We start from the raw sequence: 72,089 nt of genomic DNA, 5'->3' as shown, positions 1-72,089 counted from the left end.
GAGTTGATGGAATACCTGATCTAAGAGATAAATTTGATCAGTCTAGGAGGTTTTTTAGAGTAGCGCATATAAATGTTGAAAATTTGAGGGTACATAAAGAATCATTTTTTAATTTATTTAAAGACAGCCTTTTTTATATCATCGTTGCTTCAAAAACGTTTTTAAAACCAGAAATACCATCTCCACCATATGAAATTAATGGTTACAATATGATAAGGCATGACAGGGAAGAAAAGGAAGGTGGCGGTCTGGCCATTTACTTAAAAATAATGTGATAAGTTACAAATTAATAAAAACGTCTAATCCTGTCTATTGTAAAAAGCCAGAATTTATTATTTTATAAATATCCATGGGATGGAAACTTTTGTTATGTGCTATATATAAACCTCCGAAATTGGGCTTTATTAATGAATGTTTTGAATGTTTGGCAAACTTATTACCTGTATATAATAATTTGTTAGTTGTAGGAGATTTTAATGTAAATTTAAATACAGATAGAATATTTTCTGAAAAAACTGTATTGTTAAATTTGTTGAACAATTTAAATTTATCTGTTTTACCATTGGATTCAATGTACCACCTACCTGATTCAGACACTTTGTTAGATTTATTTATTGTTAATGATTGCAATAGAGTTAAAATATTTGGTCAGGTACCTGTATCTGGAATCTCGTATCATGACTTGGTATTTATTGAACTAAATCTAAAAGTTAAACTGTATAAAAATAATGATGTTATAGTTATAAGAGATTTTAAAAACATTAATGTAAACGAATTATAGCATGAATGTTCACAGCTGAATTTTTATCAAGTTTATCGTAGTGAATCTGTTAACACAAAAGTTGAATTATTATGTGGTATGTTAGACAAACTGTATATTAAATATGTGCCTGAAAGAAAAATATATAAAAAAAAGAAATTCTTGCCCGTGGATAAATTATGATATGAAAAATCTTATGAAAGACAGAGATATTGTATAAAAAAGGTATTTAAGAACTAAAGAACCTATGGTTTGAAATAATTATAGACTATTACGAAATAGAATTAAGCGTATGTTAAGAGACGCCAGAAATAGAAATTTTGGATCTTTGTGGGATCCTAATAAAACTAATAAGGATTTATGGAAGGTAGTAAAGAGTCAGGGTGCAGGTAAAGCACCTAAGTGTTTGTCTGATCCTGTTATAAATCTCAATGAATTAAATAAGTATTTTAATCGTGATCAGAACATTGAGACGACCTCCATTAGTCCAAAAGGCGGGCTAGCGGTTTTATTGAATCACACAACTCCATTTAATGAAAAAATTGAGAAATTAATACTCATTTTTTACATTAATAAACAGTATACGAGAATATAATAATAATCTGTATTGCGTCAACAATTACAAGATTGCATGCATGCGTCAGGTACATTCATCTTTATGTATTTTGCGTTGGGTCTATTGCAGTTATAGTTATTCAATTGTATATCAGAACTGGGGGTTTATTGTATTGTTGTTTTTCAATAGTTCTCAATAATTTTAACCCTAGCAATCCTTCAAATCGTTCAACGGAATAAAACGCAGTTGACACCAGGAGGTGTTCTAATCGAGATTTGACTTGTTTAGAATTACTGAAATGTTTAATTCCTTCAAGCAGCTTGTTTATCAGTTTCACACCGACTTGGGACGGCAAGTGTTCAAATGCCGTCGTTCTATGATGTACAATCCGAAAGTCGATATAGAGACAGTGTAAAGTTAACAATCCAAGCTCCCTGAAGGCATCTCTGACGGCTCTCTGAAATTCAATTTGTAAAGAATTGTGACGGCGTTCTTTTGAAATGTAAATACTCTTTCGAATTTGTATTTAGAACAGCTGCCCCACAGTCTCGAACAGATCGACAGATATGGAAACTCGAACAGATATGGACGTATCAGGCCAAAGTAGACCATTTTAATGCACCAATACAGCAGAATTTTGCAAGGTTACGCAAAAACATAAATGCCAGAAGCATCCTTAGAGCAGATGCTGTCAATGTGAAAGTCCCATGTCAGTCCTCGGTCAAGGTACATTCCAAGGAACTTAACGGATTCGTCCTCTTCCAAAAAAACATCGTCCATCATTACCGCGGGACGATACTCTTGTTTCTGTCGATGCCGAAAACATCAGATTATTAAAGCACCTGAAAAGCCAGCACAGAAATTACTGTAAAGGTTTTATTACACTTTGATACCAGAAAATATACTCTTTACAGCGTACCACTATGGGTGTGTTTAGAGTGGAGGTCTTTCTTTAACAATACCGTTACGAGTTATTTTAGCCATTATTCATTAACTGATCATCATTATTCATAGTGTTTGATGAGCATTTTGTTTGTTGTATAGGAAACATACATACGTTTGATACATACATTCGTGTGCAGAGTGGAGGTCTTAGGAGTGACATATCCTCCCTCCCAAGATCGTATTCTTCTTTGAAATTTCACATAACTTAATCGTATATTTAGTGTACATTTGTGTTTTAAATCCGATGATTATCTGTGTTTCCATCAGTCATTTCCTTTAAAATTGTCTAAGCATGTTCCTTCGCTTGGAGTCAAGGAAAGTGATTATCATACAAATTATACAATTATCATTATTTATTACTTCCATCCTATATTATTATATATTAAGTATATATATATATATATATATATATATATATATATACATTACTCCATCATCAAATTATATACATCATTTTGAAAACAGAATTATTTGCGTAACAAATTAATTTAACACGATCAATAATGAAAATTCAACTTACCTTTGGCAGTTCCCACGTCAGTGAAATGCGAAAATAAAATAAACGCACAAGTAACAATAACCGTATGCGAAACGTGGAAGAGCTGTGACTTGAGACGGTTCGACAGAGGGCTCCGCATAGTAGAAGAGTGCGCGCATCGTCGATCCACTGGACAGTCGGTTTAGCGGCCGCGGTCTCACTGGTGTAGGCGCCACTCACGACTGGTCAGCGCCACCGCGCCGAAATAGAGAGCGAGAGTGTTTTCACTCTCCGCGGACCTAACCTACATTATGAGCGAGAAAGTGAACGGAAAAAAATCAGTTGGGAGAGATGCGTCAAAGGGTCATTGTTGGAACAGCTGATTGCTGCTTTCAGACAGCTGATTCACGCGGAACCGATGGCGATGGTCGACGGAGGGAAATGCCTTTCCCTGCAACTGAGCCGTTCGTGAAGCGCAATTATCAGTGAAAAGAAAACCCGTCCAATAACAATAGTATCTTTTAGATATTCCGACAATATTTTCTAATCTCCGGGAATAAAGAGTAGCTCGCCTCGGCACAAGCTCGGCTACACAGTGACGCCGTGTTTTGTAAACTTCGCAACCGGGGCGACAGAACAGTTCGCAGAAGACCCTTTCTTGGAGATCTACTGGAATGAGTAGCTGAAGACTCGTATATGGTATTTTGTTGTCATCCCTATCGGCAAACCTCTGATACTCCAGCAAGATCTCGTGTAAATAGTATTTCCTATGCATGGAACATTACGGCCTCGTCTATTACTCTCGATTTTCCTCCTTTTTTGGTATACTTTGTAGTTAATTATATTTGTAGTTAATTATAATAGGCTGTTCGAAACGGGTATCTCATGTCATTCAACAGTGTTTCTTCATACTTCTGATTCAGCCATTTACGGAAGTTAATGACGCCATCTTTAGTTGGGAACAGCACAAGATCATCTTCCCTGTGGTTGTCAGTTATAAACATGGCTTACACACAACTGGGAACTCCTCATCTAACTCAATTTTTGTCTCTGCTATATCATTAATGCTTTATATAGTCTCAGTTGATTCATCACCCTAGTTTCGTCTGAGACCAGTAAAATTTTTTGGTTTATCATTAGGATCAACTGAGAATTTTGAGATATTACAAACATGTTGTACAACTTTTTATCAATCAAAGCCATGGCTATAGTTCTCTTTGAGGTTTATACCCAATATAAACCTTGTACGGTTATAGTTATGCTTATGTATTACGATTACCTTTCATATCTTGTCTAAATAGTATTTTTATCCAGGGATTAGGATCTGTAGAAGGCAAAATTTCTCTTGTAAGAAGACTTTACCACTGAGGTTGAGTGGTAGAGAGGGCTAAATAGCCCTAACTCCGCCTCTTGAATAAAGGCATATTTAATTTCATTTCATTTCACTTGAAATTTATGCAAAAAGTGCTTTGTACCGATATTGCAGATTTGCAAGATGTTCGTTTTTAATATCTTTGTTTACTAAAGGTCGGGTGGATGTGTCAGGGCTAATCATTGTATCATTGTGTCTAGTTAACCAGTACAGAAAAAGGTAACTGTTTTTCTCCAAATATTGTAGACACTTAAACCGTTGTGTGTTGCTGTCTTGAATACTTTCCGGCTGTAATTCAACGCGTAGTGATACTGATAGCTAGGCTGCTCTCATCGACCTCAATGTAACTAATTAACTTCAAGGCTGGCATGGACATGCTTAACAATGTATCCACTGAAGACAAGGATGTATACACCAGCCCAGAGTTGTTGTCATCGAGATACCAAACTGTAAAAGCTACACAAATACTGTAGTCAGCACTTACAGAAGTCTGGGAACAACTCGGCTGTCAAGTTGGACCGTTTCAGCAAGGTCGAGAAGGAGAAGGGAACTAATCCAACAGAGTGGTCAAGGGATTTAGATACAGAAGTAAGCACTTACAGAAGTCTGGGAACAACTCGGCTGTCAAGTTGGACCGTTTCAGCAAGGTCGAGAAGGAGAAGGGAACTATTCCAACAGGGTGGCCAAGGGGTTTAGATACTGAAGTAAGCACTTACAGAAGTCTGGGAACAACTCGGCTGTCAAGTTGGACCGTTTCAGCAAGGTCGAGAAGGAGAAGGGAACTATTCCAACAGGGTGGCCAAGGGATTTAGATACAGAAGTAAGCACTTACAGAAGTCTGGGGACTACTCGGCTGTCAAGTTAGACCGTTTCAGCAAGGTCGAGAAGGAGAAGCGAACTATTCCAACAGGGTGGCCAAGGGGTTTAGATACTGAAGTCAGCACTTACAGAAGTCTGGGGACTACTCGGTTTTTAAGTTGGACCGTTTCAGGAAGGTCGAGTAGGAGTAGGGAACTTATCCAACAGGGTGGCCAAGGGGTTTAGATACTGAAGTCAGCACTTACTCAAGTCTGGGGAGTACTCGGTTTTTAAGTTGGACCGTTTCAGGAAGGTCGAGTAGGAGTAGGGAACTTATCCAACAGGGTGGCCAAGGGGTTTAGATACTGAAGTAAGCACTAACAGAAGTCTGGGGAATTCTCGGCTGTTAAGTTGGACCGTTTCAGCAAGGTCGAGAAGGAGAAGGGAACTATTCCAACAGGGTGGCCAAGGGATTTAGATACAGAAGTAAGCACTTACAGAAGTCTGGGGACTACTCGGCTGTCAAGTTGGACCGTTTCAGCAAGGTCGAGAAGGAGAAGGGAACTATTCCAACAGGGTGGCCAAGGGATTTAGATACAGAAGTAAGCACTTACAGAAGTCTGGGGACTACTCGGCTGTCAAGTTGGACCGTTTCAGCAAGGTCGAGAAGGAGAAGGGAACTATTCCAACAGGGTGGCCAAGGGATTTAGATACAGAAGTAAGCACTTACAGAAGTCTGGGAACAACTCGGCTGTCAAGTTGGACCGTTTCAGCAAGGTCGAGAAGGAGAAGGGAACTATTCCAACAGGGTGGCCAAGGGATTTAGATACAGAAGTAAGCACTTACAGAAGTCTGGGGACTACTCGGCTGTCAAGTTAGACCGTTTCAGCAAGGTCGAGAAGGAGAAGGGAACTATTCCAACAGGGTGGCCAAGGGGTTTAGATACTGAAGTCAGCACTTACAGAAGTCTGAGGACTACTCGGTTTTTAAGTTGGACTGTTTCAGGAAGGTCGAGTAGGAGTAGGGAACTTATCCAACAGGGTGGCCAAGGGGTTTAGATACTGAAGTCAGCACTTACAGAAGTCTGAGGACTACTCGGTTTTTAAGTTGGACTGTTTCAGGAAGGTCGAGTAGGAGTAGGGAACTTATCCAACAGAGTGGCCAAGGGATTTAGATACAGAAGTAAGCACTTACAGAAGTCTGGGGACTACTCGGCTGTCAAGTTAGACCGTTTCAGCAAGGTCGAGAAGGAGAAGGGAACTATTCCAACAGGGTGGCCAAGGGGTTTAGATACTGATGTCAGCACTTACAGAAGTCTGGGAACAACTCGGCTGTCAAGTTGGACCGTTTCAGCAAGGTCGAGAAGGAGAAGGGAACTATTCCAACAGGGTGGCCAAGGGGTTTAAATACTGATGTCAGCACTTACAGATGTCTGGGAACAACTCGGCTGTCAAGTTGGACCGTTTCAGCAAGGTCGAGAAGGAGAAGGGAACTATTCCAACAGGGTGGCCAAGGGATTTAGATACAGAAGTAAGCACTTACCGAAGTCTGGGGACTATTCGGCTGTCAAGTTGGATTGTTTCAGTAAGGTAGAGAAGGAGAAGGGAACTAATCCAACAGGATGGCCAAGGGGTTTAGATACTGAAGTCAGCACTTACTCAAGTCTGGGGAGTACTCGGTTTTTAAGTTGGACCGTTTCAGGAAGGTCGAGTAGGAGTAGGGAACTTATCCAACAGGGTGGCCAAGGGGTTTAGATACTGAAGTAAGCACTAACAGAAGTCTGGGGAATTCTCGGCTGTTAGTTGGGCCGTTTCAGCATGGTCGAGAAGTATTGGTTTACCTAATTTCGTCGCTAGCGATATGCGAGTAATTCGCTGACGATTCATCGTTACCACTTATTTTAAGCTCCTTAGTGCTTTAATCTCTGTATCTTTCGATGTGTCGGCCATAGGCGTGTTCAGGGTTTATGATTTGGAGGTGCCTGTCATACGGGGGTGTTTGGGCGGTATGAAATATAGAAACTTTTTATAAATTGTACCTACTTAAAAGTTTTTACTTTTAGGTTTGTTATAATTGTTTTTAAACATAACTCTTACAAACCATTGAACTATTTTTCAGTGGGCTATAGATCATTGTGTAATAACTACGTCAATAAATGAGGAGCAAACATTCAAAAGGTGATTTCTCACTCTGATGCAATTTTACAGGAAACCAAAAAAACCTATAGAAACTCAGAAACACATGATTTAACCTTGATTTTTTTTATTTATTAGTATAGATGGTCCGTAGATAATCAATAGACATGTGGCAGATGTTAGCCTCAAAACAAACTAGTTAAATGCATTTTAATTTTTGATAAAACCTCTTTTGACCGAAACTCAAGGAGAAAACACGTTTTGATTGAATATCAATGGGATAAAACACTTTTTGAATGGTATTGATTGAAACTCAGACAAATGATACAAAATCAATGGTTTATTTGAAATAGATACATGAACAAGTTTAGGGCGATTGAAAAGTAAAATAGTAGCCTACGTTGTTGTCTACCGTTTGTTCTGGAACCTGCATCATCAGATCCTTAGCCCAATATCATTGTCCAGACAGTCACACACTTCTTCCTCTTCGTCATTGCCGTCTGGTAAATCGTACAGGATTGTCTTGTACCATTTAAAAGCGTTTTCAGGTTCATTTTGCCAATCTTCCCCATACAAAAGTTTCAGCAGTTTCTCCACATCTTTTTTATTTTCAGCTGAAATATGATGACTGAGTGGTAAAGGTTCCAAGACCTTTTTCTTGATATTAGAAAGTTTGACACCTTTTTTCAGAAGTTTAACCCCAAGTTGTTCACTTTCATCCTCAAACCTATAGTTTTTGAAGCCTTGACACTTCCTTGGGATTTCTCAAAAGCAATCCGCTTCAATTCTGAAATGTATGGGAGATTTTTGAAGAGCACGCTAAGTGATTTTGTGTTTAAAAGTTCCCAATCAACACCCAAAACTTTCACATCCCCAATAATCTTGTATATTTCATAATATTGCTTCTTGGATATTAATGTAACATTTTTCCCCAGGACTTTTTCAACCCTACCGAAAACACGGTCTGCTGGTAGAAAACTGTGTCCTCTCACTGGGAAGTAAAACTTAATCTCATTAACACTTGAATTGGACGTATACAAAAAATGCAAAAGCATGTGAAGGTTGATGTTATTTTTATTCTGGGAGATGCAGCCATCACAAAATAATGTCAAAGTTTTTATACCTTCTAAGTTCATTGTTTTGAGGTGGCTATAGGGAGCTGATGAAATTTCAGTACTACCTTTCCCTGCCTGTTCTTCAGACCAAGTGTAAAAAGTTGAATTTTTACCATCTAAGCTTGTTACACATAAGCTATAAAAGTTCAACTGCCTTAGATAATATGCATCTTGGATGTTTGTTTTTGGAAGTTGTTGGATTTGTTGCAAATCAGAACATAAATTCATAACTGATTCATCAGTGTTTTCTTTCATGAACGAATAAAATGAGTTCGCCCTTAGCTTATGGATTCTTTTTTCAGTCATACGGTTTACACGTTCGGCAGATCCCATTGGTAAACTTTTTATTTTCTGATCAAGTAGTGCACAAGTGCTACACACATCATTTGATGGAGATTTAAAGCCAATGTTGAATTCATTGACGAATAATCTCCTAAACATAGCAAAACTGACTTTGTACTGGTCATTGTTAACTGGTCACTATACATTTGGTGCTTCTTTATACTTAATCTACAATTTAAGTACAGACGTTTAGACTTTTTTCTTCCATAGTGACTTTCACATGCCCTCAAGTTAGAAATAAAATCTCTTACTTTATTTTTCTTTTTGATACTCCTGTTACTTTTCCTATCACCACCTCGCTTATCCTCAATAGGCTCTCCAGAATAAACTTTTGCGACTAAATTGGCTAGCCTTTTTCTCCCTACTTTGGTGATAGCAAGAAAATTTTTCTTGCAAACAGGAATTCTTTTTTCATTGCTTTGAATATAGTAATTAGCTGAAAAGGCATGCTGTGAGCCTGCTGAAAGAGACTTGTTTTGGTTCGGCATGTTAGGCCTACGTCGTTTAACGTTCTTTTTAACGACTAATGAAGAAAGTATAGAATCTTGGCGAAGTTTTTCTGGTACTTTATAAAGTTTGTCCCGCAGTTTCTTTACATCATTTGGTCTAATATCCGAGCATGATAAAGTCTTAGTGGAGTGTTTGCATGGGATGTAAACATTACTACCTGATGGTGCAGAGTACCGCTTACGTTTGGCTTCTTTCCTTTTCCCACCACTTGCCTGTCCCACTATTTCCAATGCTCACTAACACACCATCTACTACTTCTTCCATTATTTTCAAAATTATAATAAAACAACATTAACTTAATCCAAAAACTTATGAAAACAGTCTAACATGACTTTAAACATTCACTATAACCTCAAATATCTGCTGGAAATAATAACAGATGACAACTGGTCATGTGACACAAGTGAGCAGCTGTGATTGGTCCACTGGAGAAACCACTAATTGAATGAACATAGGCTTTGGAGGAAACACTTTTTGATTGAGGTGTCAGTTTGCTACATTTATTTTTAATAGGAGAAAGCATTTTTTGACTGAAACTAATTATTAAATCTCGTGAGATTCAACTTAGAGAATAGCAATCAGCCAAAAACTCACTTTTCAATTTTTTGTGAGAAATCACCTTTTGAATGTTTGCTCTTCAAATATCATTGATAGTAAGCAAACATTTTTAATGGAGGAGAAATAAATTTAAAACGAAATACAAGAATGAAATAAAATAATTTATTTAAAATTTATAAAAATCGCGTATTGAAAAATTACAATAATTCTCCGGGAATCAAAACTTTAAATTACTCAATAATGTCTGAATAATTTATTCATTTATTCAATAAAAGTTTCACATCGTGTTTACATTCTTTAGCAGAGCTAAAATAAACATGTGAATTATCACAGTCAAAACAAGAATGAGAAATCAAAAGTACAAATTACACTTTTGCTCAAAAAGCTTACTTAAGGCAAATAAGAAATATAAATAGGTAAATTAAGTATATAAGTACTCTTCAACAGAGTAATATGCCCGGTTTATGAGGTAGCATTTTAAGGAATTTTTAAATGTTTGAATCGAATATTCATTTTTTAAAGATTCTGGCAATTTATTGTAAAGTTTTAATGCAGAATAATACACGCCCCGCTCATAGAGTTTCAACCGATGTACAGCATAGTGTAGTATCTGATTCCTTGTATTGTAAGGGTGATATACTTGATTTTTATGGAACTGTTCGCTATTAGATTTGGAAAAACATAAAATTTCAAAAATGTATAGTGATGGGAGGGTCAACATGTTATTATTTATGAAAAATGGTTTACATGACTGTCGGGTTCGGAGCTTAAACATAATTCTTATAATTCGTTTTTGCAATTTGAACACATTTTTTTACTTTAACGAATTTCCCCAAAATGCCACCCCATATTTCAGGTGCGAGAAAACATATTCGTAGTACAGACTTAATAGCATCACGGTTTGTTACAGAGCTAATTGTTCTCACAACAACAACAACAAGCTGTATTTAGTTTTTTATTAGTTGCTCTACGTGTTCATTCCATTTAAGGTGCCTGTCTACTACTACCGCTAGAGTGAACAACCTCAATATCAGGCAATTTTACTTCTGGAATCTGATTTAAAAAAGGTATGAACTGAATTATTTGGCCTTTTTTCTTGTTAAGCATCAGACCTTTAGCGTTAAACAAATTACCTACTTCACATAAGGACGTTTGCAAGGCACTTTCAAGCTCAGCCAAATTATCTCCTTTCACTGTTAAAGTTGTGTCATCTGCAAATAATGTAATGGACGAACAGGTTACGCTGTGTGGAAGGTCATTAATGTAAATTAAAAACAGCAAAGGGCCCAATACTGACCCTTGGGGATCTCCATGTGTAATAGTCTTCCAAGTTGATATGTGTGTTTCCATTAATTCGTCTTTGTATATGACTCTCTGTTTCCTATCAGATAAATAGGAGCTTAGCCAGTCGAAGACCCTTCCACGTAAGCCATAATAATCAAGTTTTAATAAGAGCAAATTATGTTCCACGCAATCGAATGCTTTTGTCAGGTGACATAACATTTAAGCAGTTTGATGCTTTTTATCAATGGAATTTAATACTGAATCCAATAAATTGTAAACCGCAGTTACTGTGCAAGATTTTTTAATGAAGCCAAATTGATTTTTACATTAATATTTTATATTTTTCTAAATGTTTCAAAATAAGAATTTTCATTATTTTTTCTGATATTTTTGATAAAACAGGCAAAATCGATATTGATCTATAGTTGGACAAGTCTTTCTCTTCACCCTTTTAAAGAGTGGTTTTACTATAGGAAGTTTTAGTTCCTCCGGAAATATCCCTGTCTAAAAAGATGCATTTATTAATCCAGCCAAATTATAATTTAAGCAGAAATCTCAAAGACAGTGTGATTAATGACAGAGGTTGGAATGTTATCCCACCCAGCCGAGTTTGTGTTCTTAAGGCTTATTATAATTCTCTGAACTTCCTCCGGGTCAGATGGGAACAAAAACATTGTCGGATATGTCTTTCCGTTTATCTCCAAAACTTTTGCAGAGGTAAAACATCTGCTTTTAAATCTTTCCCAACACTTACAAAAATGTATTGAATGAATTTGTAATTTCACTAGGTTTAACGATTGTTTTCCCGTTTACTATCAAAGTTACATTTTCTAACTGTTTACTGACCGGTTTGCCTGTTTCACGGTGAACAACCTCCCACACAGCCTTAGATTTATTTCTCGCACCCGAGATGTGTCTGTCGTTTGCCATCCTCTTAGCAGTACTGATTACTTTTTTTAATATTTTACAATTAACATTCACGGTAAGTTCATGTTTAACGAAGGGCAAAATCACAATCTCCAGCCTCACTTCCGTCATTGTTGTTCTAAAGCTTTGTTTTAATAATGCTTAGCTTAGAAAAGCCTCTCTCTGATTAAACATTTGTCACTGGTATTACCATAAACAGTTCAATGCTGCGTAAAGCTTGGAGAACAGGTTAGCACGATTGTCTACACTAAGCCGCTTAATCCATTTCTTCAAGGCTGTTCTTGTCGTACATATCAAAATAACAGTACATATTACATTACATATTACCATAAACAGTTTCAATGCTGCGTAAAGCTTGGGGAACAGGTTAGCGCGATTGTCTACACTAAGCCGCTCAATCCATTTCTTCAAGGCTGTTCTTGTCGTACATATTACATTACATATTTCTATGCTGTTATAATTAGTATGTGACAGAGTTACCAGCATGTAACATCCATTGAAATTGCGTGAACACACAATTTTATTTTATGTATTTTATACTTGATAAAAAAATCATCTTCTAAATTATAAAAACTGGGTAGTTCTTTTACATTGTTAGAATTCGCTTTCTTACCGAACTCTTTATATAATGAGGGCTTCAATGTGAAGCCGAAATATAATAATTAAAAAACTGTCCAATTTTACATTTTAGATCAGTATGCCATCAATTACAAATAATGAATTATGAACCACATTCTTTAACATTTCGTTAAGAAAAATTAAGAATATTAATTATTGTAAGGCCTTTGTGAGGAGCTCCACTAGCACACGTCTTGTAGCTCTCCAGTAGTTGTAGCTCTGCAGTAGTTGTAGCTCTGCAGTAGTTGTAGCTCAGCAGTAGTGTAGCTCTGCAGTAGTTGTAGCTCTGCAGTAGTTGTAGTTCTGCAGTAGTTGTAGCTATGCAGTAGTTCTTGTTCTGCAGTAGTCTTGTTCTGCTTGGATGCCGTGCAGGTTAACATGAAGTGTTTTGAAACTGTTTTCAAGTCGTTCTTGAAAGTTGTTTCCAGCTTGAGAAGTTTCCTTACTGCTAACTCCATTCATGGCTGTCAAAAGGTCAATATCCTCATTATGAAGCGTTTTGCTTACTTATCAAATGAGGAAGAGTACTGGGTGAGTGATTTCCAAAGCCAACACGAAATCGAATGTCTTCAGTTCGTGCAATAGTTCCACAAACTATTTTTAATAAGCATTGTCAGTCGTTGATTAGAGAATCACATATTCAGGATTTCGACCAAACTTAAAAACAATCCTTTATTAATACTACCCTCAGTTTCTCTATGCCCTCTGAAAGAGTATCCGGATTTAGCATTGTCTGTCGTTGATTACAGAATCACATATTCAGGATTTCGACCAAACTTAAAAACAATCCTTTATTAATACTACCCTCAGTTTCTCTATGCCCTCTGAAAGAGTATCCGGATTTAGCATTGTCTGTCGTTGATTACAGAATCACATATTCAGGATTTCGACCAAACTTAAAAACAATCCTTTATTAATACTACCCTCAGTTTCTCTATGCCCTCTGAAAGAGTATCCGGATTTAGCTATAAACACACCTCACTATCGATCAGTCTTTCTGTTGTACTACGGTTGTTATTTTTCAGTCTGCTTTTTGGATAAGTCCTCTTCTTTTTGTTTGTTGAGCTAAACATAAATTGATGAGGAATGTTCTTCATTAGAAGAAAGCCTAGCAAACGAATTTGAACTCTGAGTCTGGCACGTTGAGGTCTGATGTGCTTTACCACCGAATAGCCATGTTCCAACTTTTAAATACCGTTGTAACAAAAGCTTAATGTGTGTCTCAAATAATAAGGGAGTACCAACGGTTAAAAAACGCCAATAGAAACAAGAAATCTGTATCTGCAGTAGGACTTTACTTATACCAGTTGTAATTTCCATACCAACTTCGTTGAAAACTCCGAAATTTTATATAGCAAATAAATCAAAAGCAACCTATTAGCAGGTGGCTGTGCTGCTGTGGCACCATCCGATTGCACGCTAGCGATGACATAGCATCATGTACACCTAATACCTCTCCTTTCTGTGGTGTTTCAATAACACGTGTATCCAATATGGAAAATAAAGAGAACAACAATAACCAGCACAATGCTACCGTGGGGCAGACTGCAGCCCAGCATTGCGGGTCAGAGGTCAGCGGTGCACGAACTTTCGGTACAAGACAACGATTTTGCCTGTACACAAGGTCGGTTCAGTACAACCAACAAATAAACCAAATACTATCACCTGATCTGCACTTTTCACTTTTGGAGGGAAACGAGTCTAAGAATGCCACACTACTTAAAAAGGAATTCAGGTAAATGAAAATATTTTTAGAACTACAACTCATATACTCTACCTTCTCCTTAAAAAATAAAATGATAGGTTATAAAATGGGCTTCCATAAAATATTCCATTTATGAAAATGTATTTATATTATAAATGTATATATGTAACTGTATGTATAAATATATTCATTAACAATAGGAACTTCAATTAACGTATTATTATACGTCCCGATATGTTGTGTCTGTATATATATATATATATATATATATATATATATATATATATATATATAAAATTTCAATAAACATTGAATCACAAAAAGTACTTGCTCCGCCGGGACAATATTAGGCTATTGCCACTTATACAAATTTAATAAATTTATATATATATATATATATATATATATATATATATATATATAATCTATTTATGTAGAAATAACAGAATACTGCGTATAGATCAAATAAAGGTTATCAACAAACAGCTAACCAGCACGCACGCTAGCGTTGACAACTACAGACATGAATAGGAACTTCAATTAACGTATTATTATACGTCGCGGTATGTTGTTACTGTATGTTTTAAATAGTTGTTATACATAATTTGCGTACTGCCGATCAGTTGTCCACGAATAGAAGCAGCAGACTCGCGACAGAGCTCCAAATTAAATACAGAAAATACTAATTAGAATTGAAATATTATTATTTAAACTAAATTAATTTCATAATTTAGTTGTCTAGCTACGTATTTTGATACAGAAAGTAGACACCAATATAAAACATAACCTTCCATTGTTGTACTCTATTATTAATAGGGATTCACCAAAATATTTATCTGAAAACTTTCAGTTTTTGGCGGGTAGTGGCGCAAGAGAACTCGGTCTGGTGCACTAAGTCTCAGAATTCCAATACACAGAACCAAAACCTATAACCGATCCTTCACCGTTACCGCCTTTAAATTATGGAATGTGGTGTGTTTGTAACCTGACAAACCCTGCTTGAGGCACTAATGTAATTTGAGCTTTGAAGTCTAGTTTGAGCACACTTAAAACGAGATATGATTCACACTATTATAACACATACATTTTTATGGATTTTTAATCACAGGTTATAAATTCTATTACATCGTGTATATGATAAATGGGCGAAGAATAAGTTATTAGTAATGACTATTGTTAATTACTACACTTTTGATTATTTGTCTTTTTACTGTTTTAGTTATGTTAATATTCACTACATAAGTTCTATTGGATCAAATAAACATATAGATTCATTGAAGACTCTTGGAGCAATTGGAAAAAAAGTAGTAGTAAATGTTTTTTGTGGACTCGCCTGACGATGAAACCTTCGGTTTTGAAAGGCCACGTCCAAAAATAAACTACATTGGAAAATTATTGTTTTGATAACATTTACTACTATTTTATGTATAATAATAATAATAAACTTTATTGTGAACAGACAATGCACACATTGTATCACAATCGTCCTACCTAACCTAATCAGTCATTCTGACAATAGACCATTCAGGCATACATTATGTCACTCACGCCTCTTTCACACAATTTACAGGCCCGGCTAATTTTGTTTGTTTTGCTGGTCTTTGAGAATTCTTTGTTTCAATCATCCCAGCGATCCACCATAAACTCGCCAACTGAGTAAAATGCTTTCGAAATCAGAGGGGTTTTCAACTGATTTTTGAATTGTTTTCCATTTTGTTGTTTGGTGTGTTCAGGGAGACTATTGATCAATCTGACACCAACTTGGGATGGTAAGTTTCTAAACGCATTTCTCCTGTGCTGTTGGACGCGAAAGTTGCCCCTGCCTCTCGGCTCATGTTGGTGAACATCCTCTCCCTGAACGAAAGCACACCTTGACACGGATTAAAGGATCACCTCGAGAATGTAGAGACAGGTCAGAGTCTAAAATCCCAGCTCCCTAAACGCGTTTCTACATTACTCTCTAATGTTTAAAGTCAAAATTACTCTTACGGCTTTTTTTAAGACTAGCTCCAGCTTGTGCTGTGCATAACTGCCCCAGTGTCTGATTCTATATCCCAAATGGGGATAAATTAAGCCATAATAGGTCATTTTCAATACCGTAATTGGGCAGTGCTTTGCCAAAATTGCGAAGGGCAAAGATGTCCGACGCAACCTTGGCACAGACATGATCCACGTGAACGTCTCAGGTTAGTCCTCGATCTGGGAACATTTATAGGAATTTTGTTGATTCCGTTTCATCGAGCGGGAGATCATCCACAAACACTGAAGGTATTGTTTAAGATTCTCGTTTGCTAAGCGAAAATTTCATGAAATTTGATTTTGATTCATTTGTTTTCAGATCGATTTCAGAAAAAATTGAATGCAGGAATTCAATTCTAAAAAGTTATTATTTCAAAGTTTTGAAGTGTTTTGGCTTTAACAATGAGAGTCGTGCCATCAACATACTGAACCACCTTTCCATTTTGGATCGATGGGTTCAGATCGTTTACGTAAATAAGAAAAAGAACTGGCTCTAGACTAGATCCCTGCGGGACTCCATGGGTGATTTTTGCCTTTGAGGATAAGGCACCCGAGATCTGCACGCACTGGTCTTGGTCACTAAGATATGATACAAGCCATTTTAGAGGCAGACCCCGTACACCACACCTTTCTAACTTGTGCAGCAGTGTTTCATGATGTACACAGTCAAATGCTTTGGAGAGGTCGAGAAATACGCTGAGCACGTGTTCACGCCTCTCCAGTCCATCGACATGTTCCATGAGGTTAGTTACAGCGTCTACTGTACTCTTTTTTTTCTCTGAATCCGAATTGGGTCGGGCTGAGAATATCAAAACTTTTAAGGAAAATGTTGACTTGTTCCAGGAAATGCGGCTGATTTTCCAGTTATTATCGGTAAATTTCGTGCTGATTCGGCGACTTTGGTCGACCCGTGCTTAGCATCTGTTAAGTTGTCCAGGGATAGAATTCCACGTGAAGTCAAGCACCTCCAGGCCTTGAACTCAGAATTGGACGAGCGTAAATCTCGCGGGGAGAATGACCTTACTATAAAATATGTAAATAACGTTCCTCAAATTATCAAGAAACCAAAAAAACGTTTAACTTCCAACGGAACACCACACAAAATTATTATTTTCAAAATTTGAATAGTATAAGAAGCAAATTGAACTTGCTCTTAATGTGTCTATTTCCTCTTACGATGTTATTGCCCTGGTGGAAACAAATCTCTCCCGGGAAATTCAAAACTCAGAACTTGGTCTTGTTGATTTTACTAAATACAGATGCGACAGATCAGTGGCTCCTCAAAATCAAGCGGAGGCGGTGTACTTGTCGCTGTGCGCACCACTATTCCTAGCTATTTATTGGATACGTATCATTCTGCTACAGAATGTCTGTTTGTTTCCTGCACCTTATTATCAGGCTCCAATCTTCTTGGTTGTGTATACATTCCCCCTAACCAGCCAGTCACTACTTACAATGATTTCTGTGACTCTGTTGATGAGGCTATTGCCTGTGCTGGTTACTCTGAGAATGTATTATTGATGGGCGATTTCAACCTGCCTAACATGGATTGGTCTGCCTGTGGTATGCGACAGGACTCTGGGGCATATCGAAGTTTGATTAACTTGGCGTCTTTTCACAATCTGCAACAAATTAACTACACACCCGATCTCAGACGGGTATATCTGGATCTCGTTTTCTCATCCATCCCTGACTCTGCAGTGTTCCCAGCTCAGGACGTACTAATCTCGGAAGATGCACACCATCCGGCGCTCTCCATCTTTTTGGGCCTAGAAAAGGCCCCTTTCTTTGCCAACGCAAGATATGTGCACGATTTCCGCCGTTGCAATATGGATGCCATATTCAATGAACTCCATGATATTGGCTATCCATTACTATACTCATCAATTGATATGGAAGCTTATTTTAACAGTTTCTGTGAAACTATACGCCAAACTGTGCTCAAGAACATTCCTCTGAGGAAAATTTACTCAACAAGCTTTCCAAAATCTCTAACAGTCTTAAGCGGTTCATTATTGATAAGAAAATTGCTCACAAAAAGTACAAGATGACTGAAAAGCCTTCACATTTAGAAACTTTCCGTAATTTAAGAAGGCAATGCAAAGACCAGGGCCTGTTTTCACAAATACACTAGCAATATTGAAAATAGTATACCTACTAATATCAAATCATTTTGGTCCCACATTAACAGCATAAAGAGTGACTCTGCTGTTCCTACCATTCTGAATTTCGACTCTAAAGTGGCAGAAACTCCAATGGACAAGTGTGAACTTTTCGCTGACTACTTCTCTACTGTTTTTAGTGATACAGCTGTCGCTATTCCTACATGTGGCTTTGGGTGGAATTTCACGGTTCCTCCGTGTTCCATATCACCGACAGATGTGGAGAAAAGGCTTAAAGCACTTGATGCCACCAAGGGTGGGGGACTAGATGAGATCCCTCCGCTTGTATTAAAATTCTGCGTTCCTGTTCTGGCTCCACATCTTGCTGTCTTGTTCTCTGCCCTGTTAAAGCGGTGCTTTGTTGTGCCCATCTTTAAGTCCGGCGACCGTAAAAACGTGAGGAACTACAGACCTATTGTGATCCAGTCTGCTATTGCAAAACTATATGAAAACATTATCTTGGACCACCTATACTTTCATTTGCGGGTGCATATCCCTGGAGCAGCATGGCTTCCTACAGTCCTACTCCATTTCTAACCTACTCGAGTTTCAGGAATATGTAATGTCGGCCTTTGGAAACTCGAGCCAGGTGGACTGCGTTTACTTAGATTTATCAAAGGCCTTCGACAGAGTGAATCATCACCTGCTGATTTCAAAGCTTGAGGGTTATGGTGTGCGTGGCTCACTCCTGAGGTGGTTGGAGAGTTACCTGAAAGACAGATTTCTTATCGTCAAATTTGATGGTCTTACCTCTAGCCCTTTTAGAGTTTTATCAGGAGTCCCTCAGGGATCGCATCTGGGCCCCCTTCTCTTCAGCATGTTTATGAATGACATTGGCAGTGTTGTTACCACGAACTTCCTTATGTATGCTGACGATATGAAGACTTTTGAGAGAGTCCCCACTAACCTGGGACACGAAGCATTGCAAAATTCTTTGAACAACATTGGAGACTGGTGTCGTGCGAACAGAATGGAGTTGAATGCGACTAAGTATGTTGTGTTATCCTACAAACGTGGTGCTGATCCACTTATCCTACTGTTATCCTACTTTCACCAATGAATATTATTTAAACACCACTTTATTGAGAAGAGTGGATAAGGTCAAGGATCTGGGAGTAATTATGTCACCTTCTCTCAGCCCCCAGGAACACATTCTACAAATCATCGCAAGAGCTAACTCGTTATTGAGGTTCATATTTAGATCCACGAAACACTTCAACTCACCATACACTCTTGTCGTTTTGTATAAGTCTCTGGTTCTCCCTGTTCTGGAGTATGGATGTGTCATTTGGTCGCCCTACCAATTCAACCATATCGACCAACTTCAGAGTGTCCAGGAGCGCTTCATCAGGATGCTTGGCTCCAGGTTGGGTTTCACTTACCGCACAACTACTATAAGCGAAGTCGAGAGTCAATGTAACCTCCTACCTCTACATAGAAGACGTCAGCTCACGGACCTGGTAACTCTTCAAACTGGTGAATGGACTGCCTGACTGCCCAGGTCTCCTCAGTGGCATTGACTTCTCCATCTCAAGAGGAACTCGTTCGATGACCATCTTTCGTAGATGCTACCATCCTACTTACTACGCTTACCACAGCAGTCTCTCTAAACTTTTTAGAGCTGGAAGTTTGCTTTGCTGCTCCACATGTTGACTTCTTCAATGAGACTGTCGCATCATTCAAGAGAAAAGTGGCTTCCCTTGTAAACAACTAACTAGTAGCCTGCCCCCTCGCGCGCACACACACACACACACGCACGTCACTGGTATGCATGTAGTGGATTTAGTTTATATTTATTTTAATGTTAAATTATTTAAGATGTTGTTGATTATTGTTTATGTTTACGCATATTCCTGACTATTTATCTCTTCTTGCATGTTGCTAGTTATTTAATGTTACTTTTGCATGTGTCAAATTTTGTTATCACTTAGTTGTTATTTAGTTCTTATCATACACCACACATTTATTACTGTTGCTTCGTTTTTATATTTAACTATTTATTATTGTTTTTGTTTTTTTACCTTTTCGTTGATTATTTGTTAACTTATATTTATTACTAATTCGCTGTTTTTGATTACTTATTTTAACACTGTTTGTTATTTAATTATATATGTATACATTATATTAGTGTTATTAATAATTTATACTCTTTTTAACTAAATTCTTAAATTAAGAAAAACGCAATGATATTGATTTTATCAAAACTCAGCATATAAATTTATCAGTCTTTACAGAGAACCTTTAAAGAGGTTACTTTATTAAAGATCATTAGAATCGTACACAGCACAATGGTGCATGGAAGCATGACATTTATTTTGATTTTAATTAGAAATTCAATTAAAGCCATGAGAATATTCAATTAATTCATAATCAGCAATCACGACCTCGTCTTTCTAGAACAGTATTGTTTAAATGTAATATCTAATATGCAAAAAAGATAAAGTATGTACCACTTTTAGATAGTTTTTCCTGCTTAGTATTTTAGACAATTGAACTAAAATCTAAACTCAACCTTAACATAGCAAAACGATCACTGCCAAATTGCACGGCATGGGACTGTACTGCTAAGGCCATACTGTACGGACCGAAATACCGTCATTGTGCCTAGCTAAATTTAAACTGACTATACAAGCATTTTTTTGGCACATATAAGTGTTGAGTTTTGGCATGTCAAACTATACGAGTACTTTCTATGCAGACAGAATGCTCCTCCATTTTGTTTTTAAGTCAGTGTCAAAATGGATGGGGAAGGAATCGCTTGTGTAGGAGAATTGCATTTGGTTAGTCGCCTGTACAATTTGATTAAGTTTTGATCTGGATAACTTCAGCCCAATAACTGCTTTTATATTTGTATAACTATATTTCTCAACCGTTCTGTGGCATTTCTAGGTGTGAACCCTATGGGGCTGTCTCGGAATGAGTTCACAGTGAACATGGGAGAAGGTGGAGACTGCATCCGAATTTGATAAAGAGCAGAACGGCTCTACAGTCGCCTTCCCCAAGTAGATCGGTACCTTCTCGGGTTGCAGGTCACCTGAAGAAGCATCTTCACAGAATCGGTGTTCTTCGGGAGGATCCGCTCTGTAGAATGTGCGACGAGCAGGAGGAAACTGCTGAACACCTGCTCTTTGATTGTCTTGCAATACCAAGTAAGTGGTTTGCCATCTTAGGTAGTTTGGACAAGGGTGGCGAATTTGCCCAGGAGGACCTGATTGGTTGCTTTCGGCGGTTTGTAGAACTGCTGAAACCGTAGACTTGTCGGCCTCATGGTGTGCTTCTGGGGTGTGCAAAAGTCACTTGAGGCTCGAGTGCATGTCAATAGGCTGCCCCATAGAAGAAGAAGCTAACATAAAAGAGCTTGAATTGTTCCACTTCCACAGTAAACTATCTGTATCGGACGCAATATGTTAGGAATAAACTACAACACATCCAGAAAAAACAGCAATAACCTCCATATTATTATGTTTTAGTTTGTGGTTCGAACCAAAACCGTGTGGGGCGCAGTGTTCTGCTAGAATTCAACTTATACCACATCTGTTTGTATAGCATGCACCATAAGATAAAGATACCCAAGCTTTTCGCCTGTTGACTTTCGTTCGCAGTTTTCAGTCTGTATAGTACAACATAGGACATAGGACAGTTTACATCTTACAACCGAGCCCGTGCTTGGGGGAGGAGTCATGTCCCTTGATTGAAATTGATAATCGATGATTTGACAAAAATAATTTGATTTTGATTTGTGTTGTAAATCACAGAATCAAATGTACTTAGCTCAAAGTGAAATGTGTGTCAATAAAATAAAATTTTAAGAAATCGTTCATTGGATGGTAGCTAATTTTCCCTAGTTGCTGATTGAAAAAAAAAAACTGCAAGTGAAGACAGAATGCTGAGGTGTATGATTTGTATGAAGTTATTTATTATCAGATATTATCCAAACTATTCTTTCAAGTGGATTTAAACAGGAAAATACATTAAATTAAATTTATCTAAATCTTTATAAAAATTGTATTCCTAATGTATAAATTGAAGCAAAAATTAACTTAAATGTATCATAAATAAATAAAAATTTTTTAACTTACTGTGTTTAATAAGATGCCACATAAAGTTGGAAGCTGTGAGATCACAATAGACAAAAAGCTTAAACACAGTATATACACAGTAGTTTAGTTTAAGAATTTCTACTTAAAAAAAATGCCACCTAAAACCTGAATCGATAAGTTGACAATTAACTACATCAGGTCACACCATTACGTGGGATTTCCACACACATTTAAATAGAAATAATTACTGAAATGTCTGTTGGTCACTATCAACCAGACACAACATTGATTAAATTTTGTTGATCTGCAACAAATGCCGCTTCAACTTGGAGCGATAAAAGATCATAATTATCAAAAAGTAGCATTTACTTACAATACCGCGCTTTTAATTATATATATATATATATATATATGAAAGCCCATTTTATTTGCGTTATATACATGTTGAAATTTTTAATAACATTACTAACGTTTCAATGAAGCTTTGAATTTGTTAGCTACTTAACTATCAGCTGATAAATGTTCCCATTGAATACCTGTTTCCCTAATCTGACGTCCCGACTGAAAACACTTGAGGCACCCAGTTGCTGCCTTACATTACATTAACTCCAACAGTCTGTTTGCTCATATTAAGTGCTTTTTCACAGGTTTAATATCCACTTTGAGATCGTCCTTGGACATGATGTTGGTATAAGTTACATATAAATTGCAGTGACTACATCTTTTTCTCTGCAGTTTTCATAGTTTTTTCTATGATGATGTTTATACTTCTTTATGCCAAAATTGTTGCTTTCTCAACAACTTTCTTGACTTTGACACAATACTATTGAGACTAACTTGCTCTAATAGAATAGTTTTTTACCATTTATATAATATTTATCAGTTTATCAAAAACATCAAGCACAATACACTTTCTTGTTGTTGACATTACCACAATAAATAAAAGCACGCTCCACTACCGGCGAAGACTCACACTCCACAGCTTAAGAGTGGAGCCGCGTAGACAGCAAAACTAGTGCTATAGTGGTACGCTCCACTACCGGCGAGGACTCACACTCCACAGCTTAAGAGTGGAGCCGCGTAGACAGCAAAACTAGTGCTATAGTGGTACGCTCCACTACCGGCGAGGACTCACACTCCACAGCTTAAGAGTGGAGCCGCGTAGACAGCAAAACTAGTGCTATAGTGGTACGCTCCACTACCGGCGAGGACTCACACTCCACAGCTTAAGAGTGGAGCCGCGTAGACAGCAAAACTAGTGCTATAGTGGTACGCTCCACTACCGGCGAGGACTCACACTCCACAGCTTAAGAGTGGAGCCGCGTAGACAGCAAAACTAGTGCTATAGTGGTACGCTCCACTACCGGCGAGGACTCACACTCCACAGCTTAAGAGTGGAGCCGCGTAGACAGCAAAACTAGTGCTATAGTGGTACGCTCCACTACCGGCGAGGACTCACACTCCACAGCTTAAGAGTGGAGCCGCGTAGACAGCAAAACTAGTGCTATAGTGGTACGCTCCACTACCGGCGAGGACTCACACTCCACAGCTTAAGAGTGGAGCCGCGTAGACAGCAAAACTAGTGCTATAGTGGTACGCTCCACTACCGGCGAGGACTCACACTCCACAGCTTAAGAGTGGAGCCGCGTAGACAGCAAAACTAGTGCTATAGTGGTACGCTCCACTACCGGCGAAGACTCACACTCCACAGCTTAAGAGTGGAGCCGCGTAGACAGCAAAACTAGTGCTATAGTGGTACGCTCCACTACCGGCGAAGACTCACACTCCACAGCTTAAGAGTGGAGCCGCGTAGACAGCAAAACTAGTGCTATAGTGGTACGCTCCACTACCGGCGAAGACACACTCCACAGCTTAAGAGTGGAGCCGCGTAGACAGCAAAACTAGTGCTATAGTGGTACGCTCCACTACCGGCGAAGACACACTCCACAGCTTAAGAGTGGAGCCGCGTAGACAGCAAAACTAGTGCTATAGTGGTACGCTCCACTACCGGCGAAGACACACTCCACAGCTTAAGAGTGGAGCCGCGTAGACAGCAAAACTAGTGCTATAGTGGTACGCTCCACTACCGGCGAAGACACACTCCACAGCTTAAGAGTGGAGCCGCGTAGACAGCAAAACTAGTGCTATAGTGGTACGCTCCACTACCGGCGAAGACACACTCCACAGCTTAAGAGTGGAGCCGCGTAGACAGCAAAACTAGTGCTATAGTGGTACGCTCCACTACCGGCGAAGACACACTCCACAGCTTAAGAGTGGAGCCGCGTAGACAGCAAAACTAGTGCTATAGTGGTACGCTCCACTACCGGCGAAGACACACTCCACAGCTTAAGAGTGGAGCCGCGTAGACAGCAAAACTAGTGCTATAGTGATGTCAGGAAAGGCACCTTCCGGGGTTTGGATAGTTGTTTTACAGCATTAAAAGTGTATGTTACAATAATCAAACTATTGTGTGTCTTTAGTGTTGTTGGAGCCATATTTGGAATTAAATAATCAAACTTCTTTAAACAAAGCATTTTTATTTGGTTTGACAGACAATAATGTACTGTTTATAACAAGTCATACATAATATATATCTGTTATATAAAATATAATCAAGCTTTGATTACAAATACAAGCTATTATAGATAAAATGATTGATTAAACACGCCTATAACAATATTTTACACTTTTAATTGACACGAGACAGCTGTTAAGGAATATTTAGTGAACAGCTCAGAGCCGATGTTTATCTACAAAATTACTTGGTTTCAGCATCATTGGAGCAATTTATGTCATAAAGAGAAATACTTGCTTTCTCCTAAACAAATCAGTTAGCTTAGTCAACTTTTAAATTAGTAGGTCCATACAGAGCAATTTTGTTTCTGTCCATTTAACAATGAAACTTATATAAATATATTACAAAGATAAAAACTTCAGGATAACTTTTGTTTTCCTCAGGTTCTTTGTGTATTCCACGTTACAAAACTGGCAAATGTCCGAAATCCTGTATCCTTTGATACTTGGGTGCCATGCAGTGCCTCAAAAAAGTATTTACATTTTGACATGATACTTGCATTATTATGAAGTTTAAATTGATTAATGCCAAAATAACCAGAAAATATAATTTCTATTAAAAGTATTATAAGTATGATAATTTTTCATTAAGACTTTGCAAGTTCATCACCATTTATCGATTTGTGCTTGATTAACCCCATGTATCACAACATTTATGACTTAATGGTAAAAAACAAAGAAAAGAGCTCTTTGGTGGTCAAAGAGATCTCTTTCAGATGGATCCACTCCAGAGGGACATCTGAACGAAGCCAAGAAAGGAAGGACGTTGGGGATGGGTACAAAAGAAGCACACTGCGCTTCTCATTACAATATCTTATAAACAAGAAACCGAAAGAGTAAGGGTGGGAGTTTTCATGAGACCCTCCTCACTCCAGAACAGATGGAAGCTATACAGAACACTCTTAACAGGTATCAACAGAAGACAAGGGATCTATACTATAAAATCAACAAACGGCAGAATGGCTAAGAAGTAAACAGGAGGTTTCAGGCCTTTGTATAGGGCAAAGAAGACAGTGCCAAAAGGGAGATATTTAAGGTCAAGATACACAATTGTCTACCTTCCAAACAGCATAAATGTCTCAAATGAGAAGATTTTGAAGTATCTCAAGGTACAGAATAAGGGCTTTTTTGTCCTCTAAGGGGAAGTTTGTACTTCTTACCTTCGCAATGGACTGTGCCACTGCAAACAAACTTGCAGCTAATAGTTTGGAAGAAATCTCAAAGGTTATCGGATCCCAGGAAGGAGGAGGAAGGGAAAGAGAAGCCTGGGTTGTTTTCAAAAGAAGCTAGTGCTGAGAGGATAAAAGTGGGGGAAGTAGAAGTCAAATCAAAAGTTCCTCACAAACCCAAAACAAAGATCTATTCCAAGCTGTAGCAGCAGATAAAAAACGCATCTCTTCTCTTTTCCTTATAGAAAGGGCCCACGTTAAAGTGACCATCAGCTTCTGCTAAATGGAAAAAGGTGGAGCAGTTGCCAAGCAAACCAAGAAGAACGACAGGAGTAGATCATGTCCGGGAGTTGAGGGAAAGGTGTTCAAATAACAAGCCTAATACAGATAAGCCTCCATCATGAAAAAGTACAGCTGAGAAGGAGGTATATCTCAAAAAGCCGAGAAATTGACCTAATCACTGGCCTAACGACTTAGGCTGGAAACCTAATTTATGGTTGAACTGTTGAAAACAACCCAAGAGCTTGTGTTTTTCTCTCTAAAGAAATAAGTTTTCTGTTACAGAATTAATAACCAAAGACTTGGTGGCAGTGGCAGTAAAAGTTAGGGTGAAGAGAGGTGATCGTTGCATTATTGTACTTCCCGAAACCATCTACAACTTGTTCCAAATGCAAGAGAAAAGACTCGTGGAATACTGCAGAGGAAGAGGAGTGGCACTGATTCTCGGTTGTGATGACAACGCCTATCATATCTACTGAATACTGCAGAGGAAGATGAGTGACACTGATTCTCGGTTGTGATGACAACGCCTATCATACCTACTGAATACTGCAGAGGAAGATGAGTGACACTGATTCTCGGTTGTGATGAAAACGCCTATCATACCTACTGAATACTGCAGAGGAAGAGGAGTGGCACTGATTCTCGGTTGTGATGGCAACGCCTATCATACCTACTGCATACTGCAGAGGAAGAGGAGTGGCACTGATTCTCGGTTGTGATGGCAACGCCTATCATACCTACTGAATACTGCAGAGGAAGAGGAGTGGCACTGATTCTCGGTTGTGATGGCAACGCCTATCATACCTACTGAATACTGCAGAGGAAGAGGAGTGGCACTGATTCTCGGTTGTGATGGCAACGCCTATCATACCTACTGAATACTGCAGAGGAAGAGGAGTGGCACTGATTCTCGGTTGTGATGGCAACGCCTATCATACCTACTGAATACTGCAGAGGAAGAGGAGTGGCACTGATTCTCGGTTGTGATGGCAACGCCTATCATACCTACTGAATACTGCAGAGGAAGAGGAGTGGCACTGATTCTCGGTTGTGATGGCAACGCCTATCATACCTACTGAATACTGCAGAGGAACAGCAGTGGCGCTGATTCTCGGTTGTGATGGCAACGTCTATCATACCTACTGAGGGAGCTCCAACATAAACAAAACAAGTGAGGAACTCCGTGAATTCATGTTTAATTTGGAATCCTCTATTATTACAAGGTTAAGTAAGAGTGCTAGATATCACTTTAACTGGAGGCCTCAACGATATAAAACTATGGTCTTACATATGGCACTAATACATCCAACATTGGCACTGGAAGTGGTACTAGGATACACTCCTCCTAACGTGTCCCGAGTGCATGGTGAAGAAATACTCCATAAACCTACGCTACTAAACGTGTTCTGAAGTTTTACACTGATGGCTTACAGATGGACTTCAGGGCAGGGTTTGGTGTGTAATGGCTAGGAGCCAGACTGATGATACCATTAGGAAAATATGCCACAGTTTTCCAAGCAGAAGTCATGGTGATTGAAACATGACCCAGACGACTAATAAAGAAGATATATAAAGGTGCACAATGTGTTATTATTATTATTATACCTATATAAGGTAATTAGGCCGCTTTAATGGTGCTCGACGTTTGCTCCTTTGGATCGAAAAAGTTGTCTTCGGTTGGGAGCCGGTCAAAAAGGCATTTCTGAGAATGAAACAGCAAACACTCTGTCCTAAATAGACTCTGAAAGCCTTTTGGTAGGACCAGATCCGGGTTTAGGATTAGCCTTGTCCTACAGTAAAAGCTCTGGTACATTCCTAAGAAAATCAGATCCGAGACTTGGAGAAAGACCTCAAGACTCAGGCAATTAAAAATGTTTATCTCTCCATATGCTGAAGTGTGGTCTAGACTCCTAGATCTAAGCAAGGAGGATATAAATAATTAGTACTTGGGACGTTTAACAGACATGGCTGGCCTTCTTTGAAAAGAGAACAGGAGGAGGAATTAAGGGGATAATACGAGAGACGTACTTGTGCAAGACTAGATCAGGATTAGACAGGTAGGAAACTCACTGATCACTAAGCATGTAGAAGGAACATAAATGAGTGGCAGTGATGAACTTGAAAGTCTTTTGAATATTTCTGTTCTGACCTACGGAGTCTGAGCTTTCACTTGAAAATTATTTTAATTGAAGTTCGATAGGATAAGTTGAGTGGTCGGAACTAATTTGGACTCTATAAAATTCCAGCTCAGAGCTACTGTGGTCTTCAGTTTAATAACAACCAGAAAAATCCCTTACCTACAAAAGCAAATTTGAACTATTGGTAGGTGATTTTCTTTAACCATACAGCAACTTGTTCATATTGTTCACTTTACGTTTGCTTCAAACTTGTTACAAATGATCAAAATTGTATCACTATTTTTACAAATTGTGTTCCAAGTTCTATTTACCAAAAGTCTTTGAGCTCTTGAACATTCTCAGTCTCCCAATAACATTTATAAAAACACAGTAACTTTGATCAAAAGACAATAAACTTCAGCCAAGTTGATCACAGATCAAACGAGAGAAATGTGAACAATGAGTTATGTTATAAAAGAACTAAATTTTGAAAATTAGGTAATATGGTTCTTGAAAAGATGATTAGGTATTCTAATCCAGTAATAATTCAAATAGTCTTTACAATACTTGGGGTTCTGTACTTATGCCTCAAATGAGGCATATGATATGGTGATGATAAAACACATTTTAAAATTTGAGTACATCTTGAGTAAATGCGCACAATTAATACAGCATGGTTTCCCACATTACTTAGATCTGCTGGTATAAGATATTTTTCCAAATCTGATGACATCCTTTATATTTGAATTAATACAACTCAATACTAGGGAGCAAGAAGTTGCAATGATCAATGTGTGATCCATCAGCAGTGTAATAATATATCTTGTGTACTTGACTTTTAGCCAGTAACATGCTGGGACAGGTTTCATATAACCAAACCGATTTTCTACTAAGGTGGGACTTGTTGTTTTCCTATCAACTGTCATAACATTAATTATTACAAAGAAATTGTTACTATTTAAGATATCGGCTGGTATTTAAATCTTAACTGAAACTGTGTAAACCAAAACAAACTTTGGATTATACACTGTTTGCTATTAGCATATTAAGCTATGAAAATGAAAACCTTCACTTCACGAGCTAAACTAGACCTTTCATTGTTGAGCTAAATTAAGTCATATTCTGAATCCCTAGCAGGAAACCCATTGCATCCGAATCGTAATAGATCAGTTTGTTTCATAACACTTAATTTATAATTTGATCCAAACAAAACAAGAAAAATACTTTATTTAGTTTCAACTACAGTAACAATCCATGGACAAAAGTGAACTAATATTAATACAACGGTCAACAAACTTTTGAACTCTGTTGACAAAATGCAAAAATTAATCATAAAAACTCACAAAGTTTGGAAAACAATTCATAAGAAGACAAACTGTTTAGGAGGCAATAAGTACATCTATTTCATTTCCTTCCTTAAAGAATATTACTTAATATTAAATTAGCTTAGTATTCCTCTTTTACAATGAGGGACTATATTTACTTTTCCTAATGGTACTAACACTCTGAGTACCCGAGTTATTCACACAGTACTGAGAGTGTTATCAGAAAGTGAGCAGGAGTAGATCACAGAGGCTTGTGCGTGCAGTGGACGCCAGGAACCTAGCCGACAGGGCCGTGGAGCTTGTCCAGCAGCTCACCGGGTTGGAACACTCCTTTTTCTGTTACGATTCCAGTAATGAGCTCAGCCGGTGTGAGATCAAACGCAGGGTTCCAGCAGGCGATTCCTGCAACACAAGACACGACTGTGAGTCAAGCACAAGGTCAAGTATTCTTATAAAATTTAGTACCTAAACAACATTAACAATCCACATTGAAATGGTACAAAATAAAATTGAAATACAAGGACTATGCAGAAAATAGATCACGTTTCACTCTTTAGCCGCTAGGAGTGGGACTATTGTGGCCATTTTGATGTCAGGACATTTCTCTGTTCAGTGGCTATCTAGCCATGCTTGTGAGAGGTTACTGTCACTCCTTGTTTTACAATTGCAGTTTTAAATGTGTGACACAACTGAAAACCCTACAAGCTGTAAAGTGCGGTTGGTAATACAGTTTTTTAAGCTAGCCACAATAAACCAATTGAGATTTATCGCCAACTCTGTGAAGTTTATGGGAACAATGTGATTACTGAAGGTGGAGTGCGTCAGCGGAGCATTAAGTTTAAAAATGGCCGGACTAATGTGCATGATGATGAACAAAGTGGCCAAGCATTGTGACCGATGAATTTTCTCTTAAGTCGATGAGAAGATTACAGAAGACTACTAATTCACAATAACATAACTCTCACTTAGTTTTCCCCAAATTTCAAGGAGATTGTTACATGAAATTGTTATGCAGAAGTTATGCTATACATTTTGTGCAAGATAGGTACTGAAAATCTTAACAGAAACCCATAAAAGTTTATGGCTGTTTCATTGACATTTTTGGAAACTAACAAAAAAGATGGTAACTCATTTCTTGATCGAATCATTACAGGAGACGAAACTTGAGTAAAACATGTGAATTTCAAAACCAAATTACTGTCTATGGAGTGGATCGCTTTGATGACGACATGGAACTGCGGGAGGGTGTGACTACCTAGTTCAAGTAAAAGCAGCAGAATTTTACAACGGTGAAATTTCAAAACTAGTTCACCGCTATGATAAGTGCATAAATTTTTACGGTGACTATGATTAGAAATATTATTTTAGTGTCATCTTCAAATGTATATAATATAATTAATTTTTCTTGTACTTTGTTTCCTGTTTGTATCAAAACGTAGTTTACTTTCTGAATAGCCCTTGTATATCAATCTTAGGAGCAATACTTGTTTGTAGAAAAAATATAATTACAATACATAATAAACAACAACACATAAGGAGGGGATATAATTTTTTCCTAGAAAGCACAAACAGACAGACAGAGGAGGATGAGACTATACTTTATGTTAATGTTCTTACTTATTTAGTTAAGTAAATCTTACACATCAAATAGTGAAGTTTGATAGAGTAATTTATGGTCACATTACTCAAATATATATATATATATATAAGATGCAGAATGTATAATTAATTATTACTCCAATGTATACAAAATTAAGTCTAATATCCAACTGACAACAAATGCTACCGGTAGAACTGACCAGGGGCTGCTATCCTGATGTTGTTGATGTGAGTCATCTCTCTCTCAGGGCGTTCCTCGATGATGATCTGTTTCCCAGTAGCGATGCTAAAGTCAATGGTAGTCAACGGAGCTGCCACGTACAATGGCACAGAGTGACGGGCAGCGACCACTGCTATCTATTACAATACACAAGTGTTTAACTCATCGATCTGAGTGCTTGAGCATCTCGCGACAGCTCTTGTGCCAGTTTAGACTAGTGATTCCTACAGTGCACAACTTCTTGTCATTGTAAACGCAGCTAGTGGAGTCAAAGTTTGTATCTAATTGTGATATAAAAACACAACATAACTTTCTTTGTTTAACCTATGTAATCTGACGACCGATCGGAACGTGTGTAAGGAGCACAAAACTGAGACAATTGGTCATTACATGTATGGGGGACTTAACGTGACACGGGGGAGAACTAAAGAAGTTAAACTCGACTACACTGGTGGAAGCAACCTTGGATTAACCAGCATCATGTGGGGCTCGCTAATATATGTTGATCTTTAACATCATATCATATCAATCAAATCAACGGTTTCACGTCGTGTAAGATAGAATGTTTCGAGATAAATTAAGTCCTAATTCAAGAAGCTGTCAAACTATTTCTTATTTTCATAAGTTCTTAGAGACAGAAAAATTGTTTTTAGGATTTTCTTGGTTGTACAGGAAATTTACAGTTTATTCACAGTCTGTTAAATTCACAGTTTTCCAGGTTGGGTGGGTACACTGTTACAAAATGGATAAGCAAAAATTGGTCTAAGACAGCTTCCCTACTGAACACCGGATAATTTGCTCCAGGAACGTGAGACACCGTGCTTTGAGATCGTCTCAGAAACATCGTAGTGCACTCAATTGTGTACCTTATGAGACAACGAGAACACCACTCTTGATTACATTTGTTAGTAGTCCACGTGTCACTGATGTCGAAACGATGTAGAGAGTTCGTTTTGAACTTCTTCATCGCTGATTGTTTTGGATCTCTTCAGATGAATGTTGATTCCAGATTCCAGGAGTAAAATCTGTCACAATGTTAGATTCCACACGCTGCACTAAGTGGAAGGTGAACTGTAGCTGGACTTAACATTCTTATTGAATCAACCCTTCCCACTATTGCTCTACGTTATGTGTAGAACTGCATATGGTTTATCTAAAAATTAACTGTTACATGACTAAAACCCCACCCAACCCTCAATACTTTCAAAGGAAACCTCTGAGGAAGTGAAGAATCCCTAATGGTTAAGAATTAGTTTTCAAATCATATAATGATGCGTAGTTTGGTTGTGGTACTGTAATTTGGACCATTAAAAAAGTACTAAGATGCCCAAGAATTTCAGATGGTCCTGTACATAAGTCACTTGGTTAACATCTAGTGTGCAGTATTATCACCGTAACTATACCTGGTAGGTGCCAATTTTATTGGCAGTATCCCCGTTGGCAGCAACCCTGTCGGCACCGACGACGACGGCAGAGATGCGCCGGGTACGCATCAATGTAGCGACGGTGCTGTCACAGATTAGCGTCGACGGAATCTTCTCGTGGACCAGCTCGTACGCGGTGAGACGAGCGCCTTGGTTGTAGGGTCGTGTCTCGGTGCAGTACACGTGCTCTGGTGGCCAACCACATCTTACAAATTGTTCAGTACACATTATTCCTTAGAATTTTCCACTGGCTAATTGATGCAGGGTATCTACAATGAAATGGGATAAAACCTATGGATATTTTTGATCACTTATGTTTACAAAACATTGTTGGCAAATATAAATCAATAATCACAGGAGAACACACTGCAAGTTTTTCAATTATTTTCTATAAAATCTCTAGTTTTCAGATAGGCAACCTAAAGACAAATTCTGGGACAAAATTACAAAATGAATTCGGTAGATGCCCTAATAAAGTATTAATGATTGGTTAGGGCAAACGGAACAGATGGTTGTGAGGAATTTGAAGGTGTGTGACAATATAGGTAAGCCAAGTCCATTAATATTACATAATTAAAATAACGTAAATAAAATAGTAACAACACTTACTTAATATTAAATAATAATTTATAAACAAGTTGAAGGAATTGGTTATTACAACATAAATTACTAATGCTTATTCACAATTTAAGGAGGTGCAAAATATGTAGAGTACATAAAATTGCACCAAAACGAAAATAATAAACCCTTACACAGATTATTTTATAGATATGTTATTTTCGGAATATTAAAAATATAGATCATTGGATTCCCATAAAAACTTAAGATTATTCTTATTAAGCAGATTAATTATTTTATTTAACCAACTATTAAGTTTTTTCCCTCAATTATCGTTCAATTATTATTTATAGCTCTTGAACTCTGAAGGGTAGTGTATCTGTGCTCCCAGGTGCTCTAGTGGCTCATGACCCAAAACCCTTGCGAGAGCCTGAACAAGGTAGTCTGGACCAGAATACCAAAATCCAGCTTTGTGATGAGATCTACCCTTGAATTATGTGTGTATGAAGGAATAGCTACTTTTAACAATGGGAACATAATAAGATGTAGACTATTAGAAAGTCATGAAAGCTATAGATGAGAAACAAATTGCGGAAGCTGAAAAAGCGATGGAAGAAATAAAAAAAAAATGTTGTCAGAAGCGGCAGTTAGCCAAAAGGAAGTTAGAGGATGATTATGAAGCACACGAAGACCCAGATCATCCAGCTTATGGTGCAGGAATGTGTAAGGTAATGAAAACTGCTGCTTTCCATATTATTACATTTTTAAATTGAGATTCCCGAAAAAATGTGTTTTTTACTACTCATGTACCTTTTTCTCGAGAAACATAGGAGATATCAATATAATTTTTTTGTTTGTTTTGTTCCTATTAGTGTTTTGGACATTTTAAGTTGAGATTTTTTCAAAATTCATTTAAATAGTAGTTTTTTGGCAATTTAAAAGTAAAAAAAATGTAAAATTTTAAGCATTTAAACAAAAAATTATAAATAACTAAAAAAATAAATATATATAACAACTTTTCTACTTAATTTGATCAGAATAGTACTATCTTCAAAATAAAACAAATTTTATGGTTACTGAGAAACAGGTACATAAAGTTAATAAAATCTAACATTGTAAGTATAGGGATATCCCAGTCCGCTTAAGATCTATGCAGCAGGGTAAGGGTTGATGACAATGGAGTAGCTGTCAGTAAGGAGAGCAACCTGAGCGTGGACCAGGCTGAAGGTGAGACCAGTGCAGGTGATGAGGAGGGTACAGATGGCGAGGGTGATTGGTAGCAGGACGAGGTGACTGGGTTCTCGCCACTGTGTTTTCAGTTACATACTGTCACAGTTATCATATTTGCATCAGTTTTGATGGATGCACCACATACTGTTCCTAGGTAGTGCCATAATAATTTTACATACTGTCACAGATATCATATTTGCATCAGTTTTGATGGATGCACCACATACTATTCCTAGGTAGTGCCATAATAATTTTACATACTGTCACAGTTATCATATTTGCATCAGTTTTGATGGATGCACCACATACTGTTCCTTGGTAGTGCCATAATATTTTTAAATACTGTCATAGTTATCATATTTGCATCAGTTTTGATGGATGCACCACATACTGTTCCTAGGTAGTGCCATAATATTTTTACATACTGTCACAGTTATCATATTTGCATCAATTTTGATGGATGCACCACATACTGTCCCTAGGTAGTGCCATAATATTTTTACATACTGTCACAGTTATCATATTTGCATCAGTTTTGATGGATGCACCACATACTGTTCCTAGGTAGTGCCATAATATTTTTACATACTGTCACAGTTATCATATTTGCATCAGTTTTGATTGATGCACCACATACTGTTCCTAGGTAGTGCCATAATATTTTTACATACTGTCACAGTTATCATATTTGCATCAGTTTTGATGGATGCACCACATACTATTCCTAGGTAGTGCCATAATAATTTTACATACTGTCACAGTTATCATATTTGCATCAGTTTTGATGGATGCACCACATACTGTTCCTTGGTAGTGCCATAATATTTTTAAATACTGTCATAGTTATCATATTTGCATCAGTTTTGATGGATGCACCACATACTGTTCCTAGGTAGTGCCATAATATTTTTACATACTGTCACAGTTATCATATTTGCATCAATTTTGATGGATGCACCACATACTGTCCCTAGGTAGTGCCATAATATTTTTACATACTGTCACAGTTGTCATATTTGCATCAGTTTTGATGGATGCACCACATACTGTTCCTAGGTAGTGCCATAATATTTTTACATACTGTCACAGTTATCATATTTGCATCAGTTTTGATTGATGCACCACATACTGTTCCTAGGTAGTGCCATAATATTTTTACATACTGTCACAGTTATCATATTTGCATCAGTTTTGATTGATGCACCACATACTGTTCCTAGGTAGTGCCGTGATATTTCAGTAGTGTCTGTTGTCTGTATTTAATATTATTGAAAATAACACATGGTTATCCAGTTACTGTTTTTTTCAATTGTAAAACTTTTTTGTGAAAAAATAAATAAATTAATTAAAATATCAATTAAAACAGTAACTACAATAACTGAAAACTGCAAAAAGTTAATCAAACCAGATTATGTTATAAATGCAACAAAAAGGCTTAACAATACATATATCAACGATATATAAAACAGCTTTAATAATTTATTAAAAAATATAATACACACTATTGCTGAACCTCTATTATTTGGTTTTAACCAGTGTGTAATTGTAGATGTGTTTCCACAAAAAAAAAAAAACAGTCCAAAATATACTCGATTAAGGGGAGGCGGTACCCCAGAAAAAATATTTTTTTTCACATTTTTTTTTTATTTTTTTAAAATGTTTAGCGGCTTTTTTCTGCACACAATGATATATAATACATGTATATTTGAAAATTGTAAACCTACAGAAAAAAAAAGTTTTAAAATATGCTTACATCATGTTTCAGGAAGAAATTTGTGACAGCGCTTGCGTTTATTCACACATGTACTATTAGTACATATGACCTTTTATTTTTGTGTGCTATAATTTGCTTTTGTTGTGTTGGCAGGCCTGAACTAACTTCTATTTCATCAGCTTTGAGTTCTGCTTCTGACTTTATATACTGTTTGTTTATTGTTTTGCTTAGTGTTTTGGTGCTTTGTGAAGTGATATAGTGAGTGTTAGTTAGTAATTTATATTTATTATTGCTAACAAGATTGTTTATGTATAAATATGCCTCGTGTTAAAAGTAGTTATGCTAAACCCCGTAAAGGAGTTGGTGGTAGGAAAAGAAAACCAGCCAGTCCTAACCCTAATGAGATGTCAAAAGATGAGTCTATACCCCTAGGCCTGAAATGTCAACACAATCTCAGTCAAGCTCTTCAAAGAAAAATAAACATAGATAAGTATGAGATGTTTAATTGTGATGAAAACTATGACAATGAAATTATAACATGCAAATTTTATCAGATCAACTTTTTAGTTCATCACTTTGTAAAAAATTGCAAGAAAAGTGGTTTACAAGTGCGTGCTGCTCAACATTTTGGCCTGGCTTTTGAGATGGAGATTTATTGTTGCCCATTGTAAAATATGTACATAAATTTAATAGTTCTAGGAATATTCGTTTAGAAAAAAAGACTCTATTTGATGTAAATATTAGACTAGTGTATGGACTGAGGTCTATCGGGAAAGGTATGGCTGCAGGCAAAATGTTATGTGGCGTAATGAATCTTCCGCAACCTCCAACAAAACCGTTTTCGATATAATAAATTTTTAAAAGACAAGGCTAAACAGGTAATGGATGAATCCATGAAAACTGCTGTGGATGAGGCTGTTGAGGAAAATAAAACCTTAGTAAGAACGAACGCGACTTAAAAGTAGGTATTGATGGCACTTGGCAACGGCGTGGCTTTAGCTCTCTAAACGGAATTGTTACTTGTACAAGTGTTGACACAGGAAAAGTTTATGGACATAGAAGTGTTATCTAAAATTTTGTAATTGTTTGGACAAACAACAACATGAGGCTATTTGTTCGGCAAATTATCAAGGCTCGAGCGGAGGTATGGAGTCAGCTGGAGCCTTAGCTATTTTTCACCGATCAGTAAATAAAGTATAATGTTAGGTACTTAGAGTATTTAGGTGATGGAGATACAAATAGTTTCAAAACTATTGCCAGACAGTAAACCTTATGGTGAAGTGGAAATACAGAAACTGGAGTGTATAGGCCATATTCAAAAGAGAATGGGGTCTAGGCTAAGGAAACCTAAAAAGAGACTCAAAAGGCGTAACACTTCTGATGGCGGCAAACTAGGTGGAAAGAATAGACTAACAGATGGCATAATTGATCAATTGCAAACCTATTATGGAAATGCTATTAGGAAAAATACTGATAACCTACAGAACATGAAGGCAGCGGTTTGGGCCATATATTTTCATAAACTTTCGACGGACGGACAATCCTCAGCATGGCCTTTGCCCGTCAGGAGAAAATACATGGTGTAAATACAACAAGGCAAAGCACACTAAAGAGCCATATTCTCATAAGAACAGCATTCCTTCAGCTATAATGTTAGCCTTGAAACCAATCTTTCAGGCTTTAGCAAATCCTGACCTTCTTCGAAAATGTTTACACGGTAAGACGCAGAATGTCAATGAAAGCATCAATAATGTCATCTGGTCTAGAGTGCCAAAAAAAGATTTTGTGACATTGAACACACTTGAGTTTGGTGCTTATGATGCTATTTCTACTTTTAATGATGGCAAACATAGCAAAATGCAAAATGCTTAGAGCAGTAGGCATTGAACCTTGCAAGAGGACAATTGACGCAATGAAAAGTTTTGACTACGAGCGAGTGCGACGAGCAAATTGTGCGATAAGTGACTTTCAAAGACAAGCAAGGAGACAAACCAGGAATTTAAAAAGAAGGATTGAGGAGGATTTTGAAGAGGAGCCTGCATATGATCCAGGAATGCACTAATGCTACGGTAAATAAATTGCATGTTTTTTTCTATAATTTTGTTATTGTTTACTCTATTTGTGGCTGGGTATAAGTTCTATTTCATAAATTTTCTCTGTTATTTCTCTTATAAATGTATTCTAAAACTCAAAAATGTTTGAAATAATATAGCCTAATTAATTTTTTTTGTATTATCTTTCACTCCGTTATGACTATAGGCCTAAACCCGCATCGCGTTACTTTTGATATACAAATTTTCCAATATAGATAATTCTAAATATTAAAAGCATATATAAGCCTATTCTATTAATATAAAGATCACATTTAATTATAAAAACCAATTACATATCATATATAGGTAAAAATATTATATAACATAGCTAAATAGGTCATTATATTCGTTTTTTTTGCGATTTCCCGCAAATTTACTTTTTTACAGTTTTTGCACACAAAGGTACACGTTTCTCAGAAACTACTTGGACAATCAACTTGAAACTTTTACACACATTTATATAGGTATTTTGGCACCTACTGAGTTTTTTTGAGATGCCTCCTATTATAATTAGGTACCTAAAAAAAATATTCTAAATTCCAAGTTTGATATTTCAATATGGGTTTGAAAAAAAAATCATAAAAAATTTATTTTTTAAGATACAAGCACCAAAAAAACTCAGTAGTTGCTTAAAATACCTATATATGTTGTATAAAAAAATTTAGGTTGATTGGTCCATTAGTTTCTGAGATAATGGTACCTATGTTAACATTACAAAGATAGGGGTACCCGCCTCCCCTTAAAGGAGAGATAGAGAGAGAGAGACAAACACGAGAGTTATCGACCAGTATCATTAAATTCACTCTTAGTACATTAAACTGATAGTACATGATCAGGTTAACCTCTTCTTTGAAAATATTAACGACTAAAATTTCTCAGTTTGGATTTAGAAAGGGAAGATCCATAATTTATGCTGTGGAGAGGCTGGCAAGAGAACTCCTTTTGACATATTTTTCCTTATCATAAGAACTGTTACAGTTGGTTTCAGTTCATGGTGAAATATCCAGGGATGTTTTTGTTGAATAGGGAATACCTCAAGGATCTGTGTTATCTTATTTTTAATTAGTATTACTGATTTTTCAAACTCATTAAACATAAGATCCCTATTATGTGATGATACTACTTTCTTAAACACTGCTGATAATGTGAATGAACTTAATTTGCAATTTCAAGCCAACATAACAGATGCTGCTATTTGGTTCAGAACAAATGAATTTTTACTTAATGAAAATAAAACTCAAAAGATGTTATTTACGTTAAGAACTATACACAACAATAATACTGAAGAGGATATGGTTTCCAGGACTACATTTTTAGAAATCTATATCGATAATAAGTTAGTTAAGTTGGCTGGCCCATATAGATATTATATCCTCAAAGTGATCAAGAGTTACATACCTTTTAACACTATTGACAAGTTGTGAGCCAATTCATTATCTGACAATAACGTTTTATGCTTATTTACAATAAGTTTTTCAATACAGTTTAATTTTATTTGGCAACTTTTCTCAGATTGATGAAATTGTGATTCTAAAAAAAAATACAATTAAGGAAATAACAAATTTAGAACAACAATACTCATAAAAAGAAAAAGGCAATAATCGAGTACCATAGATTGAGCAAACCATTATCTAGCCATGTTGTATTGTCTGCGAAAGTGTTCAATAAAGTTAATCATCTTATAAGTATACATTCAATGAAAATATTTAAAAATAAATTTTATAAATGGTTAATAAATAATAATTTTTATTCTTTAAATACATTTTTTTAATGTCGTGATATATTTTTAAGGTAAGAATTTAGTTTTTATTCTGTTCAACTGTACTTCATTATTTACTAATATTTTACAATAAGTGTCTGTCTAATTTTATTCATAAATAAAATAAATTTATATTTTGTGCGTATGCCTATAAGTTGTTTTGTTTCTATTGTTATTATGGCCTCTAGTTTTTATAGTCATTAAGTAGGATGAGATTTTACTAGGCATTAACTATTTTTAAACAAGTTTATATTTATAGATTTATTTGTCATAATTGGAAATATTGATACATTATTTATATAATTAATTAAGTTAGTGACGTGGCAATACTGCTCGATATGAATGACTTTGTCAATGTTTTGTAAGCCTGAACAACAATACAAATATTCTTATTCTTATTATTATGACCTGTCCAAAACTCAAGAAGAAAAATAAATGTAATACTCATTCTAAAACTAAATGATTGACTACTATCGGAACAATGAGTTTGACAGTTGACCACAAACTAGCCAGTAGAACTACAGTACCAGGAATTACTAAGTTCAGTTTTTTTTTATTGCTGCATTCATACATATGAAGAAAATTTACAAATTAAGATTTCAAGTTTTTTGTTGATAACAACAAAGAAGGTACCGGTTTATAATGATGTCAACCAACCTACATTTTTTTTTTTTTTTTTTATAACTCGGAAACTTGGAATCCGATTAGACAAAATTTTTATACAATATAGATACAAATGTACTATATTGTACTTTTGAAGTAAGAAGTTATTCAATTGAAATAAGAAAAAACATGTAATTAAATTACATCTCAACTTTTGGCATTGACCCAATGTTGGCGCGGCAGCTGCATCTACACGTGAACCAACAGTCTGCACAGGGCAGTGTTGTTTCTACAGTTCGGTTGTTAGCTATTTCACATTTACCCCGGCCAAAACTAGCACTACTGATTGATGATAGATTCGTTTCATAGGGGAAATTTTTATATCAATTTCAAGAAAAATCAGTTTGTCTTCTTAAACAAATTAGTCACGATTGGCTCTCTCGTCCAGAAATGATTGTGACTTATGAGCTGCTCACCTATCTTGTCGCGGGCAAACAGTGAGCGAACGATACCCAGAGCTGTTCCATAGGCTGAAGTGGCCAGGGAGCCGGTGTTGCAGTGAGTCAGTATCCGAACTGGTCCATCGTTCTCCTGCCGTGCCAATATGGCGTCTGCTCCTGCTTCCCCGATCGCTTGATTGTCTGCAAGATCTTTTTTTGGCATCTCTTCAATGGCCTCGATGAATCTGACATTGTAAGAAAACAATTGAACAGAGTACATTCATTTACACAAACTAAAGTGTAATAAGATATAGTACATTCGTTTACACAAACTAAAGTGTAATAAGATATAGTACATTCGTTTAAACACAAAAAATCAAATGTAGTACATACAAATACTCTAAATACTTTTTAACCCATTGGTGACGGATGACGTATATTGCCGTCATCATGTATACAGCGCGTAAAGACGGATGACGGACAGTGTCCGTCATGAATTTTGGGATTTGTTCAATCGATATAATTCTCGGGTTATTTGTATGGTTTTATTCCGTTCACCAACAAGCGATCGATAGTTGAATCGTATTATTCGGTATCTAACATCCGAATACAAGAAACTGAATGCAAAAACCGAACATAAACCTGAATACCGTAACTGTTTGCAATAGAACAGCGATCAGTCGAGCAACATGGCGTCTCGCGATGAAGTGTTTCTCCGTTCGTCGGAGTTATCTGCGTATGTGGATAATGTACTGAATGAAAGTGATAGTGATAGTGGTTGATTTAGATGGCGAAACTGTGAATATCAATGACGATAATGATGAAATCAGTGACAATGACGGGCGAAGTGATAGTAGTGATGACGATGACGACAATGACAATAGGCCTACCTCCAAACTTGGACCTGGACAAATGACACAAACACAGTAAGGCAAATCAACTTTACTGGAAATTCAGGTTATAAAATCCAATTGTTTCCAGGCAATTGAATGCTGATTGTACAGAGCTAGATGTATTGAATCAATTTCTAACCAATGAGTTCTGGGATAAAGTTGTAAGTGAAACTAACAAGTATGCTAGGGAGAAAATTCTTGGTGGAGGTGATGTTAGGCCTAATAATAATTGGACTGATGTAACCAAGGATGAAATGAAGGCTTACTTTAGCCTTGTTGTTTTGATGTCACAAAACCCAAAACAAAAAGTAACTGACTATTGGTCTCGCAGACAAATAATTCATTGTCCTATCTATAGTGAGGTTATGTCACGCGACAGATTTCAAATCTATTTCTAGATACTTACACTTTTCATCCTCACTTCTGCAAACTGACAAACTAAGGAAAATCGACCATTGTTGAATTACTTTTGTCATCATTCAAAAGGGTATTCAAACCTGGAAAGTTTTGTTGTATTGACGAAAGTTTGATGTCCTTCCGAGGAAGGTTAGCCTACATCCAATTCAACCCTTCAAAAAGGGCTAGGTTTGGAATTAAGATTTATAAGGTATGTGATTCTGTAACAGGGTACTGCTACAATTTCAAGATATACACTGGGAAGGAAATTACCAATGACACTACAATGCTAGTTAGTGAACAAGTTGTTTTGACAATGACAGAAGACTTAGTTGGTGAAGGTCGACTTATGTTTATGGACAATTGGTATTCATCGCCAAACCTTTTTTTGGAGCTCCTAAACAGGAGATACTTATTGCATTGGTACATTGAGAGCCAATAGAAAAAATGTTCCAAGGAAATAAAAAAAGAAAAAACTGAAGAAAGGAGAAATAACATTTCGCTCAAGTAATAACATGTTGTGTCTGAAATGGAAAGATAGGAAGGATGTGACAATGCTTTCAACATACCATACCACGAGAGACCAGATTTCCAAGAAGTAACTTCTCAGCGAGAAAGTAGAAAACAAAATCCCAGTAGTAAGCCTCAAACCAAATGTTGTTGTAGATTACAAACAAGTATATGTGTGGGGTAGACAAGCAGGACCAAAAACTTTCCTCCTTTCCAGTAATGCGTAGGAGTGCCAAAGGGTACAAAAAAAATATTTTTTTACCTTTTTTGATATTGCATTAATGTAATGCTAGTATTGTACACAACTTGGTCACTAAAAAGAAAATTCATCTTTCAGAATTTAGGCTAAAACATTGTTGACCAGTTACTATCAACAGTTCAGCTTCCTGATAGGCCTACAGGAGGGAGGCCTTCACTAGACCAACCAATGAGGCTACAATGTAAACAATGGGGACATTTCATTGAAAAAATTTCCTCCAACAAAACAAAGCTAGACCATCCAAAAGATGTAAAGTGTGTTATGATCACGGAAGGCGATCAGAAACAATTTACCAATGTAAAAAATGTAAAAGTTCCTTTACATTTGGAGAACTGTTTTGAAATTTTTCATACAGTAAATAAATACTAAAAAAAGTAAAAATGTATTTGTAATTATTTGTAAATATATACCACACATGAATTCCACAACAAAAAAAACTTTTTTACAGTAAGTAAGTTATACCACCATAACTGAAAAAAAACTATTAAAACGTTTTTTTAAACAAAAAAAAACTCAGTCCTGGGTTTGTCACAATAGCGTTAAAATCTCAGTCTCCAATGGGTTAAAACTATGTAGTTATTTATTCTTAATAACAATATTAATACAAATAATTTTATGGTTTAGTAAATACTTTTACAGTTGGTTGTAAAGTTATGTGTACTCATAAGAAAAATTGTTATTTATAAATTACATTATAATATCTACATATATGTTTTAGCAGATTCATACAGTTACCAAAGTGCCAATAAGGCAACATTAAACAACATTTATATTACATTTCTCAATATTAGTCTGAATGTGAATAATAATTAAAGTCAGTAAATAACCTGGACAGTAAGGATATATCTTTTGGTTACAAAACCCAATATGACATTTACACACTTATAAACTACATATGAAACAAGTTTCTTTAATCACCAACAACCAGGTGTTGTTGAGATCTTTACCATAATTCAATACTGATTTACAGCAATATAACCTACTTGGCTTTCATTTCATCTGAGTTAATCCTCTCGTCCTGATCCAACTGGTTGACAAGGCTGATGAGATACTCTGCTGCTGTCTTCATGTTGACTGCTGTGGGACGAGCTGATACCAAATAATTGAGTTTTCCCTCAATCTCTCTCCTCAACCGCTTCTTCTCCACTGGCAACTCCCGCTGTAGCTCCACTGCCAAGCTCAGGCAGCCCACAATTGCTATCGCAGGTGCCCCTCTCACCTACATCATAGATATCAGGTTACAGTTTTCCCTCAATCTCTCGCCTCAACCGCTTCTTCTCCACTGGCAACTCCCACTGTAGCTCCACTGCCAAGCTCAGGCAGCCCACAATTGCTATCGCAGGTGCCCCTCTCACCTACATCATAGATATCAGGTTACAGTTTTCCCTGAATCTCTCTCCTCAACCGCTTCTTCTCCACTGGCAACTCCCACTGTAGCTCCACTGCCAAGCTCAGACTGCCCACAATTGCTATCGCAGGTGCCCCTCTCACCTACATCATAGATATCAGGTTACAGTTTTCCCTGAATCTCTCGCCTCAACCGCTTCTTCTCCACTGGCAACTCCCACTGTAGCTCCACTGCTGAGAAAAGAATCTTTATCAAATTAAAATTAAAACCTAATATTTTTAAATCTTCAGTGGGTTTTTTAAGAGATCTTTGTGTTGGAGGCAACTCATTATGAACATAACCATACAAAATGAAGTAAATATTATGTACAATTGTATTACTTTTAACCCAATGTTTAAAATTACAAATTAAAATGAAAGCATCAACCAAATTTTACATCAAATTACAGGTATCTAACAGTTAGAACACAAAAAAGCCAACATCAAACATACCAGTGAGTCAGAAATTGGTAACTAACACAGAGAAAAGAGATAAAATCAACCCCTTCTTAAATAATGTCATAACTAATCAAATTAAAAACCTATAACTCAAAATTACTTGTATTTTACTAAAAAAACATCACAGTGTATTATAAGACTAAATATACTTTTTAATGACCAATTAAGCACAAATGACACTACTTTCAAAAGCACTGTTTACAACAAAACTTCTAAGCGTCTTTTAATTTACAAATATCTAAAGAGAACCTTGTATATTACCATTGTGTTATTTGAATGATTTTCCCCTCCTAATAATTTAAAATTTAACTTCCAAATTTAAAATAATTCCAAATTTCTGTTAGTTACAAAACAAGAAATAAGAGGCTACATTTAAATGCATTGAAAACATTGTGAACTAAAATTACTAACAAAAAGAAATAAACAAGAAGTCTAGAGGCTATTACAGTGGACAAACCTGCTCTCTCATGTACATGCACTGAACATTGAACACTAATGACATGTCTACTATAAAATCCAATTATAGTAGAATTTATGATAGAGATTAATTAGAAACTAATCATGATAAAAATATTCAAAATAACTAGAAGTTCTAGAAACTGAATGAGGAGGAGAGAAATTAAATACATGAGAAGAATTAAACACTTACTTAAATTATATTGAAGACCCTCAAAATATTCTAAATTCAAATACAGAGAACAAGACCAACCCGATTTGAGAAAATTTAAATATTAAACAGAAAAACCGATCAAGATTACAACTGTGTTGCTAAAATATAAATTGAACGTATATTTAAAATAATGAAATATGTAAATATTTATTTGTTTAATTATTTATTCAGTTAAAGAGTATATTTGTGCACTATATAGATGGCATGATGCCAAAGAACTTTTGTTTGATTTAATACAATCAAAACCAAGGATGAGAGTTATAATGAAACCTGCATTAGAAAAATGTCCACCAAGTTGTTATGAGATCTGTTTTGCGATCGCTTAAAATTATATTGACCTGCAAGCTTAAGTTTCTATAAGTAATACTAGTGGCCAGTTTCTAGAAACCAATATTGCCAGAAAAACTAAAACAATCAGAAACAAAAGAAGCGGTTCAGTTTCAGGTAGAAAGAAAAAGTTGTCCACTAAATAGAATAGAATATAACACACTGTTGGAATCTTGCTAAATATTATAAAGTCCGACTGTGCCAAGGCGTTATATACAGTCTATATGTGAGCTCATACTCATCAAGTTATTAAATATTTACGAGCTTCATTATTTACCATAACATTAGCTTTAAGTGAACATAGTGTAGTTTGCAAAACAGCATCCAACCCACATTAATATGTCATTTTACCTGCGTTTCCATGCCGTAGTTAAAACATTTAATGTGTGCCTTACGGGGTTTCACTCAGAACACAACAGCTGTTCAGAGAGTTTTTGATCTGACACAAGGAATGTATCTGTGGACACGATCCAGCAGATAACTTGATACTCTGTTCGTTCTTATGTGTAGGCTTTTTGTTTGTTAAAACTGAGAAAACTACACAAGTTTTTACGCTGTTGCAATGCATAACATATGTTGAGGATGAGTGCTAGAGAGGGCTTTACAGCCCTAACTCCACCTCTTTAATAAAGGCATTTTTCATTTCATACCATTGAAGTAGAAGTTGTTACAAAGTAGGCTACTCAATTTTAAGAGTCAAACCCCAAAAATTAAGGAACTGTTAAAATTTACTTTAAAGGCTTTTGCCTCCTTCAAGTTTCATTGTAAAACATGGTCCATAAAATTGTTCCAAGGGTGTATCTGGAGTGTGTCTGAGAGTGACAATACTAGTGTTGCACTTCAGGAGGATGCAGATTCCAGGATATACATCTAAGAAGAGTCAACAGGTTGTAGGAAGAGAATAAGCCTCTGCAAGACTGCAACTTTGTGAGTCTCAAGATGATTCCAATCACCTTCTTTTGCAAATGAAACACATACTGAGTTTTTGTTGTTTCAGCTTCTCAAATTTGAGATTATAAATTATTTGAGGATAGATACAGCTAAAATATGCAGACAATAGTATTTCTTCATTAACAAATAAGTTTCCACAATACGAAAACACCACTACTAACCTTCCGGAACACTTTTTCTACATGCCAATGGTATTCTAAAATAGGATTCACAATCAACCCCAAACAATCACTGAAGCCAATTGTTTGAAGCTGTTAATTTCCAATAAAAAATGGAAGAGAATGCTACATATGCCTGTATGTATCGAGAGTTTCAACGCAAATATTTGGTCAGTGTGACACGGGTCCACACCATTTATACCAATGACACCACCCATATAAGATTTTGTATAAATAAATGTTTTGCCATAAAAGTGATTATATTCCGTGATTATAATGCTAAATAAATACAATAGGCTAAAATTCTAGGTTCGGGATTTAAGGGCCTATATTCTGTAATAGAGTTGGGCTTCAACTTGTTAATGTGGAAAACATGCTGGCTGAGGCATTCAGAAGATTAGTCTATATTAAAATCATGATGAGGTCATGATGATTTCGTAGTCATGCCTCAACAGAGATTCCAAACAACAGCTGTAATACTTAAGAAATAGTTCTATATGCCCAACATCTAGGCGAGGAAGTTTGTATACAGCAAGAATGAGGCAGGGAGATGTGTCTAAATTAAATTTCATTACCTCTAATTCACAAAGCCACACAGCCTAGAATTCAACATTATCCCCTATCGGAATTACCACCAAGCCCCTTTCACAGAACTTAATACAATAACTTGAGGCTACCACAATGCCAAGACAACATTACTAATTCCAGTTTAAAATTTCCACAAGCCTCTAGACAGATGGTACCTATGTATAGATTGATTGGCATCAATACATTTAACATTTAAATTACACATTTAGCTGATATTGCGGCTTTCCACAATATTTTGCACCTTTTTATTTCCTGCATTATAATCATAGTGCCTATTATTGATATGCCAAGCTGTAGTATATGATCGTAGACAGTTTCAGGTTAAAACCAAGTCAGATCTATTCCAAGGTAGAGACTTTGTGCTCTTTGAATTCCCAGCTATTCAACATATATTGCTATAAACAACGATATATTTTCATAAATTACATCATATTTTGCTACTTTTCACTATTTGAGAATTCTAAAATATATAAAAAAATATTTCTAAAACCGTGTTTCCACCTATTTAAGTAGAATAATATAGCATTTAAGTTTTGTTTTTAAATTTAATATACATACAAATCACTGTACCAGAATATTATACTGCATTCTTTGATGAACAGTGGTTTAGAATACATTATAATTGTTATATAGTATACGTGAACAAAATACATGTCTCCTTTCTACTACTTTTTTGGAACACTTCATCAAAATCAAATTCTATCAAACCAAGACCATTGTCATAAATAGCATTAATAGATGGAATATTACATGAAGCAGGACAAATGTTTATTAATAATAAATGACAATAAAATGTTTTTATTACATATAAAATATATATGTCATCACAACCTGTGACAGAAAATGGTAAAATGTTACATTTGTTCCCTATATTAGGGTCTCCACACATACACATGGTCTGCTGAGATGGCTACTACAACCATAACTGCCAAGCTGACTATCCAACTACAGAGGGAAACCATTGTAAAAGCATCCAAGCATCTATTGTAAAAAATGTAACCTGTAGCAATACAGGTTTCATTTATTGTATCAAAGATGTATCAAAAATGTAACCCACAACATAATCTGTTGAGTTTTTATTTAATAACATGTAGTCATTTTTTATATATTGGTAATTAACATAATTTATGACCATGTTCTTCATTATTTATGTAGTTTCTGATTAAATGTTTTATTCAGCACCTAAAAATAACTAAAAACTATTTTTTTGTTCAAAAATGGTTTTTTGGCTGGATATTGTTAGTAGTAGTACAAGAAGACACAACTGTTTAGTGTATAGGGATGTGTTTGGGCCTAAAACGTGTAATTACCAAAAGTCCTGCAAACTTGGACTTCACAATTTGCACTGTTCCTTCACACTTCACAAAAAGCAAGTCTGTTTGTGCCTATTATTTCATATAGTATAGTATTCATTTCTTAGTTTTGGTTAGTTGTCTTTGGAACGTCTGTTTTCATGCTAAACGTCTATGAGTTGTTGAATCTACTTTCACATCTTTGTTTTTATGGTACATCGGTACAATCCGGATTCCAGGATTTTTGGAAGAGTTTTACTTAGCGTAGAACTAAAAAATACTGCATTATTACAAAGAACAGACTTTAAATGACTTACTTGGAAAATTACATGTCGTTATGATTATCGGTTCTTGTTTTATGCCTCCCAAAAAGAAGCGATGTGGCTACTCTGTTACCATCTACTATTTGTTACATCCAAAACAAAAGCATAGGCCTTGCTATAGTGTTACCGGTACAACTAAAACATAATAATGAGAACATGCGAACTTTGTAACTTTCAGTTACAATAAGAACTTTAGAAGTAATTACTTTACTGCAGCCTAATATAATCCAACTCATGAAACAATACGCTGAATCTGTTGCCATACTTCAGTCACTATTATCCGCAAAATAGTTTTTTCTATGTTTTTCAGACACAAAACTGGATATTCCAAGAGAACCATAAGAGCTATGATGATGAAACAATTCATGGATTGAGAATGTATATATCAATATGCAGATATTCTTGTATTTTGAAATCATTTGGTTCATTCGATTTTTTTAAGTGACTAAGCTTACTTCTCTTGGCAGACTATGGATGTATGTTTTGTACGGAGAAAAAGTTTTGATTTTTGTTTATGTTTTCCATATGTTTTCAAAGCAGAATGACACAGCTTTACCGAAACAAATAAACTGTTATATAAACATCTGATCTGAACTAACAAAAGTTGACATTAATGAAAAATCTGTTAGGAGAGATTAAAAGGGAAATATAAAACACAATAACATATAACATTATGTATGATAAGGAAAATAACGAAACACTTCTTTAATCAAGTAGTGTTTTACACTGATTTGTTTTCTAACTTTTCCATCAGTTTACTCACATATTATTATTGACATAAACGTTGTCCGAAATATCACATTGTCTGTATCTATCCCTGCTACTGCAGACTTTCCTTGGTTATAGAGTTTTCCAGGTTAGGTTACTCGCTTAAATTAAAACCTGTCGAAATTTACAAAATCAATTCATTCTCTGTTATTAATAGCTATGTTGATTTTAATACACCAAAATCTTCCAATGCCAAACAATCAATTGCAAAGAAACTAAAATATATAGTAGTAAAATTCTGGTCTGAATAAAAATACAAACTACTAATATATTTATTAATGAATGCGACGTGAAATTGATTAACTTACTGCATCATTACTTACTAGCAATATTTAAAGCTCATCGGATTGTAAATTGAATTTCAGCACATTTAATATTAATTCCAATTCCAGTTTACTACTAGTTTTGTCCTGATTATACTTAAAAAGAATTAAAAACAAATTAGTTCGATCTTTTCTAGGTAACAAACCCATAGTGTAATTTATCCTGGAAAAAAATTAGTCTTTCTGTTGATTATAAGTGTAACCTTTACTCAGTTATATTTGGGCCTTACCTTACAATCAGTTAAAAAACATATGACATAAAAACAGATTTTAATATAAATTTTGCTGAAAAAACTTCAAAACCATTAATTGACTTTTAAAAAAATAAATTAAATTTAACAATGTCAAATGATAAAACATAAGTGCCATCCCCTCACATGATTAAGAATAAGATATTTACTTATAGACGTTACTTGATGATTTCATCTGTAGTCAATTGACATTTGAATAGTCCAAATGTGGCTCAAGAGCAGGGCACAGTATCCTCCCCCGTAGGGTGGCAATTAAAAACTTTATAGGTTCATATGCTTAACAATATAAAGTAAAAGAAGATGTCTTACTTCAACCAGGCAAAGTTCTGGCTAAGAAGCCCTCTCTTACATTTAACCTGAGGACCAACGGCTTAAAGGTGACTTCCGAACCACCACCTCCCCTTGGATAGGCCAATTAGCCATCGGGTGAGCTAAATCAGCTCTCATGTTGGGTGGTTGGTTCTCAGGTAGCCTACGTCTGACAGTCAGGTACGAGGTTAAGTGAATTTTCATAGAAAACACTTAAATTATAAACAGCTGCAGTATAATAAGCATCCAACACTCGAATGATCAAAAATATCGAATCATCAATATTCATGAGTAAGGAATCCTTGATATAACTACTTAAACAAAATTACGTTATAAGTATTTCAAATTACAGTATAAAAAGTAATAATGTTATGGTGAATAAATAACAATCTAGGCTAGGTCATAAAATATAACTTAACAGTTTCTTAATTTTTACTTGTATTTTGAAGGATAAACGTATCTGACACCTTGTGACACAAATAAAACATGTTCATATCTGTGTACATGCTGACATAACAGAAGGACAGTATTAGACTATATCATACAAGCAATAAGGCTAGGAATGGAAATATTACACTATGGAATGTTATTAAGCGATATAAGTAGGATTACATTAGGTTATCGTAAATATGTTAGTAGTAGTACCAAAATTAAACATAACCTTTATGAGTGCTCACATGATCTGAGGAATTTTGGTACAATCTCAAGGAGTGTTTTTCCTTTTTCACCAGCAGTGCTGGGCACCGAAGTCCACAGACAATGTGGGAAGTTATCTAAAGTCAGAAAAATTTCCGATCACAAACGCCCCTGGCTATTGTCGCCGCACTTCTGGTGAAATAAGAAAAACATCCCTGGAGGTTTTATCCAAATTCGAGCTTACATCATGTGTGCGTTTGTTATCTTTAACTTTTTATATTTTAATACCTACATATGTATAGTCTAACAAGAAATAGTAGATAGGACTTCATAGTACCTAATAATTGTGTTGCATAGTGAAAATTTGAATTAACCTATTTATAATTTTATTAGTTTATCAGTCTATGTCACATTGTAGTGAGTTAGTTAAATGTTTGTGTATTAACATGTTACCACAGTAACAGGTTACTGGAACATAATACCTCAACATGTTATTTTGTAATAAGTTATTGACAAACATCAGTATTTCCCATCTCTAGTTGCCATTACTCAAATATCGTGTACATTATTTAACTTTGTTTATTTCGAATAATAATGTTGAACTGTATTACATTATAGACTTTTAAGGTTATTATAGTGAAGCTGTAGGCTAGGGGGCCTATATTAAGGTTATTATAGTGAAGCTATAGGCTATTTTTATATATCAAAGAAATATATGCATTTTAGATTATACAAAATAATACAACTTTGATCGTACTATGTTTGAGCAGTGTAGTACTGTACTTACAAGTACTTAATGGGGTAAACGTGTATTTACACGCAACATTTACATCGTTCTAATTGATGATTTGATATTATCGATCATTTGAGTGTTGAAAGCTTATTATACTGCAGCCTTATAAATAATACTCTAAGGCGAGGAGGTCTGCCCTCAGGTAGGGCGGTTGACCTTAGTGTAGATCTGGGTGGGGTGGTAGGATAGTTAGTTAGATTAGGTGAGTTTTTATTAGTTTACATCAAACTGCTAATTATATATCCGCCCCAAAATCGATTCCCTTCCAGTCCTCTAGCTGACATTCAATATTAGGTTACATTTGGGTTATTGTTAGACTTAATTTTCCGGTACTTTGTTATACTTTTCTTACTAAAGTTTGTGATAATATAGTGTGATGTCTATAGTCAGGAATATTTTAAAGGTAGTTCTTTAAATCCTAATTGCATTACATAATATTGTAGGTAGGCCTATATGGTAGGCTAAAACATATGAATAATTACATACATTGTTTAATTTTCTCCTTTTGTGGGAAAGTTTTTGAGTAGTGTCATCCTTTAATTTAATTAAAATTGCTAATCTTTTTTCTTTTTAAACCCATTTCATTTAATCAATCTATAAACACATGACAAGTGGCACTTGTAAGCACTTTCTAGAAACAAGGTATGCTTAGACTTTGATAATAATTTACTTTCATAAAACAGCAATAAATTCTGTCTTTAGATTAGATTCTTAACTGAAATTAATCATTTACCATTATAATAAAGTACTAATTAATTCGACCTATACATATGCATGCCCTATTTAGGTAAAACTAGACTAGGAATAAGAAATGTCACTAACCTGCATGGAATGAATGGCATGCCAACCATCTTCAACACAATTAATTTGTATGTATCTAGATTCTAATGGTAATAATAATTGGTCGAGAATCTTTAGTTCTCCCTTATGGTATTTTATGGCCTCTAAGGTCATTCTGGAAAATTTCTTAAATTAACCTAAACTACGATAATTCAAACACGTGTCGGCGTTACCGTCAGATACCCATGTCCCACCTAAGTTAGTGTCCCAGCCCCATCTCCATTCAGTTTTAAGAAACCTATCGAAAAAAATAAATGTCCACGTGAGAGTCTTTAACTCTCCAAGAGATAAAACACTGGTTGAAAAACTTATTTTAGCAGACCTTATTTGGCACACTTCAGCTATACCTTTTAATACACTTTAACGAAAGTTAATCTAAACTACATTTCCTTATTGAGAGAAGGCTCTCACATAACATAACAAACTTTCCTTGCACAAACGGTGCACTAGGGTCGGTCGGGGTAAAATGGGTACAAAAAACATGCTCTTTTTAACTTTAAGGCCTTTTAAAAAGTTTCTTGAAATAATTACAAAATAATTACAGGTTCCAGCTTATCATTGTGACCTCTTAGAAATAGTTTAATATGTAATAAAAGTTAATAAACTATTTAGTATAAAAGTAATTATTTTTTTTATAGTATACCTATTTTACCCCATGGTTTGGGGGAAAACGGGTATAGTAATGTTTTCATAGTAAAAACACAATAATTACAAGTGCTGTACTTATTTTACCCCAGTATTTGTGTAAAGTAGGCACAGTAAAAATAACTAATGAAATATTTTGGTCACAAAAAATTTATTATTACTAAAAATATCAGTTAGACAAGTAATTTATTTAAAAAAAATTAAAACATAGAAACAGTTCGTTGAGAGGGGCACTTCACACACAAACTTGAAAAATCTTCCATTATAATCTGGTACAGAAAAAACATTAGAAATTTGTCCTAAATCAACCCACTCAATGTCTTCTTTATCAGGAAAAATGTAACGCTCTCCTTCACCTTTGCATTTTTGTCAAAAACTTTACGGAATATCGCTCCTTGTTGCGAAGATCTTGTGCAGTAATTTGTCCCCTGTACTCCTTCACAACCGTGCCACATTCACTTTGGTAGTTTTATACCTACCCATGATCCTACAGTGTGGTTCAGTAGGTTTTACGTTTTTAGGTAGGCTGCTTTCATCGTCACTTTCTGCCGTATCAAATAAGCGTTTAGTAGCTCTAGGTTTTTTTTTTTTGCGGCTTTGCTTGGACCAATCCAGGCTCTTGTTTTATTGTTTTTCCTAAGGCTGTAATGGGTTTAGGCCTATTAGTTTTACTTTTTATTTTCTCTTTTCTGGCATCTTCTTCTTCTTTCAGTCTGTCCATTACTTTCATTTGTTGTCATTACTTCACCACAACTTCCTTGAACTCGTCGCCTTTTTGTCTTAGAATTTTTCAATGCATCTTTTACACTTGATGACTGTTCAGGTGACAATGTACTTAAAATTGCTTCTCTCAGTTTCTTCATTGGTGAAGGAGAAATTTCAGGTAGGCCTGCTACAGAACTTGATGGGCCGGGTAAATCTTGTACAGGATTAGCTAACTTTAATCCAGTGGGTTCTGGTCGGCCAATGGGTGCCTCTGCGATGTCTTTGGGTGTTTCGATGGAGTTTTTGCTTAGGTTGTGCTCCACTTTGTAAGTCCATTGGCCTAGTTGGTTGTACTGAAACAATCCTTTTTTCTAAAACAGACTTATTCACAGGATAGATCCCAGAGCCCTTAAAACCACCAATAATGTGCTCAGATTTGAATGAAGTCGATACCAGTTTACTTAGAAGACTTGGAAAAACAGCCTTGTCAACATTTTTTTAAGCCGCGATTCACGATACCAGTTCTTCAAAATTTCTCTCCACGCACTTTTCATAGGAGCAAATACCCCAACATCCAATGGCTGAAGTGCATGGGATGTATTTGGGGGCAAACACAGAAGAATAATGTCATTGTCTCTTGCCACTCGGGTTACGTTATAGGTCAAGTGACTTCCATGTCCGTCAAACAAGACAAGAACTGGTTTTTCAAGATTTTTTTTGTCTGATTTGCAAAATTAATGAGCCATTTCTCAAAAAATGAAATCTTGCATCCAGCCAGACTGTGTGACTCCATAGAGTGCACCTGGCGGTCCTCCTTGAACCCAAGTACTTTGCAAATCTCCCTGTCCTTTAAAAACAACACAAGGTGGGTAGCGTTCACCGGATGCACTGGCTACAAAAAGAACACTGTATTGCAGTCTGCCAGCTCCTCCTGATCTTGAATAGGACACTTTTGCACTTTTAGGGACAAAGACCTTACCCTTAGTGGGGATCTGTGCCTAGGCCAGTTTCGTCCAAGTTGAAAATACGTTCTGGGTGATTTTCTAACCCATTTTTCCACAAGAACTTGCTCATAAATTTTAAAAAAACTCATCTACCACAAACTGAGACAGTCCTTCAGCCCTTGCTTTTGTTAATATTTCGGGTTTCCGTTTTGATAGTTCATGTGCCCAACCTTTTTTCAAACCCTCTTAAAAAGTCATACCCTGGCATATCGTCCTTGAATGGCGTCTTTCTACCCACTGATTTTACATAGCTACACACCATATATTGCAAGTCTTTTCTATCTAGTGGATAACCACATTTTGCTGCATACAATAAAAGCCTCCACAATATAGTTCTCCTCTTCTTTTGATAGCACTGTTGCCTTTCCAGAACCAGGAGTTTTAGGAGGATTTTCACTCCACCGCCGAAGGGTTTCATAAGGAAATGTTATATTTTTCTTGCTGCAGCATATACTGAGCTTCCATTGTCAACTTCCTTTACTGCTTTCCTTCAAAGAATCTTCATCATATTTTTGGGTTTTTTTCTTTATGTATGTGCGTGGCATGATCTAAAACAAAAAAAGTGAGGTTTAGTTTTCAGTTTTTAAAATATTATACCTATTTTACCCCATGTTAACAAATTATGAATAGCATAAAACCTATTAAACTTTAAAACATTAAACAAGTTAAAAGTTAAAGTATATATGTGTAATGTATACATACCTGAATTTGAAACTTCTATTTGATTAGGTTAAACTTTTAACAATGTCATCAGTTAGGTTGTCTTGGTTTACACTGACTCCTGTGAACATATGTTTTTTTCATTTTAAGAAGCTACCAGCAGTTTAGCCAACTCACTTTCAGTATAATATCATATAAGATGATGTTATACATTTATGGTATTTTTTTTCTGATCCAAAACATCAATAACTCAAGTTTTATAATATAAAATAATGTTTTATACCCGTTTCACCCCAGTATACCCATTTTACCCCGACCGACCCTATTTTTTTAAATTCTGTTTCCTGGCACTGCATCAAATTAGCACGGGACCCGAAATCCAATCACTATTTTATTTTCGTTGTTTTTTTTCACTTATTTAAAGTTTAAACACTTAAATATAATTCCTATATTTTTTACTGGATATTGTTTTATTTTTTACGTCATGATCTTATAATATTGTATTATATTTGTAACTGCAGACTGCAGCTACCTCAGCTACCTGGCTGAAGTTAGCACTAGCAGACGTAAAGGGTTTTATTTGCCACAGCATATGGCCCAACTGCTCACATAAAAGTAGTCTGGTCAAAACAAAAATTATATATATACAATTTTGATATCTAATCGGGTTACTAAGATATGCTGTATTTACTTATTGCTTTACTTACATCTCTATATATAATTTAATATTTTTCGATTATTACTAAAGTAACTGACTTGCTACCAAATTACGTAAATATATTCATAAAGTAGACGTAAAATGATGTATTTTATTGTCCATACAAATTTAATATCTAATTGAGTTGCTGACATATGCTGTATTTACTCATTAGTATATGTACATTAGTAGGTAGTAATATGGGGTTTCTAGCTCACTTTTGGAGCCAACAGTAAATCAATGGAAAATACTGTTTAAAGGACAATAAACGAATCTGTAAAATCAAACAGTAACTCACGAATAAAAAATTACCGAATCTGAGCTTCTAATTTCTTGAGCTGTCTATTGGAAATGTTGCCAAATCTATTGGAAATGTTGTCAAATCTGCTACGAATAAACGAAGAATCTTCGAAATCTTAATAAAATTTAATCAATTTAAAAGTTTTGTTACTAAAAACATACTTTAATAAAAAAACTTTTCTACTAAATGGCAAACATGAACTCACCAAAGTCTCTACAATTTCTAGCGTTTAAACAGTGCAACAAAGATGAATTCAATGAACTTTCGGTTTATTTTCAACAACAGTTGATGCTTTCCTTAAATGGAAACGACTTCAGAAAACTTTTAAGTACTAAAGCGCAATTAATTCCAGACATAGATAGTATAAATATGTTTAAGTTAATAGAAGATGGTAAATTAAATAATAGAAAAATAAGAAAATTATTCAGATTTTTACAAAAGAAACTGAAACAACAACAATCTGACATTTTTCATCGTTTTCATGCAAAAATTCATCATTTATTTGTTGGAATATTAAGAAGTCAAAGGGATATCTACACAGACAGTTTTTTAACAAGTCTTTGTAAACAACAAGATTTATCAAAGGAATTTATAAGAGATCACGCTTTTGTTGTAGATTGGGATAAATTATATGGAAAAAACATTTTCGAAACAGATATATTGTGTGTGTGTGATTCTGACGAAGAAAAGAGAAACGTTGTCCACGGACCAATTCATTACGATATGATGAAAGAGATGTACTGGTTTCAATAAATTCAAAGTCAAAAAGTGCAAAACCATTTTTCGATCGACCTTGAAAAAATCAAATGTTGCCAAATCTGCTACGAATAAACGAAAAATCTTCGAAATCTTTTATTCTACAAAATTGATAGTAACACAGTCTTTATCTTTAATAGTCTTCTTTCCAGTAACATACAAGTGTAATTTATCATGTTTATTCAATTCTTTAATCTTTTTTTCATCCAAAACAGTCAAAAGTGTGTTCGGTAAGTGTACTTTAAAATCTTCCAACTCGGCAATTATTGTAAACCCGAATTTATCTTTTATTTTCTCCAAATTCATCATTTTATACTTCTTATTTTCTTCTAATTCATTCAACTTCTTATATTCTTTAAACTTGAATTCACCAACCGCGTTCAACTCTTTCAAGAACTCCATTTAGATAGAAAAAATTAAAGATGGAAAAAATGAAATTCGCTAACCTTCACTCGAGAAGTCGAGGGAATTGTCAACATCTTCATTGTTTGACGAGGTTCATTATTTATCATTTCCAAGTGTACTATAAAATCATCGAGGATTTCTGGCTTAAAATCGTAGACAAATTCTACATCTAGATAATGAAAAAATACAGGTAATATCTTTTCATAATAAACGTGTGTACCGATACTTATAAACCTAATGTATTCTTTAAAAAGGAAAATAATTTTTTCAATGGTTCTAAGAGATAAGTAAAAATTGTTATTCTGTTTTCTAAATTCTGTAACAAATCGTGTTTGTTTTTTACCTCCATATTGCAATTTTCTAAGCAGATTATTCAAATGTGTTAATTTATTTCGAAATTTCTTAGGTTTAGGTCTTTCGTACAAAATTAAATTACAATCTCTACGAACTAAATATCTTTTATCAATAATTTCTCCTCTATTATAACACTTGTAACAGTTGGCATTATACTCTTCCATTTAAACAGAAAAATTTTTGTTATAAATGGAGATTATGGAACTAACTCTGCCGAGATATAAATTTTTCAGCGCAAATGTTTATGTTTATATTTCAACTACCGAGATAAAAAGAAATGATTTTATTTTATTATTCAACTATTTAGGATATTTTGGAAATTAATAATTTTATATTTCAAAAACCACTCAACCGATTTTAATGAAATTTGGTACACATATAGTAAATACTTAACTCTATCGACTTAACTTATCCATAAGAGTGAAATCATCCCCTATTTCTTAATATTCATAAAAAAATAAAAAAAATTATTAGAAAAATCTGAAACTTCAAAAACAAACGAGTTCAACTTAAAATTTCATGAAAATAACAAAATTTTCAAAATCTACCCCAATCATCCCTTATCTTTAACCTCTTATATCTAGAGAACTATTGGAGCTTTTTTGATGAAATTTGGTATATAGGTTCAGTAAATATTGAAATATTTTTTAAGATCATCACTTCCGGTCCATGACCTTGAAATAGTTTTTTCCTAATATCATCCCTATTTTTCAAAGATTTTTAATGCTATTTAAAATGAATACTTTTATTAATGTCTTTAACAATTCTGTAAAGTTTTAAAATTATCCGATGAATAATAGTGAAAATAAAGCGATTTTTACTGAATTTCTCTAATATCGTTCTTAATCACATCATAGGCTAAACATTTCTCAGAGACAACAACAACATAACAAATCGCGTTTGTAACAGCATTTTGAAAATCCATATTGATAATTATATCGTTCTTTGAACCAGAAATATTTATCAAACTCTTTGTTGTATCAATGACATAAATAGGTCTATTCGCTAAAAATTCTTTAGGATTGTAATACATTTCCTTATTATTACAGTAAACTTTCTTAAAATCTTGATACATCTGATACATGATTCGGAAAAGACCTTCTGAAATGTTTAAATTTTGTAATTCATCTGGATAATAAGAACCGTTCAATTTTACTCTGATATTTTTTTCATTCAAACTTTGAAGGATTTTTCTTGATTATTCTGTCTATCTGTTTGAAAACCAATGATAACGAACTTGGGATTGAAAATATTTCTATAAATATTTGTAATATCGAACGAATAAGTTGTTCCAGTAATACCTTTTTGTTCAATACATTGCCAATCTAGAAAATTAAACATAATGTTTTGACTTTTTGTAATTTCATCAATCAACCTAATTTTATTTTACTCGTGGTTTTATAATCAATCATTGGAACTCTAATAAAAAATCTGTAATTGTTATTTTTCCATCAACAGGCATAACATTTCCAGTTGCAGTCTTCAGAATCACATCATCGTCTTCTGCTCTTATGAAACTTAGATAAAATCCTCCTTTATAGATCGGAATATTAACATTTTCAAAAAATCCTAATCCAAAATGAGATAAATTTCCAACTGCTTCAAAAACACCAAATTTAAAATCTGATTCAAAGCCATTAGAAGTTTGAGAAATAACATCTCTTTTTGAATAAAAAATGGTTCCTTTAATAGTGCTTAATTGGCCACAGTATTTGACTTCTTCTATCAATTTATTGTGTTTTCTTACTTCAATCTTAGAAAATAAAAACGGTATAAAATTATCGCTTAATCTAACATTATCAGTTCCAAGATATGCTTGACCATCTTGTTTTGTTAAAGTTCCAGAAATATAAAACTGGAAGTTAGACGAGCAAAAATTATCTCCAAAATCAATATTAAACTCAGTTCTTTTATTCGGTTCATTCAAATGTTGTTTACTAATTGGATGGAAATTTTTAAACTCCGCCCGTTAAATATCGCCTGAATACTTTTTGTAGTCCACCATTTAATAAGAGAAAATGTCAAAATGCTTTTACGAAAATTTTAAACATCATGTAAAAGTCGATAAGAAAAGATATAAATTTTAGTCATTTTTTAATGATCTACTTCGTCATATTCAGGATTCTCTTCCTTAAATTTTGCAATTTCGGCCACATATTTCAATAAAATCTGCACAGGATAGTAACCACTATATATAATATTATTCCAATCAGCTGTATCTTTATTTTCATCCAAAAACTTTATACTCAAGTGTTGATAGAGACAAAGAACAGACATATGATCTTTTAATTGATAATGTATATTTTCTTGAATGAACTCTGATGATAAAGTTTGATATTTAGCAATGTTACACCAATTCAATTTGTTTACGTATAATCTCATCATATCTTCGGATAATTCATATTTTTGAGAAATATCATCCCAATGTTCTTTTTTCAAATCTCTTTCGTGTTGCATTATAAAAAGATCGAAAGCACTGTAATGACCCGCCATCTCTATTTATTAAGAAAAAATTTCAAAATCAAGTTTTTATAAATTGGCTCTTTTTAGTGTTACATTCAGCATATTTTCCAGAAATTCTTTTAGCTCCATTGATGTTTGCATAGTATTTTATATCATTTGTTTCAGTTTTTGCCTTACACCTCACACAATATATGAGCGCCATTTATAAAGGAATAATTTAAAATGAATCATCATAACCGCCTAATCTATTAAATCTGTTATCAATATTTTCAAAATTTTTATTAACATCTTCTTTAAATTTATTAAAGTTTTCTTCTAGTTCGTTTACTTTATCAAGATTTAAAGATTGATTATCACCTATTCTTTCAAGTAATTCACCATTACTTTTTAATTTTTCACGAACATTTTCTTGATATGTATGAAAATCTTCCTCAATTTTTATAACTGTTTCACTAACATTATTTTTATATGTATTAAAGTCTTGCGCAAGTTTTATAACTTTTTCATTAATTTCACCAACATCGTCTACTGATCTTCTATTTCTGGCTTCTAACTTGTCATAGACTTCTGTTGTAAAATCTTTAACATGTTGTTTATGATTCTCGTAATTTTTGTTTAGTTCATTAAACATTTTAACATGATCTTCTAATTGAATCATTACAACAACATCAAATGGATTAATTCCTTTACTAACGCTGCTAAGTCGTTTTCATTTAAGATCTAAGGCGTTTTTAACATTCGGATTATGTAAATCAACAATAACGATGTTTTCTGATAATTTTAGAGGTTTTAAAATTTGTTCTTTAACAACAACATCATGTTTGTCAATACCAGGTCGAACACCGACAATTCTTTTTTTATTAGCCAAACTAACATAATTCTTTTCAACTTTGATCGCTTGTATAAGTAATTATACAAGTATAAGTAATAAGTAAAAGTAATTTTATCAGCTTTTTCGATATGAAACATTAAATTGGTAAATATTTTTTTTGCACCATCTTCAAATTCTTTTTTCAATGTTTTTATTTTTTTAGCAACTTCATTTGAACTCATGAAATTTGCAAGTTTGTTATCATATTCTGCTTTAAAATCTTCAATCTCGACAGCAAACATATCTGAATCTGGAAGGTTTTGTAATAAATTTTCTAACTTGTTATCAAACTCATTTCTCAAACTATCAAAATTCAAACTATTATCTACATTTTGAATACTTTCTGTTTTAATTTGTGTTCTAAATACATGAAAAATATTTTGTGAATCCATATTTATTAAGTAATAATTTGTTAACAACTTCTTTAAAATCTTTACCATCACTCAGTTCATTCAAAACAAAAACACATAAATGACCACAAATTGGGGGATCTTTATAATCTTGATTCTGAGAATCATTGTAGTAGACGCTTGATTTTTTCAAATATTGGATCAATTCTATAGGTGGTTCGTCCTCAAATCTTCCATACGAAACAAAATAACATGCATTCTTATCATTTTTATAATAGCAAATCCATGCGTTCCACTTCCCATAATCGAGTCTAAATTCACAATTCCACATTCAAATTTCTTAACTTTTTCAGGTAATGTATCTCTCATGAAAATTCCTCTAAAATGTTTAATGTTTTTTTCAAATTCCCAGAATGTTAATGGTTTGATTTCAATTTTTTTTTTAATGTTTGATTTCACGTAATTCAAAGTTTTTTCATCTAATCCAGATCCTGTAACATCTTCCAACTCTTTATCTAACCAATTTAGAATGTTTCGAACAATAGGAATCACGTCTTTTTTAACGATTGGAGCAGCTTTACGAACATAAGGAACAACATTTTTAACAACTGGAATATTTTCTCCAAAATATAATAAATCTTTCAAAAGTCCACCATTTTTAAGTTCTTTCAACTGATTATAAGAAAATTCTATTCTGGTTTCTTTATTGTTTTTCTTATATTTTTCGAGTTTATTGTATTGTCTATTTGTTAAAAATATCTTATCTTCGCTATTTTTTAGTTGATCTATTTTAAATTGAATACTAACGGGTATTTTTTTCTTAAAAGCGGATTTTATTTTTTCTTTCTGATTTTTGCTGAAATTTACGTTCACCTCCATTTATATAGTTAAAATTTAAAGTTCTCTTCGATTCCCATTCCTAGTGTTTTCTTCAGAAACATTGCTCCAGCTGTTGGAAGCGCAACAAATCTTTCACCTAAACTAGCATCTTTTGATAAAAATCTATCCATTGCTTTATCATGCAAAATTTTATCTGCTATATGTCTGGAATTTGTGTCTCTATGATTTGCATAAAATACAGTATATCGTGTTACATTGCAGCTTGATCTAATTTATTTATACCAGGATCTCCTCTTTTCATTCTTTTAACAAGCTTCGTGCCTGGTCCCAGATATTGATAGCCTGGTACGTGTAATTCAAAAGGTAAATTGTTGATAAAATCATTCAAAAGTCCACTACCTTCAATCATAGATGAAATTATTGCGGGCAAAATTCGTTTTAAATATTTAATTCCATCAGGTTTTTTAATCAATTCATCAAGTTTGTTCGACATAAAATCTTTAATTGCTTTCTTTTCGTTCAAAAAGTTGTTGTTTCCAGCCTTTTCTTGAGCATAAATATAATTAATAATTCCATCAAGTTTCGTCAAATCGTCGATATATCTGTATTCAATCTTATTATCACTGTATTTTCTCACACCTGATCCTTCGATTTGATCTTTATTTTCCCGAATTCCTTTAATTAAATTCATATATTTTTTACCTCTACTTGACTTAGGTTTTTTAGTGGATGGATCGTTATTTTTGTAAATTGAATCAGACTTCCATAAAATTTCAGTATAATTTTGTAAATCTTCTTCATAATATAAATCTTCTTTTGGAACATCTTTGTCTGTTATTAATCTCCACAATCCTTGAGTACCTTCATACGTTTTTTTATTAATAATTATATAATTATCTTTAAAATGCACGGGTAAATTTCCAATCATAAAACTTTCCTTTTTTTATCCCAATACAAACCAAATTTATCATCTTTTAATCTAGGAAGAAATTTTTGACCAATTTCACCAATTATTATATCCGTTGTCCCAGGACTTATTGGTTCAACTATTGTAGAATCTTCAATGATTCGGGGTCTAAATGGTGTAGAAGATGGTAGTTTTGGTAATTCAAATTCTTCTACTTCAGATTCTGTAATCGAAGTGTTAGCAAATTGTCGTACAACTGGAACCAAATCCAACATATTTTTATTTTGATTTAAAACATTTTCAATTTTACCTTCAACATTTTTAATTGCAGAAGTTACAGGTTGATTAATTTTTTGAAGAAATTCTTGTTCTTTTTCATCAATTCTAATCTGTTCTTTAAATTCTTTGATTAATTTCTTTTCGATTTGATCAAGTTTTTTCGCTTCTTCAGAAGTTACGTTCACCATTTAATTAGAAAAATTTTGAAACGTGGAACGTAAAACGTGGAACGTAAAACGTGAAACGTAAAAACGTGAACGTGGAACGTAAAAACGTGAACGTGGAACGTAAGTACGTGAACGTGGAACATGAAAACGTACGAAATTATTACACGTTTATATTAGAAAATTTATTCAGGTATTTACTATTTTTAGGCTTCAAAGTTAGATTGATAGTTAAAAATCCATAGTCTTCTTTCCAAATTTTATCACACAACTCATTAAAGTGGTTAAAACTCATATCAGATCCCACATAATTGTTGTAAATCTTTCTCGAATAGTGATCGTCTTGCTTAAAAACACACAACATATTCAAATTATTTCTAATAACCTGTTTATCAACCTTTGAAAAGCACTGGGAAAGATAGATACAAGATATGTTTTTGTGACGAGACGTTACGAAATATTCCCGTCCTGATTTTCCAAAATACAATCATCAAAACCGATTGAAGAATTGGGTTTACATTCGCTTAATGGAACTATGTCCTCAGAAGCATTATAAAAATGTGATATTTCTTTGCTTAAGTTCTTCTCAATATTTTTGAATCATTGTTGTAATTTTTTGTATGCGTCTTGTTCTAAAGATTTACTAAAAAAATATAAATTTGAATAGGGGATTAATCTATTGTAGATGAAATTCAATAATAAAGTTGTTTTTCCACATCCACTTGAACCAACAATTAACAATCTAATAGGTTGATCTTTCTTATTTTCTTCAAACGTTTGAAGTTTTACCTGATCTTTGTGCTTTAAAAATTTCTCCATTTAAATAACGAAAATGAAGCTGTTCAAGTTGACTTCAGAAAGCTCTAAATTAGTTTTAAACTTAGAACATCATATTCATTTAGAGGAAGAATCAAATTATTTTATCGGTTTAAGCGGTTTTTATTCTGACAATTTTGTAATAAATATTAGTGAAAGTTCTCCTTATTGTATAGGATTTAGTGAGAAGAACATAACAAAATACTATGGTTTAAACAAAGGATATTATACCTTCGATCAAATAAAAAATTCCCTTAAAAATTATCTGTAAACATTCAAACAATCAGATAAATCTTTAAACTTTGACGAAAACAAGTTTGAAATGCGAAAAAATTATCTCTCTAATAAAATTCAAATAAAAGCACCAGTAAGAATAATGTTTTCAGTAATTATAGTAGATTTATTAGGGTTTGTTCAAGAAACTATTGAGCCAAATCAGGTATATTTAAGAAATAAAACGCCAAAATTTAGACTGTTCGATGTAATTGAAGTGCACTGCAATCTCGTTGAACCTAGTTTTGAAAATCATTCTGAACATTTTCACAAAGAATCTGAAATTTTATACACTTTTTTCCCAAATGTTGCTTATGGATAAAAAATCAGTGAAAACCCGAATGAAATCGATTATGTTCCAATTAGAAAAAATATTAAAAGAATTCAAAAAATCGTTCTAACTATACAAGACTCTGAGGGAAATTTATTAAATAATGAGAGTAAAACAACAATATATTTAAGATTGAAAAAGGAATAAAAATGAGTTGATAATGATATTTCGACTTAAAATCTTTTGGGTCACTCGAGTGCCCCCAAAACTTTATTAGAAAAGATACTGTTTTTACCAATGAATCTGGCCTTTATTCTCGAAATAAAAATTACTAGTTAAATTTCTTTTCTATCTAAATGGAGTCAGTTGTAGACCTACTCAATAATCAACTTATATTCAATAATAAAGACATTGTAACGATTGTAGACGAAAACAATGTAATCTGGTTTAAGGCGAAGGATGTTTGTGAAATATTAGGTTATGAAAAAACAAAAAACGCAATTAAATTAAATGTTAATGATGATGACAAAATTCAATATTTTTACTTAAAAAACAAGGGGCTATTCGAATGGCCTCTTAACAATCTTCATCCTGACACTTTTTTTATCAATGAATCTGGACTTTATTCTTTAATTTTGAGATCAGATAAAAAAGAGGCAAAAATCTTCAAAAATTGGGTTACAAAAGAAGGTTTGACAAGTATTCGTAAATTTGGTGAGTACAAACTTGAAAACAAGATTAAATATTTAGAGGACGAAGTTAAACACTTGCAAATTAAAGATGAAATAAAAACGGAAATAATCGCAAAAAAAGTGTAAAAATTTACTTAATGAAACCAGACCTTGTTTGTAAAGAATTTGATAAGAAAAAAAACGATGTTTTTGTGTTAATTAAGAAGAATCACATGTGGGAATATCCTTATTACGTCATCAGAGCTCAAAAGAGAGAAATGCCGAAAAGATTGAAAGAACTTGAAATTGATTACCCAGAAATGGAAATTTTATTAAGACATGGTGATCCAAATAGTATAAATCTCTACAAGCAAATGAAAGATTCTTTGAATATTTTATACAACGGAAATCATTTTACTACAAATATGGCAGAATCTCGACTGATAAATTACACGATGAAAATGTTACTAAATTTTATTAAAAACTCTTGACTTATGATATTTTGTTTGTAAATGTTTAGCATAACTAGGTAACCATTGTAGAATTTTTTTTTCATATCCACAAGACGTTTCGTTACAAATACAACATTCTTTCTCTTCTAAAGTTAATTTTTCTATTTTTTCGTATAATTCTCTCTCATATTTACTACGACAATCCTTACACATAGACCTTAATACTTCTTTTTTATTCTTATTTTTATAAAAAGCTTAAAAATCTTTAAATTCTTGACACTTTGTACATTTCTTTTGAGACTCCATTTATATAGAAAAAATTATAGCTTTGACTTTCTCAATTCATATTCATAAAACTTTCCGGTTATTTCTTCATTATTTAAATCTTTTATACTATAAGTTATGGCATCTTTTACTATATCTTCGAAAGCGTTTGAAACATCCTTGCCGTTTTTTCTTTTGATAGCTCATGACAAGCATATTTTGAGAAAGTATCAATAACATTTAACATATACTTAAATCCATCATTTTGATCCGAATAATTAGACATTATAACTAAATCTGCTGCCCATAAATCGTCAATTCCTAAAGTTATAATTTTTCTCTTTTTAAACTTTTTTCGTACTGGTGCATGAATTTTTCTAGCATCAATTTCTATCTCGTCTTTATTCTTCAATTCTTTCTTTACTTGTTTTTCATAAGGATTCTTTATAAATTTACTCTTATTTGTCTTACATTTTGAACATTTTGCTGCAATTCTATACAATCCGTTTTGAGTTTGAACAATTTTAGAATCTATATTTTTCGTTTTTTTCTTACATTTGTGACAATGTATTAAATCATCTTCCATTTATATATAAAAGTTTCCAAGTTTATTTAATTCGTCTAATATATCAGATTTCGCTTCATTTTTATAGCTATACGGTACTGTATTGATCTTATTTTCTATGATAATTCTCTTATCATCTTTAGCGCTCAGTGCTAAGTTGTTTATGGTAACTGTGTACAACTCATGTTTATAACTTTTGATGACTGTCATCTCCCTAAATTCTTCTTTATCTTCGAACAAACATTTCTTCAAGTTTTCGATATTTATTGTTTTATTTACAACGCTTCTCTTAATTCCTTTACACCTAACTGGATTTTTGTCTAGATATTTGTACGAGTACATTTTTGATCTCAAACCACAAAATTCTTCTAAAACTTCGCTATTTAACTCATCTTTGAATTTTCCAATGACTTTCTTGTTTTTGCTAGTGAAACATTCGTGATCTTTTGGATAATCTCTCGTATCAAACTCATCTATATTTTCTTTAATAATTTTAAAAGGATCTCGTTTCAATTCTAGGAAATAACTGTCTGTATCCATGTAACACAGATTCAAATCTGGGTCAAACTTCTTTAATTTATCGTAATAAAACTCGTACATTAGCAATTTTGATAGGTCAAGAACTGAAAATCCTATGTAGATCGGCTTGTTAAATTTCACCTTTTGTTTATACATGTGACTCGCTATGCAGTTGTCACCAAAGATGTTAAAGCATTTGAAATTGGTTTTCTTAGCTTGTTTCATTGAAAACTCTTCATTTCCTAGTTGATATCGCGTCTATTTCGCACATTTTCCATATTTTTTCCAAAAACTGAGTTGTTTATGAGCTTATAAAAGTCCTTTTCGAAGTCACTTGTAGCCTTAGTTCTCATATTTGTGTTAAAATCGATGTATTCTTTCATTAAAGGCTTCTGGTCAAATGCAATAACTCTATTCACATGTTTCAACACTATCCCTTGTTCGAGGTAAAATTTCAAATTTCTTGAATGAACGACATATTCAGTTTTGTTTAATAAAGTTGTACACAACTTGTTTTTATAATGTTCTGGAGCAAGAGGTCAATCCTTGTGATGTTCATGTAAATTTGTTGGATATCCTAGATCAACTTCGAGAATATAGCCATAATCTTCTTTTCCAGTGAGTTCTAAAATTGTTTCTTGCCATTCTGCAGTTGTGTAAGTTTTAGGATTCATCCACTTAATATCACCATATGGTAAATTTTGCATAAGACCATAACCATAAAGATTATTGGCATCGATACAACAGATAGTTTTCAGGTTTTGTCTTATCGAAATCTTTCAAATATTTGTTATTTGCTTTAACATATCGTTTAATACATTGAGAAATGCCTCCACGAATGCCTTTTTCGATCATTAAATACATATCGTAATCGTGTATCAGTTGAAGCTCGATTTTCGTTAATTTTAACATAGTATCCCAAGCAAGACTTGGAGCAGTTAGATAATGAGCTGGATCAAGTTTATAACAATTTAGGCAAATGTTTCTGAAGTTTTCAAATATATCAGCAAGCAATAACACATCTTGGATGTTGTACAAATCAGAGTAATTTCCTAGATTTTTCACTTTTAATTTGTTCCATACATTTAAATAGTGTTGAAAATCTTTCTCAGATATGCTCTCATCTGTCAAGAGTGTATAGAAATCTTTAATTTTCAGCTCTTCTGTGTAATCAAGTTTTTCAATAATATCGATAAATTCGTAAGGAAATATGCCTTTTCCAGACAATATTTTAAAAATCTCATCTTCGTCATTTGGCAGTCTTGTTAAAATTTCATTCAATATTCTTCCATCTTGTATAAAATGATTTGTATGTTTGAAGTATTCTTTCTTGAGGTTTTTAGCTAACTTTTCAATAGACGATGCCATGAATCTAAATGTGTCTACGAACGAAAACTTTATAAATTTTCTAGGCTTATCATTGTCAAACTCATAGCCATATCCAGAATTTACAGAATAATTTATATATTTTTCGTCTGTGTTTGCGATCAAATCAACATTTCCATATTGTTTTAGCCAATTCTTTTATGTACAAATGAGTATCGTAATTTGACACATTGTGACAGAAAACTGGAATGTTTTGAGGAAATTTTTAGATTCAAGTTACAAGATAAATGAGCTGAACCTCTAAATTTACCTGTTAAATGACAATGATCTCGTACTTTTTTTCTTGTTTGATTATCAAAACCCTCACATTCACAAATATGACAAAGACTAGAATTTTGGTACGCTAATTCTTCTTCTTCGGTCAATTTCATAGGTTTTTTGTTCTTAGAATTATATTTTGTAGCTATGTATTTTGATATTTTATTGAGCTCTTCAAACAATTTTGTAGGAACATTAGGCAAATCCTCTTCATCTAAATGTGTCTACGAACGAAAACTTTATAAATTTTCTAGGCTTATCATTGTCAAACTCATAGCCATATCCAGAATTTACGGAATAATTTATATATCGTTCATCGGTATTTGCGATCAAATCAACATTTCCATATTGTTTAGCCAATTCTTTTATGTACAAATGAGTATCGTAGTTACTCATATTGTGACAGAAAACTAGAATATTTTGAGGAAATTTGAGATTCAGATTGCAAACTCTATGAGCTGCGCCTCTAAATTTTCCTGTCAAATGACAGTGATCTCTCACTTTATTAAAACTCTTATCTTTATAACTATCAGGAGTAAAACCAGTTGATGATTCACAGATATGACAAACGTTTGAATTTTGATACGAAATTTCTTCTTCTTCTGTCAATTTCATAGGTTTCATGTTCTTTGAATTATATTTTTTAGCTATGTACTTCGATAATTTATTGAGCTCTTCAAACAATTGTTTTGGAACATTTGGCAAATCTTCTTCATTTTTGGCTCGATAACATATCGGTTTATACATGCGATTGGTCACATTCGACACTAAATATAGAGTAAAACCATAAGGAATGTGCTTCTGAATCTTGGTTGTAGTCGATCTTTTAGGATTGTTCTTGCATGTCGGAATTTTTTCTAATATGCTCTCAAAGCCATATAAATTACGTACGGATGGTTAAATTTCTTTTGATAATTAGTAAAGTAAGTTGTTTGTCCTGGAAACGGCATAATTGGCTTGCAAACTTCATGATTATTACAAACTTCTAAATGATCTGCTAAATCTCCAGATTTGTAGAAATGGCTTAAACATCTTCGACACAACAATTTCCTTTCTTTATGTTTAGATAATTGTGAACTCACTAATCTATTTAGATCGGTTATCAAAACATAATGAGATTTATCTTCTTGTTTTACATACAATAAATCAACTTCTAACTCGGCGTCATAAATTTCTGAAATTTGCAACGGAACAATGTTAAATTTCTCATCATAACTGTAGATATTTATTGACATTTTCGGATACTTATACTTGGAATTGTAACTTCGTTTCTCAAATAATTGTATATCTTTTAAAGACATTGGATCAGGCCCGTGCTGGCCCGGGGGGACAGGGGGACGTGTCCCCTGCGCCCTCGCCTTAAAGGTAAACCGGCGCCCTCTTGAAACTAGACGAAAAAGCCAAAAATCATTCGAGAAAAGAGCTAAAAAGGAAACGGAAACAGGAGAGAAGAAAAGGGTAGTCGGAAGAGGTAGCCACGTGACATTTCTCAGCAATACAACATTGATTAAAATTGTTAAAATTCTTTGTGATGAAATTGTAAGTAATATATCAGCTCAAGTGAAGGAAGCGGTAAACTTCTCCATTTTAATGGACACTACAATAGACATATCAGGAAATGTTCATATGTTGTTCGGTTCGTAAACGGAG

The 72,089-nt window shown here is 34.4% G+C and overlaps 1 protein-coding gene across 1 annotated transcript; it reads right to left on the bottom strand.

Annotated features, from left to right (window-relative positions):
* Window positions 1–24,844: 24,844 nt before the first annotated feature.
* Window positions 24,845–54,006, bottom strand: LOC124369978 (methylthioribose-1-phosphate isomerase). Its single transcript, XM_046828215.1, has 6 exons — window positions 53,546–54,006; window positions 44,473–44,708; window positions 41,468–41,676; window positions 33,014–33,222; window positions 31,591–31,747; window positions 24,845–30,193 (listed from the first exon to the last, which is right to left on the bottom strand). Exons 1-6 carry the CDS (start codon window positions 53,675–53,677, stop codon window positions 30,069–30,071), a joined length of 1,068 nt encoding a protein of 355 aa, XP_046684171.1. The 5' UTR covers window positions 53,678–54,006; the 3' UTR covers window positions 24,845–30,068.
* Between the last annotated feature and the right edge of the window lie 18,083 nt (window positions 54,007–72,089).

The sequence above is a fragment of the Homalodisca vitripennis genome, chromosome X (assembly GCF_021130785.1).
Source record: "Homalodisca vitripennis isolate AUS2020 chromosome X, UT_GWSS_2.1, whole genome shotgun sequence".
In the NCBI taxonomy this organism is placed as follows: Eukaryota; Metazoa; Arthropoda; class Insecta; order Hemiptera; family Cicadellidae; genus Homalodisca; species Homalodisca vitripennis.
Note: the sequence above shows the minus strand (reverse complement) of the source record. Positions and strands in the feature narration are given on the sequence as shown.

What these genes read in the sequence shown, in the direction of transcription:
- LOC124369978 (XM_046828215.1), bottom strand. Translation starts at nt 53,677, where the DNA reads ATGACCTTAGAGGCCATAAAATACCATAAGGGAGAACTAAAGATTCTC. An exon ending in ATGCCATTCATTCCATGCAG is followed by an intron (nt 44,709 to 53,545) that starts GTTAGTGACATT and finishes TCTATGATGTAG; the next exon opens with GTGAGAGGGGCACCTGCGAT. An exon ending in GTTTGCCCGCGACAAGATAG is followed by an intron (nt 33,223 to 41,467) that starts GTGAGCAGCTCA and finishes GTTGGCCACCAG; the next exon opens with AGCACGTGTACTGCACCGAG.